Source organism: Papaver somniferum, unplaced genomic scaffold, assembly GCF_003573695.1.
Source record: "Papaver somniferum cultivar HN1 unplaced genomic scaffold, ASM357369v1 unplaced-scaffold_137, whole genome shotgun sequence".
Classification (NCBI taxonomy): Eukaryota; Viridiplantae; Streptophyta; class Magnoliopsida; order Ranunculales; family Papaveraceae; genus Papaver; species Papaver somniferum.
Genome location: NW_020622934.1, coordinates 9,885,007 through 9,957,095, shown reverse-complemented (window position 1 = coordinate 9,957,095; position 72,089 = coordinate 9,885,007). Strand labels below are relative to the sequence as shown.

The window sequence follows — 72,089 nt, the reverse complement described above, 5'->3', positions numbered from 1 at the left end:
CTCTATATATATGACTAGAATTGTATGTTTGTATATATCCAACCTAGGATATACCTTGTGCTTAGAAATTTGTTGTCTTTATGGGGAGGGTCGACTTCTATCATGAAGGTCAATATTGGTGTGAGAGATAAACTTGTAGAGAAATAATTTTGGTGCTCTAGGGTTTAGGATTTAAGGAAAGTTACTAGCGTTTCCATGTTTTTCCTCTGTTACTAGTAACCGTAAGAAGATATAGAAGAGAAGATATAATGATGGTTTGAAAAAAGGTTTAGAGAGTTTTTTTGGTTTCTATGGTTTCAATGGTGTTCTCGGGTATGTCTTGTTAACTCTTTTGTTTGAGTTTTCTTCTGTAAGTTACGGAAAAAACATGTAATGGTCTTTGATTAATGAAAAAAATTCGGGTGGTATTGGTCGTGGATGTAGCCTGTAAAGGTGAACCACATATATTTTATGTTGTGTGGTTGTTTATCTTTTATCTCTCTTATTATTTCTCCTTTTTCGGTTCAAATCACCAACTTCCCTTTGTGATCTCCACTGCTCTTGGGGCGTAAATTTCCCCAACAATTGGTATCACACCTCTTGGATGGGTGTGGTTGAACCTGGTATTGAATAAAAGTTTATTATTTGGGTGGAGAAATATGTTTACTTTCGATGATAATATTTCAACCAGTGTTTACACATAGATGGATCTATGATGTGATTTTCAAATTGTAGGTTTAACTTGGTAGAAGTGTATGTTCTTTGTTTTGTTCTATGATGTAGTACGGGATGCAGAATAAAAATGAATGAGGTAGGATATATATATATATATATATATTACTTCTTGAATGGATTTAACAACCGTACACTATAAATAATGAGAGGATGGGGTTGTGAAGTCTCACGTAGAAGCAAGTTCAGCAACACTTTGAAGTTAATTATGCACGAGATGTTGTAGATTTTATGTTCTTATGTATATGTTTAATTATTCTTGATGGCGTGCACATAATATTAAGAATATGCCCGATCCCCGAAGCATGTACCACGGTAATATGGGCATTCACACGGTATATATTCTGAGTGAGTTTGTTGGGTGTGATGGAGGTAAAAAGTATGTCAGATTGGTGATGGCTTTGTGAATCTCTCAAATGATTAAGCATGTTAATCATAGTGAAGATATATGATGGTTAATTTCAGTTACATGATAATCATGACATGTGTTGGAGTATATAATATTGACTAATTCTTCTTTTTTGGGTTAGATTTCATGTTAGCTTACTAGTTAGGTGAAGCTATTCGTGATTCTTCTGGATGGTTCTCTTAGTGATCAATAATGGAGTCTGTGCAAGGATTTATTAATGGTGGTTGAATATTTTCATGGTGTTTGTGAAACGTAGACAGTTTCACAAGTGTTCTTCATCAAGAAGATGGTATGAATACTTTTCTCAACGGCATAGTGTTTTGGTCGAAAAGATGGTTCTATAAAGATGGAAGTTTGAAGGAGAGCTTCGTAAGTAATTCTACGGGTATGTAGAGATGGTGAAAAACTCTGGTGGAAGATGGAGATGGTTTTCTTTTGATCGTCTCATGTTTGAAAGTATGATTCAAGGTGGAGATTGTTAGGGAAAACATTAGATTTCCTATACTAGTACCGTTTCAACATTGAAGTGGATTTCCTAACCTAGGTTTGATAGAGTTTAGTTTCCTAATTGAAGACTAATACTTGGTGGCCAAGTTTGTGTTTTCTATATATAACTAAAATTGTATGTATATAGACATCCAACCTAGAAGAGTGGGAAAATTGTGCTTAGAATTTTGGTCTCTTTGTGGGGAACGTTGGATTCTCCCCTCAAGGCCAATATCGGTGTGAGAGGATTTTTGTGTTTTAGTGTTTAGGGTTTAAGGCAAGTTTTTAGTGTTTCCATGTTTCTCCTCTGTTACTAGCAACTGTGAAGAAGATATAGTATACAAGACATAAGACTGGTTTAGAGAGTTCTTTTAGTTTCCATGATTTCTTTAATGGGGGTCTTGGGTATGTCTTGTTAACTTTTCTGTTTGAGTTTGCTTCTGTGGGTTCGGAAAGAGCATGTAATGGTCTCTGATTAATGAAAGTTTTTATGCTGGTGTTGGTCGTGGATGTAGACTGTAAAGGTGAACCATGTATATATTATGTTGTGTGGTTGTTTATCTTCTCGCTCTCTTATTATTTCTCATTGTTTGGTTCAAATCGCCAATTTTCCTTTGTGATCATATGTCAGCTGCGCTCGGGGTGAAAATTTCCCCAAAACTGCTTCTCATAGAAAAGGTATCTTATCTATCTTGTGGTTTTTGATGGAGTAACATCCATAAGTCCCGTTCTTGGTGGTGTTTTGAGGACGATAATAACATAAACTTTTACAGGATCTCCGCCTGCATGAATTGCATCTGGAGGATCAATAGCTAACACCTACCCCTTCTTGTACTGTTTTCACATTAATGAACTCGTGAAGCATCAGTTTAAGTTGAATCCAAAAACATTGTCTTGACCAATCCAACACTTGATAGATTATAGTAGGATATTGTAGTCATGAACAACAACTAGGTTTGCATTAACGCTTCAAGGACTTTATTATAAAACTTTGTTCAGTTGAATGCAATCATTAAACTTGAAAACCATAACATTTGTATCAGTTTCAAAAACTTGAATTTATTTTGCCAAAATGAAGGCCCGTATGAACTTGATATATTTCTCGTCCATCTTAGATGTCATTTTTCCTTCAATTATAATCTTACCAATAAGAATGATAGCCCATTGATTCACACTTTCTTGAATAATTGACTCTGAATGATGAATAATCCCGTCTCTAGTTTTTCATATTTCAATTATTGCATTCATGAATTTGTTTGCAAGTTCTGTTACAACAATATTAGTTGCAACATTAGCTTTTGAAGACTCGGCTGCCATAATTGGTTTGATATCAAAGTGAAAATATTGATTGGAGAGATTTAGACAATTATTAGTAGTGATAATAGTCAAATGATTCTTATTATGGTTTAAGGAAATGTTGAGAAATATATCAGATTTCCCCTCAATAATACCATCCTCCTCATATTCTCTTTGTCTCTCTGCTAGAAGACTAGCTAGGCAGAATCATTGTCTTCAGTAACTCCAGAAGATTCAGTTACATCATCACCAACACTTGATACACTTAACATGGCTTCGTAAATTGAATAAAGACACTTGTACTCTTCAAAAAGATCTTCAAAAACAGATTTCACATAAGACGATAAATGTTGACGCAATGACGGACCCGTGATGCTCAACTCATCAAGAATAAAATTCAAACCGAACATTTTTTCACGTAGATCAAGCAAAACACCAATGAACATCATTTTCTCATATTCTGGTTGAACTTTTTATCCATGTGTTCAGTGTTCTATGAATGACATTTACACCAAATAAGAACTCATGTGAAGTAACACGTGTAGAGTAAGAAAACTTGACAGTGTAATCATAGAATACCTTAAGAAATTTCCCAAATGATCGTGCATTGGCCCAATCTTCCGTATATGGAGCATGTACAAGAGGTGAAGGAGGGGCCTTCTTCTTGCCTTGCTTTTGATTTCCATTTGCAGAGGTACAAGCTTCTTCCATATCGACATCAGCAGAAGAAGCAAAAAATACATAGGGAATGGAACTATCGTTGAAACAAAACTTCTTTTTGAAAACCTTATCATCCCGTGCTAGCCTTTCAAAAGCTTTCTGATATTTACAAGCTGCTTCCAACATCGTCTAAATTGAATTCCATCCGGTATCAACGTCTAAAACTAAACCTTTTTTGCAATCAATCTTTTACTTTTTAGCACAATCCATAAACTTATTCAACCTGGCATGAGAACTCAAAGCATACTTGACCATTCTCTTATTCTCTTAATGGCCATATGATACTCTCCCAAGCCAGCTTTCACAATAAGTGCAAGCACATGATCATCACATCTAACTTGCAAAAAAATTTAGAATTCAATATAGCATTTTTACTGAACACTTTCTCCTTTAGATAATCAACAGCTATATTAGTTGCACTAACATAAACATCCTCCATTAGATAATCAATAGATGAATCATTAACACTAGCATTGTCGAAGGTAACAGTAAAAACACCATGAAGGTCCCAATCTAGCAAACATTCCTCTAACATCTTCCCAATCACCTCACCTGAATGACCTAAAATTTGAAAGAAGTTAATTACCAATTTTTGCAGCTTCCAATCTTTATCAATGAAATGAGCAGTGACGACCATGCATCTTTTATTCTGGGCATTTGAGGTCCATGTGTCAGTGGTGAGGCCAACTCTCACTTTGTTTGCTTTGAAGTACGTCTTCATCCTTCCTTTTCAGCATCATACAACTCCAAAACATCAGTCGAGATAGTCATACGAGATGGGATCTTAAATCTGGATTCAGGTACCCTACACAGTTCTTTGAACCCTTCTCCTTCAACCACTCTAAACAGATGCTCATCTAGAATAATAAACAGATTCAATGTATTCCTGCATGCATCCTGACTAAAAGTTACGCAGCTAATTTTCCTTCCTCTCCTAACCTAGCCGGTTTAAAATCAAGAGTTTGCAGTCCTTTTTTTGCCTCGGTCTTCCTTTTATATATCTTCAAATGGTTATTCAAACTACCCGTCCTATTCTTGGCAGTATCAGCTGCAATTCTTCTCTTACAGTGGCGACATACTGCATGTATAGAAGGACTGGGTTCATGATCGAAATGGTTCCACACAATAGAAGTACGTTTCTTGCCTTGTGGTTATTTCACTTGAGTGCCGGCTTTAGTTGCATCTCCGAGGGTTTTACGTTTCTTGCTTTGTGATTCTGTCACTTTCCTGTCAGTTGCATCTCCAGCTACACTAGCATCTCTAGCTTCACGTGCATCTCCAGCTACATTTGAATCTCTAGTTGCACTTGCATATCCAACTGAACTTGCATTAGCAGGAGGTCGAGGTGGCCTTTTATTTGAAGAAACAGAAGCAGTGCCAGTAGGTGTTGATTTAGATCCCCGCATTATCAAACTGGAAATCTACATACATGAAAGGAGAAAGGTGGGTGTCATTCCAACAAAACTCCGGAAATAATTTGCATATAAAATTGATGTTAAGAGAAGCCATGAATACAGAAAGTCCAAATGGCACTATGTTGTTCAAAAGAATGGAGAATTCAAAATTAAGAAATGTAGATAATTCTTTCACTCTGTTCCTGAAATTTATGTGTGCAAAGGCAAAAGAAATAATGATGGAGTACTATGATATAGGTACTATCTCTCCATAAATATAAAATGTGAAAATGACAGTTAACACACAGAATCACAAAATACAAAATTACCTTTTCTAAATTGTAACACTCAAATCTAACATGCAATTAAAAACATAATTATTGAAATTAACCCCCAAACATGCAAATCAGTATATCAATGTAGGAAATACCAATAGGTCCTGGAAATAATATATTAGAGAGAGTTTGGTCCAGTTGACTGAGTCAACTGTCTGTTTGGTCGATTTTCAAAATATATTTTACAGTTTGGTCCTACGATGACGTCATTGATGATGTAATTGTCATTGTGTGGTGACAGAAATATCCTTTTGGGACCACATATATAGAAAAAAAAAACTAGAAAATATCTTATTTTCAAATTTACTTTCTCTCTCTTCCTGTTTTCAGATCTAGTTTCTTTTCTCTCCATTTATTTTTCCTTTTTCTTTCTGCTACTGTTTTTTTTTTTTTCGCAGACGATGAATCTTCGAGATCTGCTACTTTTGTTGTTGAAGACGATAAAAAAATCCATGAAATCGATGAAGACGACGGTGTTGCTGGTGAAGAAGATGATGCTTTATGAAGAAGAAAACGATGACGACGATGTTCTGCTGCTATTGTTTTTGATGTTGTTGTTGATGATGAAGACGATGTTGTTGTTGATGATACGAGGTTGAATACAGTATCTGAAAACGATGACGACGAAGAAGAAAAAGAAGAACAAGATGACGATGTTCTGCTGTTGTTGATGATGAAGACGATGTTGTTGTTGTTGATGAACGAGGTTGAATACAGTCTCTGAAATCGATGATGAAGAAGAAGAAAACGATGACGATGATGTTCTGCTTCTACTGATGTTGAAGATGAACTCGTGTTGAAGATAAATTCGTGTTGACGATGATGTTTTTCTGCTGCTATTTTTATGGATCTTGCTGAAGATGAACTCGTGTTGAAGATGAACTCGTAATTTGATGAAGATGAACTCGTGTTGATGAGATGAACTCGTGTTTTTATGGATTTTTTGTGTGTGTTCATGTTAAAGAATGAACCATATTTTTAGATCTTGAATTATTAGGTGTTCATCTTAAAAATGAACTCACCTCTAGGTTTGAATTAGTTAGTTTTTGACAGGTGTCCATTTTGTCGACTGAACTCTGTTTTCTTATAGGTTCTGTCAGGTGTTCATTTGGATAATGAACTTCCATATAGGTTTTATCAGGTGTTCATTTGAAAGAATGAACTCTTTTTTTGTCATAATAATGAAGTTTTGTGTTGTGTTCATTTTAAAGAATGAATTGTTCTTAGTTTGGTTATATTAGGTGTCCATTTGAAAGAATGAACTCCGGAGTTCATCAGACAGAATCGAACTGCTACAAAAAATAAGTAAACATAACTTTTTAGGTTTTATTAGGTGTTCATTTAAGGAATGAACTCGATCCGGAGTTCATCAGACAGAATGAACTGCTATAAAAAAAATAAGTAGGAATTAACGCGGAAGGGTACTTTGGTCCATTTAATATTTTTAAATAGTTATGGACCAAATGGAAAAGGTGATTTATGAAAGGACCAAACTGATTTGGGACCACCTAAAAAGGGACCAATTGATTTCCCCTATATCAATTGACTCAATTTTAATTCAACATGATTACCCCTAACTTCCAAAAAAAAAATGATTTCATAAAACCCTTGCTTCAATTTTGTATCATTCTAACACATAAAATCATAATCAAAGAAAAACTAAGAGAGAATATCATGCAACATACCTATATTCAGTGATTTCTTTTACTAGTGTGGTGGTGATAGTTCAAGGATTCAACTGTTCTGTTTGATAGTGAACTAGTGATGGAGAAGAAGAAGAAGAAGAAAAGGAAGAAAAAGAAGAAGAAGAAGGTGATGATTGAGTGATGGCGTTGATAGAGATGAAGTACCAGTGACTAGGGATCGAATCGATCAATAAAAATGATCTCTTCACTGTGAAATGGAGAAAGCAGTAGCAACCGACTGAAATATGAGACGAGAGAAAGAAAGATATTTTGTTGGAAAGAAGAAAATTCAGGAAACTAATAACCTAGATATGATGGCTGATTCCTTCAAAAAAAATAAAAAAACCTAGATCTGATGGCCGACTATGATTAGTTGTATAAAATTGAAAAAAGATGAAAACTCAACCAAAAATACATATGTTTTTTTGGAAGATACTTCATAATGGTCTGCCAGTTTATAGTAATCTGTCAAGATTCAATACTCAAATTCAGAACTTATGCCCATTCTGCAATTGTGAAGAGGAATCAATTCACCACTTATTATTTGCCTGTCCTTTCTCAAAAGAAGTTCTTCAGCGAAGTCCTTTAACAATCGACATTCCAGATAATACTTCTCCAATGGGTGTGATCCAGTTTTGGCTAGAAAAGGAGGATCAAGGTATAACTCTTAACTTGGTAGTTTGTATCCTGTGGAATGTGTGGAAAATGAGGAACGATAGAATTTTTAATAATACTCAGCCCTTGATATCACTTTGTATTGAGAAGGCACTGAAAGATTTCAAGATTTTCGATCTTCATCATGCATTGAATTTTAGCTCAGGGATTAATATCAACCATCAAGAATCTGCTCAATGGGTAACTCCTCCTCATTTTACGGTCAAGGTTAACGTTGATGCAGCGTACAATAATGGTCGAGGTGCAGTTGCAGCCATAGCTAGAGATTCAAATGGTACCTATCTTGGCTGTGGTACTTTCTGTTTTAGTTCTTTCTCTTCAATGGTGGCGGAGACTAAAGCTTATGGCCTTGGTCTACAATTGGCGAAAAGAATCCAGGTTTCAAAGATAATAGTGGAAGGAGATGCTGAGGAGATTCCTAAAGCCATAACAGGGAGCATAAATGATATTTCGTGGAGTATCCTCTCAACTGTGATTTCTATCCACGACCGCGTCAAGGAATTTAGTGATATAAACTTTACATATGTTTCTAAAGACGCAAACTCAATTGCTCATGACTTAGTTCAATTTGCAATTTCTAACAATGTAAACAGGTGGTGGTGTTCGGAAGAACCACCCTATTGAATTATGCAGCGCCTCAATTTATTTGAGGATTAATATAATAAAATGCCTGATTCCTTCAAAAAAAAAAAATATAAAAAAAATAGTCAAATAAATCTTATTAGGGTTTAAGGAAATGTTGAGAAATATATCATGGTAAGGCTTCGCCGTTATCCATTGATTATCCGCCTATAAAATCCATGAATAAAAAGGTAAGAATTATGTGGAAAAAGTCCACCAACAATATCCAGTGAACTTGAATTTGCAACAAATTTTTGAAAGAGGAAACGTGATAGGATCACTGTTGGACGATTTTTGTTTTGAACAGGTATGTACTGGATTGGTTCCGACTCAACCATGTAATCACATACTTTACAACAAACTCAATTGCTTCAATAAGCATCACATCAAAAATATCTAGTACAAGGAAAACACCTTCAGGACTTACACAATTTGTATGGTACAAAGGAGGAAAACAAGATAAGTTATGCATTAAGGGAGGGAAAAGGGATTTAAAAAACTACAAGCATTAAGATTCGAGGACCAAGGATCAGAAAAAGATATTCAATAAGACCGATGGAGAGTTTCAGTGGATGCAAAAACATATAGAGTCCCCATACTAATTATTAGTAATTCAAGTTTGCAATCTCCAAATCGAAGACCTTTTAAAGAATATAATACAAGAAACATATTCGAAAATAAGAAGAATAAGAGTAGAAATTAAACTGATCTGAATTAGTAATCGTTAAAGATTCAAGAATCTAAAATATGAGGCTGAGTTGACTTAGGAATTTCACCCGGATCACAGATTCTCTCTTCTCACCTAATTCAATTTAGAATCAAGAGCAACAGCAGCTGGAAGACGCATACCGATCTTAATGGATATTGTGCAGTGATAACATCAAGTTAGCTTTGGTTTTATGTCATGGGTGTTTAGTGTTTATATGGATACAAGATGGAAGTTATTATCTTTCACATACGTCTGCAAACACGAGCCAAAAGAAATGGCAATATTGATCACCCGATTATCAGTTAAGAGGATGCCGGTTATCTAAAGTTAATTAGAATGTTCGTTAGGAATACTTTATCCCTTGCTATCTGACGTCTAACTAAGAGCATCTCCAATAGTTAGAATGTTCGTCCGGATTAAGATCATCCTAGGTGGAGGTTTTATTAATATTTTTTCCATACACACCATATGTTGGCAGGATGGTCAAGGACTAGATTAGGAAATCTAGTTGGTTAAGGAAACCAAGTACTTGTGTCCTAAGTATAGAAGTTTAAGAGGTTTGTCTCTTAGAGCTAAGTTAGGAAACCCTATACTTGTAGGAAAGTAATCCTTGTTAAGGAATGTGTCCAGTCCTATTGATGTGTATAAATAGCCATAGAGAGAACTTGAGAAAAATACACCAGAACTAGTAAGAGTTCTCTTCTTCTCTGCTTGAGGTTTGTATATTCCAACCTATACGGTGATATATAAAATTGCTATTCCTTCCCGAGGATTCAACCTCGTTAAATACTACTTGTTCTTCTTGTGTGTGTGATTGTGTTCTTGACGATATTGAGCTACCTCGTAGTAGTGCAAACCTAAACGCTTCCGCGGGCTTTGGAGCAACAGTTGGTATCAGAGTAAGGAGACGCTCTTGGATACGGTTACTCGAATTGCAGTTGAAGTAAAGGTATTTTTATGAAGATTGCTTGAGGTAATACAAATCTCAAAGGTTCTATTTTTATCTATATTTAGTTGTTTGTGAACAATGGTTGACGGGGACGAAGATCCGAAAAATCCTTTAGGAGAATATTCGGAGTCCACAAATAAAGATAAAGAAACAAAAGAAGAAATACTTCATTCACGCGGATCACAACTCAAGGTAGAAAAGTTTACAGGAACCAATAACTTTGGTTTATGGAGAACGGACGTAATTGATGCTCTTGTTCATCTTGACCTAGAAGAAGCTCTAGAAGGTCAGCCAGTGGAGATGTCTGAAAAGAAGTGGAACAAGATGAATAAATTATGTCTTGCTTCGATACGAAGGTGTTTGGAAACTACAGTAAGAGTTAATTATCAGCACGAGACTTCAGCTAAGGATCTCTGGGAAAAGCTAGAGAAGGAATACCTTGTGAAGAACGTGGCCAATATGATACATCTTAAAAGGAATTTGTATCGCTATAACATGAAGAGAGGTGCAACCCTAACCGAGCACCTAGATTCATATAATAAACTTATTTCTGAGTTGGTTAACTACGATGAGATAATCGACGACGAGGAACAAGCTTTGTTTCTGATAAACTCTCATCCTGAAAAGTATTAACCCGTGATTAAAGCATTAATGCACGGCAAGGATAAGATAACATATGCCGATGTCACTACAGCATTGCGTAGTGATTAGTTCAGGAAGATGAACCGTGAAGACCGTGCAAGTGAAGCTAATAATGATGTGCTTCTTGCAAGAGGTCGTTCAACAGACAGGAGAAGGAAGACTAGTGTTTATGGTAAAGGTAGAGGACGTTCTAAGAGTAGAACGCGACTGCGGAAAGATGAGTGTGCTTGGTGCCATGACTTTGGTCATTTGGCTAAGGATTGTACCAAGAGTAAGGCGAGAGAAGAAGATAACGGTAATACCGAGGTGAACATTGCTAAAGGTAATGAAGAATCAGATGATGCTTCTGATTTCTCGCTAACTGTGAAACCATCAGCTTTTGCTATTACAGATGGTACATGGGTATTAGATACTGGAGCAACATATCATATATGTCCATATCGGGACTGGTTCTCAAGTTTTGAAGAGCTTGATGGAGAAGTACGTATGGGAAACAATCATACCTGCAGGGTGATTGGGATTGGTAGTGTTCGTATTAAGATGCATGATGGTATGGTTAGAGAGCTGAATGAGGTAAGATTTGTACCTGCCATAAAGAAGAATCTGATTTCACTCGGAACTTTAGAAGCTAAGGGCTATAAGATAGTCGCTGAAAATGGTGTTCTAAAGGTAATATCTGGATCTAGGGTAATCATGAAGGGCACACGTCATCATAACTTGTATTACTTGATTGGGAGTACAACAATAGGGCATGTGTCTATTGCTGAACACATCGAGAGAGCAACTACCGAGTAGACAAAGCTATGGCACATGAGACTTGCACATCCAAGTGAGAAGTCGTTGTATAGGTTGATTCAACAAGTCTTGTTGAAAGGTGTTATTTCCTGCAAGTTAGCATTTTGTGAACATTGTGTTAAGGGCAAGAAAACAAGAACAAGCTTTGGCACAGCTATCCACAATACTAGTGAATTTCTTGACTATGTTCACTCAGATGTTTGGGGTCCTTCCAAGAATGAATTATTGGGAGGGAAACATTGGTTTGTGTCGTTCACTGATGATTATTATAGGCGCGTATGGGTATACACCATGAGGCATAAGGATGAAGTCCTAGAAGTCTTTGTGAGGTGGAAAAAGGCAACTGAGACTCAAACTGGCAGAAAGATCAAAGTACTACGTTCGGACAATGGTGGAGAGTACAAGAGTGATCCGTTCTTGCAAGTATATCAGGATGAGGGGATAAAGAGGCACTTTACAGTTAAGAAGACACCACAACAGAATGGGGTAGCTGAACGCATGAATCATACTTTGCTGGAGAAAGTACGATGTATGTTATCTAATGCTGGATTGGGTAAGGCGTTTTGGGATGAGGCAGTTATGTATGCGTGCTTCCTCATTAATAGGTTTCCATCAGCTGCATTAGAAGGTAAAACTCATATGGAGAAGTGGTTTGGTAAACCAGCTTATGATTATGACTCAATTCATATCTTTGGTTGTCCTGCATGGTATCATGTTAGTGAAAACAAGCTTGATAGTCGTGCCGTAAAAGGAATCTTTGTGGGTATGAAGAGTGGAGTAAAAGGGTTCAATATTTGGATTCCAGTTGAGAAGAAGATAGTCATGAGTAGAGATGTCACATTTGATGAGATGTCTATGGTAAATTCTTGGGGTTCTCAGCAGGTGGAGAACAGAAGCACCAGTACTAATGATCCTTTGCAGCAGGTGGAGATTGATGTAACTCCACCAATTCCTGTTAAGTATGTATCTGTTCAGAATACTTCTGAAGACATTAGATCTGCAAGAGAGGTAATTACTGAAGTTCCAAATGATAGTGACACTGTTGAGGAAGAGGAACAAGAGTCAGTAGAAGATACAGAAGCTACCGTCACGGAGACCATAGAAACCAGCAAACCGAGAAGATCAACCAAGAAGCCTGGTTGGATGAATGATTACATTGATTATGCATTACCAGTTGTTGAAGATGGTACTCCTACTTCCTATTTAGAAGCTGTACGCAGTTGTTTGAGGGTGAAAATGGTTTCTGCTGATTTCGGATGTGTGGGTGAGAAACGAGTCTAAACCCTAGACAATGTACTGTAGGGGAGTACTTTAGATTCAAGAGATCAATCTGTACAAATCCGGCCTAAACCAAGAAATGGTCATTCCAGACTTGCTTCGGTCACAAAGAGGAGAAGAATGGTTGGTTTTGGGGAAGGAAGCGAAGAGAGTGTTGAGACCAGAATAGTTGATCCTGGAAGAGTAGTTATTTTGTGACTTGCATCAGAAAGTGGGAAGCTAACATATGGGAAAGCTAGCAAACGTTTTCTGAGTGTTGTATGCTCCTGACCAGAACTTGTTGTTCGGTGGAAATAGGTAAGACCTATTTATACAAGTCAAAGTGAAACGTACTCTGGTCTCGTAAGAAATGGAAAACGGATGAGTAAATGGGAGGAGGTGGTAACCGGTAACGCTTGGAATTGATGTTCCATAAAAGAAATCGTTTTATCATTACTCATTGTATTTACTAACCGCCTAATCCTTATGACACTGTCTTGTAACGGGCGTAGTGTACGTCGCACGCTGTAAACCACCAAACCAATACCCAATGAGCATCCCCCATTTTGTGACATGTGTTGATGTCTCGAGTGTTTTCGTGGAAAACATGTAGCATGTTGATGTTGTTTGGCAAGTTGAGCTTGGGAGACTTGTCGGCTCGGTGGTGACCTTCGACGGTCGAGATTTTGCATCTTGAGAGGAAGGGTAGTCGTTGATTATTGCAACCCTTCGTTTGGTAGCCAGTGGCATGAAGGCATGGCCGGCATGGCTTTAATATGGCCTAGTTTAGGCGTGGCCAAAAGCTAGGGTTTTGGCATTGTTTGGGTGCGACCAAAATTAGGGCTTGGGGTCGAGCCAAAAGGTTGCCCTGCGTTAGCTGGTAACCTTGGACGGATAATATTTGCGTCTTATATGGAAATGTGGTCGTCGATTGTTGCAAGCATTCATTTTGGAAGTCGTGAAGGGAAGGCCGACATGGTATGGTTTAGGCGCAGCAAGGTGGCTGGCACGGCATGCCATTGGCACATGTGGCATGGTCGGCATGCCTTGGCGCGGTTTAGGCATGGCAAAAACTAGGGTTTTGGCGCTGGGCCAAAGGTTACCATCCGTTCGTTGGTGACCTTGGACGGCTAAGATTTGCATCTAAGATGGAAGGGTGGTCGTTGATTGACGCACGCCTTCGTTTTGTCAGTCGTGAGGGGAATGACGGCATGGTATGGTTTAGGCGCGGCAAGGTGGATGCAACGGCATGTCATTGACACGTGTGTTATGGTCGGCATGGCTTGGCTCAGTTTAGGCGTGGCCAAAACTAGGGTTTTGGCGTTAGACCAAAGGTTACCATGTGCTGGTTGGTGACCTTGGACGGTTAAGATTTGCATCTAACATGGAAGGGTGGCCATTGATTGTCGCACGCCTTCGTTTTGGCAGCCGTGAGGCGAAGGCCCGCATGGTATGATTTAGGCGCGAGAAGGTGGCTGGCACGGCATGCCATTGGCACATGTGGCATGGTCGTCATGCCTTGGCGCGGTTTTGGCGTTGGGCCAAAGGTTACCATGCGTTGGTTGGTGACCTTAGACGGCTAGATTTGCATCTAATAAGATGGAAGGGTGGTCGTTGATTGTCGCACGCCTTCGTTATGGCAGCCGTAAAGGGAAGGCCGGCATGGTATGGTTTAGGCGCGGAAAGGTGGCTGGCACGGCTTGCCATTGGCACATGTGGCATGGTTGACATGCCTTGGCGCGGTTTAGGCGTGGCCAAAACTAGGGTTTTGGCATTGGGCCAAAGGTTACCATGCGTTGGCTGGCGACCTTGGACGGATAAGATTTGCATCTAAGATGGAAGGATGGTCGTTGATTGTCGCGCGCCTTCGTTTTGGCATCCGTAAAGGGAAGGCCGCCATTGTGTGGTTTAGGCGCGGCAAGGTGGCTGGCACGGAATGCCATTGGCACATGTGGCATGGTCGGCATGCCTTGGCACGGTTTAGGCGTGGCCAAAATTAGGGTTTTGGCGTTTGGCCAAAGGTTACCATGCGTTGGCTGGCGACCTTGGACGACTAAGATTTTCATCTAAGATGGAAGGGTGGTCGTTGATTGTCGCACGCCTTCGTTTTGGCAGCCGTAAATGGAAGGCCGGCATGGTATGGTTTAGGCGCGGCAAGGTGGCTGGCACGACATGCCATTGACACATGTGGCATGGTCGGCATGCCTTGGCGCGGTTTAGGCATGGCCAAAACTAGGGTTTTGGCGTTGGGCCAAAGGTTACCATGCGTTGGCTAGCGACCTTGGACGACTAAGATCTGCATCTCAGATGGAAGGGTGGCCGTTGATTGTTGCAACCCTTCGTTTTGGCAGCCAGCGGCATGTAGCGGGGTCGGTATGGCTTTGGCATGTAATCGTGGCTCGCATGCCTTGGCGCGGAGGTGTGGCTGGCATGGCATGCCATTGGCACATGTGGTGCGACTGACATGGTTGGCATGCCTTGGCGCGGAGACGTGGCTGACATGGTTGGCATGCTTTGGCGCGGAGACGTGGCTGGCATGGTTTGCCATTGGCACGGTGGTGCGGCTGGCATGGTTGGCATGCCTTGGCGTGGAGACGTGGCTGGCATGGTTTGACATTGGCACGGTGGTGCGGCTGGCATGGTTGACATGCCTTGGCGGGGAGATGTGGCTGGCACGGCTTTCCATTGGCACGGTGGCGCGGCTGGCACAGTTGGCATGCTTTGGCGCGAAGACGTGGCTGGCATGGTGGTGCGGCTGGCATGGTTGGCATGCCTTGGCGCGGAGATGTGGCTGGCACGACATGCCATTGGCACATGAGGCTGGCATGGTTGGCTTGCCTTGGCGCGGAGACGTGGTTGGCATGGTTTTCCATTGGCACGGTGGTGCGGCTGGTATGGTTGGCATTCCTTGGCGCGGAGACGTGGCTGGCATGGTTTTCCATTGGCACGGTGGTGTAAGAATTTAGGGTTTGGTGTACGAAGGTGATGTCGGTCAATACTAAGGGTTCTATCGTGGAACATGACACATATATATATGTAAAAAAAAGTACCCTGGTAATTCTTACGTAGGCGTGTTGAATGATTCAATAAATGCGCTAGTGGTCCTAGTGACGTCATATCAGATGTAAGGTTTTACGATTTTAACCCTAAGCTAAAAACCACCATCAACAGCAGTATATAGTGTAAAGAATGGGAAGGTGCAATAAAGGACGAGATGGAGTCTCTTTACAAGAATGGCACATGGATTCTTATGAAGCTTCCGAACGGTAAGAAAGCCATAGGGTGCAAGTGGGTATATGCTAAGAAAGAAGGATCTTCGGTGAATCAAGTACGCTACAAGGCAAGGTTAATTGCAAAAGGTTATGCCCAAAGAGAAGGGATTGACTACAATGAGGTGTTCTCTCCGGTATTAAAACACTCATCAATCCGTATTTTGTTGGCCTTGGTAGCACAATATGATTTAGACCTAGTTCAGCTAGATGTTAAGACGACGTTCTTACATGGTGATCTAGAAGAGGATATCTATATGACTCAGCCGAGTGGGTTCAAGGTTGCTGGAAAAGAAGATTGTGTATGCAAGCTGAAAAAATCGTTGTATGGGCTGAAGCAGTCTCCAAGACAGTGGTACAAGCGATTTGATCAGTTTATGATTGGCCAGACATACACAAGAAGTCACTATGACCATTGTGCGTACTTCAAGAAGCTACGTGATGGATCTTTCATATATTTGCTCTTGTATGTCGATGATATGCTGATTGCATCGAATAACAAGAAAGAGATCGATAATTTGAAGTGCAAGTTGTCATCTGAGTTTGTGATGAAAGATCTGGGAGAGGCTAAGAAGATTCTTGGTATGGAGATTCAACGTGACAGAGATAAGGGTAAAGTTTGTTTGTTTCAAAATTCATATTTAAAGAAAGTGTTACAGAAGTTTGGTGTCTACGATGGAACTAAATCTGTAAATACTCCCCTTGCTCCTCATTTTAAACGGAATGCACGTATGTCGCCCACTACTGAAGAAGAGAAAAAGTATATGGCACAAGTCCCATATGATGAGGCTGTTGGTAGCTTGATGTATACGCTGGTATGTACAAGGCCAGACATTTCACATGATGTTAGTATGGTCATCCTTTATATGCATTGTCCTGGTAACGAACATTGGCAAGCTGTGAAATGGATTTTGAAGTATCTTTATGGTACGGTTGATGTTGTCTTGGAGTTTGTGAATGATAGAAGTAACAATCAGTTGTGTGTTGGGTATGTGGATTCTGACTATGCTGGTGATTTGGACAAGAGACGTTCAACTACAAGGTATGTATTTACTGTAGCAGGGGCACCAGTAAGTTGGAGATCAATCTTGCAGTCTACTGTGGCGCTTTCAACTACGGAGGCAGAGTATATGGAAGTGACTGAGGCATTTAAGGAGGCTATATGGTTACAAGGTTTACTAGATGACTTAGGAGTTGTACAAGACCAACTCCCTGTACATTGTGATAGTCTAAGTGCAATTTATTTGGCTAAGAATCAAGTGCATCGTGATAGAACCAAACATATAGACGTACGGTTTCACTTTGTGAGAGAAATTCTTGAAGAATAAGACATTCCACTTGTGAGGATCGATACCAAAGACAATCCAGCTGATATGTTGACTAAAGTAGTATCTGGGATCAAATTTCGACATTGTTCGAAATTGATCCACATCCTTACGGTTTGGTGAAATACTCTTTTTGGGTAGAGGTTCTCAGGATCCTGGTGGAGGTCTTCTAGCAAGGACATTTAAGAGAACTACGGTCGGTTTTGATTCCTATTGAGAATACGTAGGCAGCCAGTGATGGTTCAATCGACGTTGGAAGATGGATGTTATTTTGTCTATTGATCGTCTCATGCATGAATGCATGATCCGAGGTGGAGAATTTTTGGTAGGATGGTCAAGGACTAGATTAGGAAATCTAGTTGGTTAAGGAAACCAAGTACTTGTGTCCTAAGTATAGAAGCTTAAGAGATTTGTCTCTTAGAGATAAGTTAGGAAACCCTATACTTGTAGGAAAGTAATCCTTGTTAAGGAATATGTCCAGTCCTATTGATGTGTATAAATATCCATAGAGAGAACTAGAGAAAAATACACCAGAACTAGTAAGAGTTCTCTTCTTCTCTGCTTGAGATTTGTATATTCCAACCTATACGGTGATATATAAAATTGCTATTTCTTCCCGAGGATTCAACCTCATTAAATACTTGTTCTTCTTGTGTGTGTGATTGTGTTCTTGGCGATATTGAGCTACCTCGTAGTAGTGCAAACCTAAGCGCTTCCGCAGGCTTTGGCGCAACACCATAGCTATTATATCAAAAAAAAAAAGTAAAGATAAGACGTTTTACACATAAAGTTTATACTGCTTCACGTCTCATTTAATAGATTTTATTTAAATTTAGAAATAAAATGATGATGTAGACTTAAGACCTAAGTTTACGAAAATGACTAATTTAGATTTTTTCTTTTACACCTACTTAGCCATGTAGTCTTCACCAATGATCTCGATTCGAGAAAAAATTTTGATAGAAAAATCTTATATGGTGAATTGTATGTCTTTTTTAGGACTTTTGTTTTGGTTGCACATTGGAGATGTTCTGACTTCTGAGCTTTGTTGCAACAATATACACTGTCTATTAAATTATTGTTAACCAACTGGCATTAACCCAATCAGTGAGGAATTGGACTTCAAACCTATAGGTTGTAGATTTAATTCCCACGCTGATTAAAATAAAATAGAATTATTGTCCGATAACTCAGAAAGGCAGGAATACGTACCCGGTTCACTGGTGGTGGACAAGTTTGGACTTAGCTTCCGATGTGTTTCTGATTTTGACAAATGGAATATTTAATGGAACGTGTAAGGTAATGCCGTCGACATTTGACACGCTTCTTCTCATTGCGACACCATTGTAGTTGTCAATATACTACTGATAAAGACAATGACAACGAAAATCCTGAAAGATTTAGAATTTAGATTCCTACACTGGCGAAGAAATGGAAAGAAAGCAAGAAGGTGGTGGTGGTATCGGGATAACAGAGACATGGTTAAAGAAACATACTTTGTTGTATAAGGGAGCTACTAGACATCCTTTTATTCTCAGCATCAGAGATGGAACTGTAGATCTTTCTTCTTTCAAGCGATGGCTTGTAATACCCTCTTTTCTCCATTTCTACTTTTCTATTTTAATGGTGATTTGATTGATTCCAATTCAACTAATCTCGTGAATACTTGATATAATCATTTTGATTGCATCCTTGATTATTTGATTTTCTTTTTAAGATTTGGAACAACTTCTGCAAAGGGGTTTCTATTGGAAACTTATTCTGTCTTTTGAGTGAACCACTTTACCGTCAGCTAATGCCAGATATGTGTAGCTTAAGCTAAGTACTAGATTTATTTGAACTGGTGACTGCGCTCGCTTTCTACACTTAAGAGATTTACCTTTTTAATCTTGTTCTTGGGTTAATAGATCTGTTACTACAATGACAGATATAAAAGCTAAATATACTAGGACTGGCTGGAAATTTTTGTTGAGGAGAATCCCTGCTTTAGGGGGCTCTTCATTGAGATTTACTGTCTGTATGAGGATGAGATAGTTTGTGGAGAGAGATTGGAAAGACGGTTATTATTTGAGGGTTTTTGATTTGTAGAAAGGTCTCTCTTGCTTCTGACCTAGCCAGTAATTACGACTAACTAGTAACAATTGCAGGGGCAAGATTACTTATTTGTCAGAAACTTCGTGCTGTTCGTAGCGAATGTGTTGCAGAAGTCAAGTAAGGCTTTGGATGAGAAGGATGGGGATATGGAAGTTGTATTAGGTGGTATTACTTCGTTGAGTGACGAACTCACATGGTTCAAGACTGAAGCTTCAAAATGGGATGTCATGCTCCATGGTATTGCTCCTCAAAAGACAAACCAGAACTACTGCAGGTACTTAATTATCAAATGTCTTTGTAGTTGGGCAACATTGCAATTGCAATAGTTAGGGAATTTTAATTTTGTTATGATCATTTATTCAATCCGCCAGGTTTCTTGAGAGTTTGATGAGCACGGAAATGGACTACACAGTTGCTGTCACAGCCTTTTGGGCAATTGAAACAGTTTATCAAAAGAGTTTCGCCTTTTGCCTTGAAGATGGTTCAAAGACCCCAGCAGAGTTGATAGATACTTGTCAGCGATGGGGCAATGAAGGTTTTGGACAGTATTGCCAGACTCTTCAAGGAATTGCTAATAGGTGCCTGGAGAAGGCGACGTACGATATCCGAAGCAAAGCTGAAGCAACATTCATACGCGTTCTCGAATATGAGATTGAGTTCTGGAACATGAGCCAAGGTAGAGATTAACTCTTAAAAATTCATATTGTGGGTTTCTCCTCGACTTTGGCTTGTTGTCTTTAAGATGGTACTTTGGCTGGTTGTCTTTAAGATGGTACGAACAATGTGCTTTGTAAATTAAAATCCGTTTGTAAGATGCTGTTGTAACTGTACTTCGAAAGTTAAAATTCTGCTGGTAGGTATGAATGTAATGGTTGTTTTATAGAGTATCCGCAGTGGTGACTGCAAGAGTAGTTTAACAAGGTCTCCAAGGCCGATTTCCAAGTGATTAATCTATATCTCTACTCGCCAAATGACCTTAGTGATTTCCGGTTCCAGTTTGAATCCAAGTTGGGCGATTAAATCTGCAAGGTCGATTTTTTAGGTGAAAAATTCGCCGGCTGATTTTTCTTGTAAGGCTTGATTACAACCTGGAGTCTAGATTCTTGTTTTAAGGCTTGGTTCCAAGCTTAATTTTTGAATTTGGTGGGCTTTTAGCAAACGTTGTGCTTAAAGTGGAAGAAAAGAATGAGTTATATTTCTCGAACCCTGAATTTGGGCATAATGAAATCTTTCTTGGCATATTGAATAAAGACACAAATGGCATATTGAATAAAGACAAAAATGTTGTGAAATAGCAAATACAGATAACCTCTTAACCCAAATTCGATATTCTCAATATGAGCCGAATTTAACCAATTGATGAACGGTTCGGTTTACTGAATCTGTTTGCAGCATGCCCGAACCTATAATTTTCAATTCCAACCCTTTTACTAGACACTAGTTCGGCTTATATGAAAGTTTCATAGTAAGCCGAACAACATCCTGAATATGCCGGAAAAAAAATAATTACTGATTCGGTTTATATTTCGAAAATAGTATGAGCCGAACATCAATTTGTTATTTTTTGGATTAAAATATTGTTATTGATTCGACACATATTGAGAATATCGTATAAGCCGAAACCTCTAAATGTTCATGGTTCGGCATATAATATGATTATCGTATGAGCCGAACATAAATTTTTAATTTTTGGGTTGAAATATTTTTATTGGTTCGGTACATATTGAGAACATCGTATAAGCCGAAACCTTTAAATGTTCAGGGTTCGGCACATAATATGATTATCGTATGAGCCGAATATTTCTATTATTTTTCCTTTCAAGTATTTGAACCTTGTGATATTCTTTGTAAATCGTACTCATGGAAGATCAACCTGATCCAGTAGACATAATTCACGAGGATACTAAGAATCACTTCCAAAATGATTTGGTATGTAAGAACCTTTTGTTTACCTTAATGTTTTCGGAATATTCCAAAGTTTTGGAATGAACCTTTCTAATTACTTGTTTTGGAATGAACGCAGAGATGGAAAACTAAACCGAAGTTCTGGATTGGCTTGAGGAACACGCGATGAAGATAAATTGTGTACTAGTTAAAGGACAACAAAGCCGATGGGATCAGTTTGAAATGATTTGTGAGCGTAGTGGAACCGGCGCTAGCAAGGTTAAAAAGGGTATTGTATACGTTGGGAAGACCGGGAGAAAGAATAGGACGAAGACGAAGAAAAGAAATTTCCCTTTAAAGATCATTTTCAACCTCAAGAATAAGTCCTTGAACAAATAAGATCAATATTGGATAATGAATAAAGATATGGATTGTCGTCATAACCACCCACGTCCCAAAGACCTGCATGGACATGCGAAAGTAGCGCGACTCAAACCCGATGAGATGCTAGAAGTGGATAAAATGACACGAGCACGTTTTCCACCGTCTAGGATTATTAGCAAAATGAAGGCGGACAACAAGAATAACAAGTCGACTATGCAAACTATTTACAATGCAAGACAAAAGATTAGGAGACTCAATTTGCAAGGTAGGATGGTGATGCAACAAATAATGTGGTTAGGGGTGAAGAATAACTACGCTTTCCAAAAGAAGTTGGATGAGTTCGGTCAAGTTACACACCTTTTCCTTGCCCACCCGGAATGCGTCCAATTGGCTCTATGCTTCCCACAAGTTATTATATTGGATTGCACGTACAAGACTAATAAATATGAGATGCCGTTGATGAACATTGTGGGGAATACTTCGACAAAGGCGTCGTTCACCGTGGCATTTTTTTTCTTGAAAAACGAGAAGAAAGTGAGTTACGTTTGGGCGTTAGAACAATTGAAGTTAATCTTCCGGGAGGGTGCTCTTCCTAAAGTGTTCGTTTCCGATCAAGATTCATCGTTGATGTATGGTATTAAGAAGGTATTTCCGGATGCATTCAATTTTCTTTGTACGTTTCACATATGGTGCAATGTGAGGAAAAAATGCCAATCGAAAATTGAACCACTTAAGTTGAAGGAATTAGAGAATATTGCTAAAATACAACCGGAGGAGACACGAGTAAAGAAAAAGAAGGGATTCTTGAAAGAATATGAACACAATGAGATGTTTTGGGCTTCTTTACAAGGAGAATGGGAAGCTTTAGTATGGTCCATCACCGAGGATGTCTACGAAGAAAATTTTAAAATTCTTATTAAGCATTGGAAGACCGGCTACCCCGATGTCATTACTTACTTGGTCAAAGATGTGTTGGAACCTAATAAAGAAAGGTTCGTGTTTTGTTTCACAAATCGACACAAATACTTCGACAACCAATCCACAAGTATGGTAGAGTCGGCTCATTATCGGTTAAAGAAGAACCTTTTAGGATGTGTTGACACTTTTGTCACGGTTTTTGATGCAATTGATGAATATTTCAAAAGTGATGTTGTAAGAATTAAAGCCGCCTTCGAGCATAACCTTATGTTCAGACACAAAAATTATGGTAGTAAATGGCTACGGGAATTAACTTATAGAGTCTCACATCTATGCATCGACTTGTTGATGGAAGAAGTGGATTTGATTAAGACATTAGGCGCCAACTTGGAGGAAGAGTGTGTTTGTAAAATGAAGACATCTATGGGACTTCCATGCCCCCACGACCTACTTCGGTACAAGGATGGTATCATACCATTTGAGGATATTGATCATTTTTGGAAACAATTAAGCTTCGATCCTCTCCCAACCGAAGACGACGAAGATGATCTAGAGATATGGGACACGACAAATGGCAAAAAGTTGGCGGAGATGTATAGGAATATGGGCCGAGGTCAAAAGAAATTCCTATGGGACAACATGATGCCGGTCATGTATCCTTTCACCCAAGAAAATATTTTGGAGCCGGAGAAGAGTGAACCGAAAGGTAGGAAGAGTAAGAAAATGAACAAACTAGACAAGCCAACAAGGAACTATTGGGTAATAAGATGGATCCATCCGGCGTTGACTATCATGATGCAAGGATTGAAAAGGCAAAAAAGGAAATTAAGAAGTTGATGAAGGAGGAAGAAGTCAAAGTTCCAAAAAAACGAGGTCGTCCAAGTATTCAAAAAGCCGAAACAAGTAACAAAGAGGTGAATAATAATGATTGTTCGGCACAAGCAAAGGATAGTAAAGAGGAGGTCAAGGGGAAGGCTAAGATGTATCCTTCACAAACTAAGATAAAGGAGAAAAGGACCGTACATGAAATTGGTAGGATGAGAGAACCTAGAAGAGATAAGTCCGGTAGGTATTTGAGGCCTATCAATTTTATATACGATAACTACTTGGAAGATCTATCGCCAATAATTCATGAGCATATTGTAGCAATGGACGACGTGCAAGGTGATGGAAATTGTGGATATCACGTCACGGCGGAACAACTTGGTCCTTTTAAGGAAGAGAACAATCTTGTGCCCCCTGAAGATGAAGTTAAATATATTCGGCAATGAATGTTATAAACCCTACATAAAAATAAAGATTTATATAAGACAATGATGAGAGCAGGCGCAAGAGGAGATACAGGGGTGGCATCGGAGTACATTGCATTCGAACGTCGTTTGCATGGGGATTTTATCATTACCGAAGAACATTGGATGTCAATGCCCATTTGTGGGTTTTTAATAGCGGATACATTCGATTGCGTCTTACATTGTTTCTCATGGACGAGTAGTAGCTTTACTTACGCGCCTCCAACAAAACCTTGCAATGAAGGTGTAAAGGATAAAAGACTTGTTCTTGGATTTGTTCAAAATTGTCATTTTATCGGCCTCAAACTTAGACCTGCTTGCCCATTACCACCCTTGATGAGTGCAGCCTTTTGGTCTAGATTTGAAAATAATTTTGTGATGGATTGGTGTGCAAATTATGCGAAGAAAATGGATCTTTGGATATCTTTGAATGTGCAGCCTCCAAGTGGACAAGTAATTACGTTTTCAAGTGATGAGGATGAAGATGATAAGCAAGAGGTCAGTGAAGAGGATGAGAAAGAGGTCAGTGAAGAGGATGAGATTCGTTTAGGATCTCCATAAAAATGTTTCATGGATTTATCCGCGTATTTTATGTCTTTTGATTTTCGTGTATGATGAGGGTGATATTTTGACTAGAATTGCAATTACATGTACCCATCAAAAAGAAATACTTGAATGATTTACTTTTTGGTTATGGAACGTGTTGTTTTCTAGAAAATGGAACCATGAACACATGAGATGGTTCGGCTTGTAACTTTAGTTCAAGGAAAGCCGAACCCGACAGAGTGATGAAAATCCAGAGTTTTTATGTCAGGTTCGGCTTAGAGTATTATTTTGATGAAAGCCGAATCTGACAAAAAAAACCATGAGTTACTCGGCTAGGTTCGGTTTGTATTATATTTTTTAAGAAAGCCGAACAATGGATTTCAATATTCGGCGCATAACTAAAATTACAGGATAAACCGAACCTTTCATGATTCATGAACACAAAAAATATTATATCATTCCAAATAGACTTTTCAAATTCATAGAAAATGTGGATTACACACCCGTTACATAATAGCCTTACAATAAATTTCTAATCGAATTCTTCTAATATCCTAAACGGGTAATGAGAAACCTTCTAAGAATGTAGTAGTGATCTTTGTATTCGAAATTCTTTCCTTTCCATCTTCACCATTCCTCTAGAGATCGATCTTCAATCTCAGAGTTTTTTTCACCCTTGAGACGATATAGACTCACAATACGAACTAAAGCTATAAAGTCTTTCACCGTTTCTTTAATAGTTCCAATTCGGCAAAACAAGGCCGCACTATCCCGGTTGTGAGGATTACCCGTTCGGTGCTGAAGGCTTCATGAATTCTAACCAAGTAGTACATACTCATCAAACCCTTCACTCGTCGTTCTTCACCCTTCTTTGGATAGTATGCTACGTAATTAGTGCAAAGAGACAAATCTTCTTCCAAAGTAAACTCATGAGTTGGGGGTGCCATATTTTTTAGTATATTCTCTGAAGATAATGAAAAACCATTTATGCCTATATATAATACAGGTTACAACGGCTATATATTTCAAAAAAGAGTCGTTGATAGATTTTTGTGCAAAAATAAACAATATTCGGCTCATAAGAAGGTTTGAACATAAGCCGAATCCGTTTATGTAACGGCTAGAATTTCAAATTTTGAAACTTCTTACAGATTCGGCTTATACGAGTTTTAAAATCGAAGCCGAACCTCCACTGATTTACATAATAGTTCAATCTTAAATTATCTCTAACGAATCTCGGCCATTAGTTCTCTAATGGCGTATTTCACAAAGGCTTTGAAATCTAGCTTCCTTAAAAAAGAAGAATACCTAAGTTAGCATGCAAACTAAAGCATACTATCGAAATTAAAGGTTCGACGCAAAACTAATTCCATCGAATAAGCCGAACCTGAAGGACAAAGGATTCGGTGCGTAACTAACATTACAGGATACGCCGAACCAGAGTTAAAACATGAAATTCAAGGTGTCCATAACACAATCCCATCACCATTAAAAACAAAGTTCAGCACCTAAAACCAAAGGTGTTTGCAACACCATAAAAGTATACTTAAAACTTAAGAAAACATTAAAAGGAACTTGGAAACATAAAAGGGCATTTAACCACTACCCCTCTTCTTAGTTGCACGACCACCTCTTCTTCCACCTTGGTCTTCATCTTCCGACGCATCATTACCGGGTTGGCCACCATCTTGGCTTGTACCTTCACCAACTTGTCGAGACCTCTTAGTGATAGGCTTTTGTGCGGGTTCCTCGGGTCCTTCTTCTTTGTTGATGATTGCATCCCACTTTTTGTAGAGGTATTTTTGTTCTTCCACGGTCATTGGTGTTTTGCAACCAAGTTTGGCCTTCATTTTTTTCAACATCTCCCTACCCGTGGCAACCTATTTTTTCATTTGTCAACAACTTATAAACGTGAGTTTGAAGACATTTTTACCATAACTAATATATGAAAATAGTATAAAGTGAAGTCATTCTTACCATTATCTTGAAAGCGTTGATTACATCTTCGGAAGTAGACTTATTGGTGATCTTGATTGCCTTCGCCTTCCCCTTATCAGCTACCTTTTGACTTTTCTTATTGATAATGAAGGGATGAGAAATTTGGTTATATAAATCCATATAGCCAGGATCCTCTTCACATGGATCATCAAGTAAAGGTGCTAACTTGGACGCATCTAATGTGTGATCATCTAAGTTATTCCACAACTCAAGGGTGGGATCAGGATCGTACTTTGGTTCCCAATATGAAGTGGTGCTTTTAGTTCCAGTACCACTCTTTGGTAATAACCTAAATTTCTCATCAAACAAAGGAACCTTTTGCACGCATCCTAATTGACGGAGTACTCGCTGAGGATCGTATATAACATAACCACCGGGATACCACAATGGCCCATGATACATACCTACCGGCATATCTTCATCTTCAACAACTTCATCTTCCTTCTCATATGGTTGAAAAGTGACATCATCAACACCCAGTAGGTCTAACGTCTCCCTCAAACTTTCCACCAAGTATTTTTTGTTCCTTTTCTTCGAGTCCTCGTACTCGTATCGTGCTGCAGTTGGCTCTGTATCAACATAATCGACATCCTTCTCAAATACTTTGGCCAAGTTCAAAATTGGGAAATGGTCATATATCCACACCTACATTCAAAGAACCACATTCAAAAATCAAAGGAATTGAAGTGATAGAAACAATTTTTACTTGGAAACATCAAAGTAAGAATAAAGTTTTCAAACTCAGAGAACTGTTCGGCTTATATGGATCAAGTATTACAAGCCGAACCAAATAAATAACAAATTCGCCTTATACGATTTTATGGTTATAAGCCGAACCATACTCTGAACTCCCAAAAGTTACCTGGAGCAAAGTGAAGTTCCCTCCGATGTTTGTACTTGTCAACCTAGACGTGGTGGCAAGTTGTTCCATCAGGTAAGCGAGCGTAGCCGTTCCCCAAGCATACTTGTTACAAGTTTCAAGATTCTTTACCAATTGGAGATAATTAGCATTTACCTTGTTTCCGGTTGTGTCGGTAAAGATGTCTCTACCAAGAGTATAAATCAAATAGGAAGTTCCGGCTTGCTTCACTTTGACGGTATCCATTACTCTTTGCTTTGTGTTCTCAAACTCCTTTTTCAAGTTAGTCAGCTTGATTTTCTTATTCTTCTTATTTCTGCCATTGGGAGTGCATACGGAATTGACATCTTTAAAGGATCGACAAAACTCCAACTCAGTTTTGTTTGAATCCCAACCAAGAATTTCCTCGAACAAATTGTAGAGCTCATCCCAATTCATGTCATAAAAATCAGCATCCACACTTCTACCTCTTGCTTTAAGGCCTGTAATCTTTCTAGCCTCATCAGGAGTGATTGCCATCTCTCCAAAAGGTAATTTAAATGTGTAAGTTTCTGGACAAAAGCGCTCGGTAAATGTAGAGGTCGACACACTATCATATTCCTTATGTTCATAATTGATAGCAGGCCATAAAGCACTGGCTTGTACGTAAGCAATCACCTCAGGAACCTCTTCAGAAAGTTTCCATTCCGCTTCCCTCTGGTGTCTCAATACTCGGACTGCACGGTTGTGATCAGGAGTCTCATAAATTCTCTTCGCCCAAGATTCGGCATAACCAATCAACACATTTCCTCCATCTTCCGGAAGACCATGAGGCAAACCATCTGATCGAGGTGTAATTACGTCATCTTCATCAGGAATGTGTAAACCAGTGATCCGTCGATCAGCATCGTTCTTCTCTTTCTCGGGTTCTGCCACCTTCTTACCTTTCTTGTCTTTCTTGGGTTTTCCTTAGGGTTGTGTTTCTTGATGAACTTCTTGATTATCATCTCCAGCTATTCCTTCTAGTTCTTCATCTTCAGCTATTCCTTCTTCTTGTCTTTCAACTCTTACTTGTTCAGCTTCTTCTTCTAAAAAGCCTCATCTACCTCCCGCTCCAAATTTTTTCTTACATCCTCCTCGAGGATCGGGAGTTTTAGAAGTAGAAGGTGTTACCTCCATCTTCTTCCTCTTTTTAGCTGCATCGGTCCTGACACAAGTATGAAAGTTATAAGACTACTTCGAACAAGAAAGGGATACAAACTATACGAAATATGGATTTCAAATGCCAAAAACTTTTCAACAAATAAGAAGGCTCGGGTTACCCGAAATAACACATATGAGCCGAACCATGTCTTAGAATTTTCAATAGCTTACACAGAGAGCGGTTCGGCTCATACCACAAACTATTTATAAGCCGATCTCATTTTTTCGGATCACAACCAATACTATCGAATAAGCCGAACCTAAAATTATGAATTCAAACATTTATTCGGCGCAAAACTAGTACTATCATATGAGCCGATCCTATACACATGCAAAACTTATGAAATTGAAACAACATTTATTCGGCGCAAAACTAGTACTACCATACAAACCGATCCTATACACATGCAAAATTTATGAAATTTCCACAACACAAATTCGGCGCAAATCTAATGTCATCGAATAAGCCGATCCTAAATACAAGGCTCTATGTCACTAGGCTCGGTACAAAACTGATATGAATTTCAAGCTGAATCGTTCATATGCAGTTTCAGGGTTGAGTTTGAAGATTCAGCGCAATTCTAAACTTCATTTTACGCCGAACCCAACCCTGTAACCGCTGCACAAACAATGTTTTGACGAATTAAACCAATCATACCAACCAAAAACATCAAATACGAGATGGGTTTGTAGATCTAACCTTCTTATTCTCATTTCAGGAGTTGGTTCTTCTTTAATCTCTTCCTCCGGTTGGATTTGTGGTTGATTTTCAGTTTCTTCTTCACTCTCTAAATCTTCTTCTTCTTCAACAGGTTGTTCAATTGATCGATTAGAACGAGATACTTGCTTACGACGACCCATTATATAGATGAGTTTAATCGTCGATTAACTTTTCACGAATCGACGATCAAATTTCGGCGATGATGCGATGAAAATTTTCTTGGAGAAGATGAACGGGTTCGGCTGCTGTGGAGAGGAAGAAGAAGGTGAATGAAACTGATTTTAGGTTTATTGATTATAGATTTTTGTATTAGGGTTGGGGATAGATTAGTAATTTAAAAGATTTAAGGGCATATAGGTGATTGAACTACCCATAGGGTACCCCTTATAAGGTCACCCAAGTTAGGTCACCCAAGTTAGGACTATTGCTTTGTATGCCTAGAAAGATTTAGGTATGCCCAAAATCAGGGTTCTATTTCTCAATCATCGTCACTTGCTTGCTCGGGAGTGTGTGTCCTGAAGTTTTCGCGAAAGGTAGTCTCCAGCTTTAAGTCTGCGCCTTATTCAGAACAAACATGAATATGCGAACAAAATGGTATGCCTACGGGAGAAAGCAGGTTAAAAGAAAGAGGTGACGCCCTTGGGGGAGAAGGCTGCAAGTGGGATAGCCTTATTATCCCCGGGCCATACAGTTCCAAAGATAGGAGAATTGGGCGTACATAAAATTGGATAGTGCTTTTAAGCTTGTTACAGAGCAGTCAGAGTGTTGGATCAAAAAAAAAAAAAAAAAAGGCCGTGGTGGATGCTAACATCAATTTTTATGCTTTTAAGAGGAATCCAAATCACCATGCACTTGATATGCTATGCGCAACATTGAATGAGGCAATAAATAACATCAGAAAGTTAAGCTGATACAAACATCATAAACAACAAACACCACAACAACATATTCAATTCTTCAGATTTTCTGTGTTGAGTCTGATACACGGATAAATCAAATTACAAGACAAACCAAATCCAAATGACTTCCATTCAAAACAACAAACACAAACTACGGCATTACCCAAAACAGAACAGTCTGATCAACAACTAAAATATAACAAAACCTTAACAGAAAACAAAGACATTCCTATCTAAAAACAAAAGAAGACCCATGTATTCGCGGCAAAAGCACAGACATGGAGAAGCAATGGGGACAGGTAGCAGAGAGACCAGCATTTGAGCACATTCGGCCGCTGTTCACCTAGTTTCAATTCTTTCATATGCAGCAAATTCTTCAGCATTGAAACATATCTGCAGAAGCCATAATTGGCATATAAGGGCAAGGTACTTGCCCTGGTTTGAGCAAAGGATCAGGTATTTCAGGAATGTCAATATCAAACCCACTAACTTCTTCAACAATGCGAAGAACAGAATTCAAAGACTGCAATCTATCAGTTAATTCAGCCATTTGAGCTCTTAAGATTTTGTCCTCTGAATCAACATTGTTGTAAATTTGAGTAGTTGAATTAACGCGTTGAGTAATCTCATCGTTTTGTTTCTGCAATTCAACTACTTGGTTTAAAAGACCATCCAAATGCTTTTGTTTCTTCATTCTTGATCGTCTGGCTGACTCGCGATTTGATATCATTCTTCTCTTTTTCTTGTCATCAACCATTATATACTGTGGATCACCTTCTGACCCAGAACTTACTTGTTGCACAAAAGCCATTTTCTTCCTTTAGTGGAGATCTAAACCTTGGACCTGTTAGTACTACTAAATGCCTGATCAACTCAACTTTTGAGTTAGGTTTTTGGATGAATGGAAGAATGATACGAATTAATTTCCAAATTCAATGAGTGAAGTCAGAAAAGGATAAAATTGGGCCTAATTCAGATAATTTAGTTCATGAAAACACATAAAACCAGTAGAGAAAAACAACAGAGAATGATTGAAGAAGACGAATTCTTCGCAGGAGAATTGCGTAGCTCATAAAGGCTATAAATTGATTATCCTCTGATATAATCCTAAATTCATTGAAAATTTAGTAACCAAAACCTTATAGAAAGAGCTGCTTTTGGTTAGTTTTGACCGTCTATGAAGCAAATTTCAAATCAGAAAATCAATGAAACAAAAAAAAACCAGATTTCTAATTCGTGAAAAGGGTTTTTACAAATAATCAGATAGAAATTAACGGCTAATCAATTGAAATATAAACGAATCAAGAAAACCATAAAAATGAAATTAAACTTATCTGAATGAGAACTCTTGAGAAATAATAAGAAACCACGATGTTGAAATAGCTAGAACGGAAGGAAGCTTGATTAAGTAAACGAATGAAAGAAGGTTTTGATGGAAATGGGTAAAGGGGGTTTTATAGAATGAAGAGGTGGATTTTTTTTTGTATTTTGAGTATATCTTGAACAAGTTGGATAGGGATAAAACCTTAAATAAAGAGACGTTGAACGAATCTTCCGGGAATCTGCTTGTAAAGAGGGTGTGGGTGAGATCATTACAAAATAGTGGTGCTTTAATTACTCTTAAATCAGATAATCAGACAACCATCATGTAGCTGTAATAATACTAGTATAACCGTTGTCACGGTGGGAGGGCCGACCAAAGAAGAATATGAAAATGGTGTTTTTCTGAGACTACATTCGTCCCGTTTCAGAAAAAATGATATTTTCGTCTTATTTTATAAAAAGTGATACTTTGGCCTTGTTTTATAAAAAGTGATATTTTCACTACGTTTCATAAAAAGTTTCACTTTTTCTGAAACAAAGCGAAAGTATCACTTTTCCTAAAGCTGAGTGATAGTATCACTTTTGCTGAAACGGAATGTGAAAGTGTCACTTTTTCAGAAACGAAAAATTAGTTAATCCATAAACCAAAATATGGTTGTTTGATGTGTTATGCATCATTTGTGGTGGTTTGCATAATGGTTATGCATTCAATTTTCGAAAATCGTGCCTAAAGTGATAGTATCAACTTTCTTGAAACGGAGGGAACACATCGTTTTATCAGTTGCAACGGAAAATTAGTTGATGCATAAACCAAAATATAGTTACATAAAGTATTATGTATCCTTTGTGGTGGTTTACATGATAGATATACATAATTTTCTTTTCGAGCGAGGATCCGTGGACACTCTTAGATGGACACTATCATACATGTTTTGCGCTGTTTTTTCCGCATAATCCAAACGATAATGAATTTGAGTCTAATATTTATATGATACATTCTTCTTATAGGGCTCTACATTCCTACCAAAAACGAGCACAATTCGAGATGTATAACACCACCATCTACCCCTTTGAATATCGGTCGTTAAAAGTTAACGGTTGAAATTAAGATCGGTAGATGATAAGGTTTGGTTTTTTGAATTACGCTCATTTTTTGTAGGAATATAGAGTCTTATAAGAGGTACATGTCATCAAAATATTAGATTTAAATTCGTTACTGTTTGGCTTTTGCAGAGAAAATGAGGCAAATCATGTGTGATAGTGTCCATCTAAGAATGTCCATGGATCCTCCCTCTTTTCTAAAATTGTGCCTAAAATGATAAATACCTCCGAATTTTTCGTAAAAACTCTAAATTTTATATTGTTGTTTGTACTCGTTGCATAGATTTTTTTTTATAACCTTTCCAACGAGATAAAATTTGTAAATTCCAAGGCACGGATTTTTAGATATGTTATATTAAAGTTTGTTTTCCAGTTATACCCCCGAAAAGATAGGATACATAGGGAATTATGTGAAAAGGCTTCACCAAAAAAAAAAACTCATCAAATCCAATCTTTTTATCCAATTGGACGTTTGTGTTAGGTTTCATTTTACAAAAAAGTGGTCATAAAAGGGACTCCCTTCATTCGGGCCTTCTGGTCGGTCGGCCCAATTAAAATCAGGTAAAGTCCACATAACAACCCCATGTTAGAGCAACTCTAGTGGGGTGGGAAAACGAGGTAATTTGCACATTCCCGCCTCATAGTGAGGCAAATGGTCAGACTAGATGGGCAAAGGCCCAAATTTCAACGTTTGCCCATCCCATCTCAAATTGTGTCAATTAAATCATCCTTAGTCAATTGGCCAAGGGCAGGTCGAGGTTCGGTTTTGCTGGAGACGACCATCGTTTCAGATTGAGCTGATAACGATAAGTTAATCTGAAGGTTATAATTTTATCTTGTATAAATTCAACTATTTTCACTTTCAAAATCACATCGTATCCACCTTCTACACCCATTATTTCCGAGCAATGACTCAGTGTATATTAACTCAACGGAGTTTACCTTAGATGAAGATTTATCTCTATATAGAAAAGTTGTAGTATGTTATCCGGTTAGGAGTGCGAAACGACGACAAAATGGTTTAGTGAGTGTGATTTTTGGAGGAGTTAGTTGGAACTATAAGAAAACAAGTTAGAAAAATTTATATCTTTACTTTGAGTTGTCAATCAGTATCGATTTAGGAGTGAAACCGGTGTTGAAGTTGTATTGCGACCTCGAGAGAAGTGTCGAAGATGAAGATGAACGAATTTTGCTAGCGAAGCTCATTACGCAATCCTTAAGAAGTTTTTTGATAAGTCGTATGGGATGTTAAAAAGTACACACTACTCGAGCAAGATGTTGAAATGTAAAATCAAATTTAATATTAGTTTCTTTTTTAAATAAATTAGTTCTAATTAAATATAACGGTTACATAAGTAAACCTAATTATAAAAATTAAACCAAACTTCATTAAGTAGTTTATGTAAGTAATTTATGATTACTCAGCCCCGATCTAGTTCCTGTCATATGTGGCCCCTATATCATACTCTCAAATCTTTGATATGATCCTATAGTTTCAGATCCTTCACCTTGATTTCCAAGTTATTGATATAATCCTTGAGCTTGAGATCCTTAAAAATCTTATAATCTTCTATAATCTTGATAACCTTGAGGATTTTGTTTAATGGATTGACGATATGGAGATAATTTTTGCCATGGACGATAGCCTTCTCTTTGCATAATGTTGGTTTGTAAGTCTAGCACTGTATCCTGGGATTGTGGAGTTTTACTATGGATTGAAAAATTAGGACTGAAGCTCATGGTCTCTCCGATTCTACGTATCTTCTGTTGGTAGATACGCCTAGTTTCTAATTCTCTTTACTCCATTTGATTCAAACGTTCTACCAATTCATGATCGGTCGATGTTCCAGTATAAGAATTAGAATGGTCCAGACCTTGTGAGACAATTGGAAGTACTCCCACCTCAATTCTGAAAAATCAGACCTATGAGATGAAAACGAAGGTCTAGAAATTTTTATTAAAGAAACTCATGTTGAAGGATTAGTGGTGAAAGATGGAATAACCAGTGGTGGATGTGTTGGGGAAAGAATCTTCGGTAATGGTATACCAATTGCGGCAAATTCCAGCCCATTAATGTCTAAAACTTTGTTGACCAATTATCGACTCTATAACCGATCTGAACCATTTGTCGTATTGGTCTTCGTCGCGATGGGTGAATAATGTCTCGTACCTTTTCTAGCTTTTTTTTCCCTCCAGTCTTGTGTATTCCGATCCAAGGACGGCGGCTATAGATCGAGGCTTGTTTGGTTTACCAACTGCACCAATTAATTGTCTAATACATCTTTTCCCAAAATAACAAACATCAGGATCCTGACAAGGCTGTAGAGCACAATGTGCTAGAGTGAAAAATCTTTGATCCTTCGGGAAACCTCACATGTTATATCCTAAAAATTCTCATACAACATTTAAGTAACATTACATTTGTTCTAAACAATGTGTTGGCATCTCCACACATACAAATTATATATATATATATATGCATTTTTTTTGCTTTTAATGCTAACTACCACGTTCATACCGTATTATAATTGGGATTTATTTATTTTTTTGGTGTAGTCTAAAAGTGTTGATACACCCATATCAAAATATGTATACCACCAAAGTTAAAAGTAAACGACATACAGTTAGTTACTTGCTAAATTCCTTTTTAACTAATATAAAGCTAAAGAATGTCATGTTTACCTCAACAATGCCCCATAGACCCTTGATGTTTGACGAACCCAATGATGCGATACCAAGACAAACGTACAAATCAGTTAAGATAGAAGGATTTCAATCATAAGTGTCAGCAACCTTCATATCTCGCAGAGTCTCTAACCATCCTACTCGAGCACCAATGCTCGAGTTGGGGAAAAAAACATGAACCAGAGTCTCTAGCCATCCTGGTGCTCGAGTCGGGGGAAAAACATGAACCGAGTATAAACCATAAAATAAATACCTTGGCAATTTCTATTTCAACATATGTACTGCACCATGGTCATATGTAACTGAATTAGGGTCTTTATTGCTAATATGTGGTATACAGATGCCTTTAAAGTGGAATTAGGAATACCACCACCTCGTAAGTTCATGTACTTCCGCTCCGTTGTTACGGGAAAGACAATGGAATTTTAAATTTATCTCATTCCAACCCATTTTCTTGGTCAAATGAAACATCATCTTCCGAACTGCAAGGCATCCATTGTAGTGTTAGAGCATCGTTCGGTCGAACTCACAAGTTTTTCTATCTCAAGCTTGTTACTGATGTTAGATTTATAAAACTATATCTTGATTTCCAATCTACTAAAGTCAAATCTCTGACTATAATTAGAGCATGGTAGTTGAGTATCATGTTTCACCGAATACCCTCGAAGATTGAAAACTGAAGAACAAACAGAGACAATTGCGAGAACCTCATCAACAAGAGTTATGTGAAGACTGATTTATCATATTTACTCATCGTATCTACCATTTTATCTTATGAGACTATATATGTTGTATAATTTTAGTAGATTTAATATTATAAATAAGAAATTTCGAGTTCAAGCTTGTCTTCTTGTATAAACTCTCGAAATACGTTCGAGCAATCTTATTGTATACAATTTATTGTGCATGTTTTTATTTAAACTAATCTTTAGAAAATTTCCCAAGCAAACAGTACAAGAAATGTTTAGGGTACGTATACATATGGCTATTGGAAATGTTTCTAAATTTGAATATAAGATCCAAAGTATACGCGAACTGCTTGGGAAATGTATACTTAGTATACATACCTTTTCGTATTGGACATAGTTTTGTAGGCTTTAGTTTTTAAAGGCAACGAACACGAACCGCCAAGGGTATGTATACCCATTATATATACCATGTCAACATGGTACTGCCTGAGGTATGTATACCTTGTCTTTGAAAAAGGAAAAAATTCACGAACTGTCCAAGGGTATGTAAACCATGTATACATGCTATGTTACTTAACATTTTTTGTATTGAGAAATCAAAAGGATAATTTTTGCTAAGGAGCCCTTGTACTTTTGTATACTAATTACTGAGAGATCCTTGTATTTTTGTTATCTCTCATAAGCACTTCTAAGATAATTTATTTGCACTTGTTGGGATTGTGGATTATTGTTTAGTCTTGAGTGTTCTTAAACACCATTGATGCTGGACATTCACGGACTTGCTTAATCCTGGTGAACTATCATTTTGCACAATTTCATTACTGTCCGGACTATAGTGCATATTTTTCTCTATAATTTCAAGGAAACATTTCCACATGCTTACAAGAATTCCTAATTTGGAATTTCATATAAACTGATAAAGTGTTATTTTGAAATCAAACTTACCTCTAGCTTTGAAAATCTATAAGTATAGAGACTATTGCAGCTGGATTTCTCATTCCATGGCACTATGGTGTCCTAGTTGCAAAGCTAGAGTCGTCCACTTTAACCTAGGTTTCTTTATAAAACTGTATTAGGTTACCACTTTGAATACTTCAATTGGGGATTCAGAAGCCCGGTCAGACTATCTTTTATATGATAATTCTTGTATCTGAATCTTGTTCTACTGGTTATTCAAGTTCACAAACTTTAGATCAGGAACAATATAGGTATAATTCACAAAGTTTTCTTCGTCCGGACTTTGTTATTCTACAAGATTGATAGCTAAATTTTTCATCGATTTAATTGGATTGTTCTTATGATGTGGTAGTGATCTAGGCTTTTCTTTGAGAGAGTAAGTATTCTGGATCACTAAGGTTTGCTAGACTTGTCTACTACAAGTAGATTTCCAAACCTTGATTGAGACATATCGAAAAGGAAACCAATAGAATTTATGTACAGGAAGATAAGTATCAAAAGTCTACATTGAGGCTGAAGAAACTCCTAGGATATAAATGATGCCAGTTATGGGGATCAAGTGGGTATGATCTTACGAGATTCAAGAGACGTATGAGCGCGACTAAATCTGAGTTCCATGGAGGGTGAACTCGGTCTCAACTACATTCCGATCTGAAGTCTGACAATAGGCTACTGTGTTCAGTGCGGTGTTCAAGCTGAACTACGTCCTTGGATTTTTCAGCATCTGCGGTTTTTCACGTTAACAAAATTCCGCGTCTTGTATTATTTTTTTCTTCGTATTGTATTGTTTTTCTTTATATTAGGAATATCACAAGTAGTTCGTAATCAATCTAGATAGTCTTCAATCCCTAATTGATTAAGATCCTACAAGACTTGATTTTTGAATTTGTTCCTTGAAATACAGAATATAAGTCTCGTGCTTGTTGGAATTCGTATCTTGTACAACTCGGTACATACTAGATTGATCTTGGATATTGATTTTTGAGATCGTCCAGGAAATATTTTACACAATCAGGTACATATACTCTTTATCTATACATATTGATCATGGAAGAGAAATATAAAAACTCTATAAAAATCTTACACAAGAGTCTTTATTGTTAACCTACTTGTGATTGTATTAGAGGTCACAAACAGGTTGCCGAACAAAAAAGTTGGTGGTGTACTTGGTACCCTCTCCTTTCAGGTAGGAAATATAAATCTAATAGGGTTACTCCGGTAAAAACATGAAAATCTAATGGTATTATTCCTGTAGTACTTATTGCACACAGTAGCAATGTCATGCATTTGAACTACATATAATTCAATATTTAATATTGGACATGAAAATAAAATGCAAGTAATACAAAAACGGAACTCTAACTTTAAAGACTAAGTAAAAAAATATTTATAAATAAATAAAATGGAAAAAATATATATTATAAAATATTCTTAAAAAATTATGAAAAAGGAGACAACTGACAAAATATTAAATAAGAAAACTAAAATAATAGTAAAAAAACCAAAAACAGATATTTGTTGTGTGTGATGAGTCTCTTGACACACTAGGGGGTTTATCATCTTCTTCTACAGGTGAGGGTGTTTCAGTGTCCCCTCAGACAAACTCAATTTCAAACTCTCAAGAACAGATACCTTGTATTAATGATAACTTAGTAGATGATGTTTCTTCGTTTCACTGCCCATACAAACATTTCGAAGAATGTCATGATGGTGTAGATGGTACAGGGTATGCAAAGAGTTCCATCGTCAGGCACACAAAATATATGCACTTTCATGTTGCGGGTGGTTTATCCATTTGTAAAGAACGGATAAGTACATAATACACTGTTCTTATAGCTTGGGAAAAAATGCTCAGGAAGATGAAGATGTGGTTATGTTTTCCCTGTATGAAGTGGTATGCATGGAGTAGACCATGCCGTGATCACCTTGGAGGTATATTACTGGGTCCTTTCAATGGTAGTGGTGTAAATTTTTTGATAAATGGGGTCGAAAAACCTTCGATGCATAATCCTGCTCCTTCTGCTACTTCTACCAGTAATGAAGAGGTCTCTGGGGGTCTCAATATCGTTATGCTTAATCTGATTTTTCAGAAACAAATCACTATAATCTCGAGCATCCCACCTCAATGTCGCCTGCACTTTTCTAGAATTTTAAAAACATCTTTGGATAAGGTGCTCGTCAACCCCTGTAATCTCAAGTCATGGTTACAACTGTTGCTCTTACCTATTTGCACTCTCAATTTATATATACCAAAAACCTCAAGGAAAGAGAGATCATGCAACAGAAAAAAAGGCTACAAACAGCAGCCATTAATAAAGCTTTGAACACATGGAGGGAACCAAATGGATGTAGTATTCTAATTCAGCAGTTACTGGAGTCTCAACAAGAAGCTCAAAGTAGTAGGGAACAACGCACTAGAAAGAAACCAAAGACCAATGTGGAGGCTTGTAGAAAGAAACTAAGATATGGGCAATACACAGCTGCCATCAGAATTTTATCCTCTAATGGTGTAGCGCTACATAATGAAGATACTCTTCATGAATTACAACAAAAGCATCCATTCGCTCCCCCTCCTATCATACCTCCAGACAACATAGACTGCTCACCAGTTGTTGTTGATAGCAAAGTTGTCTTTGCTGCTATTAGAGGTTTTCCAAAAGGCACCGCATGTGGCAGGAATGGACTTAGAACCCAACACCTGCTTGACGCTTTAAGTGGATCTGCAGCTGTTGTTTCTGAAGAGCTTCTTACTTCCGTCGCAGGTGTTGTGAACTTGTGGCTTTCTGGTAGGTGTCCAGCTGCTCTTGGAGAATACATTGTCAGTGCACCACTCACACCATTGCTCAAACTTGATGGTGGTCTAAGATCTATAGCAGTCGGTACATTCTGGAGACGCTTATGCTCTAAATTATATGCAAATTCTGTATGCAAGGAGATGGAAAGTTATCTGGGTGACCACCAATTTGGATTTGGCATCCCATGTGGTGGGGAAAGTATATTGCACGCTGCCAACAGAATGCTTGAGTTAAAAGGTACACATAATAACATAACTATGATGCTTGTTGACTTTACAAATGCTTTCAATTTAGTTGATAGAACGACCCTAATTAAAGAGGTTAGAGCTATATGTCCTAGTATATCACATTGGGTTGAATTTTGTTATGCTAAACCTGCAACATTGTATTACAATGATTCCATTCTTTCTTCTTCTCAAGGTGTACAGCAGGGTGATCCACTTGGGACATTGTTGTTTTCTTTAAATATACACTCCCTTGTTTGCAAAATAGCTTCGCAATGCTCATTGGACCTTCATGCTTGGTATCTAGATGATGGTACCATCATTGGAGACACACTTGAAGTATCTAAAGCATTACACAGTATACAGAATAAAGGTGCCACAAAAGGGTTACATTTAAACATCAGGAAGACCGAGATATTCTGGCCTTCTACAGACCCTAGAAGCTTGGATGTCAATGTATTTACTGCGAATATAGGTAGGCCATCTAATGGAGTGAAAATACTTGGGGGACCAATCAGTTTGGAAACTCAGTTCCGTAGTGATATGGTTATATATAGGGTTGACAAAACTATACAGCTTATGGAGGCTGTTAAGAAGTTGAAACACCCTCAGAGTGATCTCTTACTTCTACGCAACTGCACTGGCGTTTCTAGGTTATATTTCACCTTGTGTAATACAAAACCTCAGGTCCTTGCAGAAGCAACAAGCCACTTCGATCAGCACTTATTTCAGTATCTTCGTCTTTTGATCACAGGGGATGGTGCTGGATTTGGTCCACTTCAGCAACGAATAACAACTTTGCCTATTAAGGATGGTGGTTTAGGTGTATATACAATGGAGTATACATGTCAATATGGATACTTGGCTTCCTGCATCCAGACACAAAGCTTATAGGATATCATTTTGAGGTTTGTTGACACGACTACACCCAACCCCAACTTCCAGCTTTCTCTCGATAAGTACATGTAGGTATGTGGTCTTACTCCTTCTACTTTTACCATCAATAACACTCCCCCTCACCCCATGAAAGCCTTGGCAGTTCGTTATTTCTATGTTATTAAGAGAGAGTTACCTACCAAATTTATAATGTCAGAGAGGGATGCAGTCTTATGGCAAAGTAACAAGTTGAAACATGCTATGGATTATATGAAAGCAGTTCTTATTGATGGTATGAATCAATCTATTGGGACAAGACACTTTCGTGCCATCACTCAATACAGATTGGGTATACCTCTATTCCATGTATACAGCATTTGCACACTTTGTAAGCGAGATATGGGCGTTTATGGTGACCACGCTATCCACTGCGCAAGTGAAGTTGGGCCTAAATTCCATCATGATTTGGTTCGTGACGTAGTGATGGACATTTTCTTTAAGGCCGGAGTCGCTGCAAGAAAGGAAGTACCAATGGCCTTCTTGTGGGACACAAACGCACCTTTGAGGCCCGCTGATCTACTTGTCTACAATTGGGAGAATGGTCGGGATGTGTGTTTCGATGTCACGGGTGTCTCACCTTTTACAGGAGGAGGGATTCGTAGCTCTATATCAGGTCATGCTCTTTCCGCAGCTGCCACCCGTAAATGCAACAAATACTTACAGAAATGAATAACTCATGGTTATGGGTTCGGTGTTTTAGCTTTTACAACGTTAGGAGAACTTGGAGACGATATGATTTCCTTATTGTTGAGATTGAAGAAATGCTTTGCTAGTTATGATGCAAATAGCAAAGTGGGTGGTTTTCTTTTTCATAGGATATGGTTGGCTATCCAGAAAGGCGTCGGGGCACAACATGTTGCCCGGCTTCCAACCATTTCTGTGTAAATTTCCTTTTTTTATAATAATAATTAAAAAATATAATAAAATAATCAAAATTTCACATCTATTAGGCGAAAATTAATATTTTAAAAAGAATAAAAAGATAATAAATTGCGTAAATAATCTGTTAATATTTTGTTTGGGCATAGTACAGATCTGTTGTCAATGCATCTCAAGTAGTAAGTGTTTAACGAAAAACAACTTGAGAGAAGACGTAGCGTAGTGATGTGATTTGCAATTGAGTTGTAGTAATAGGTTCGTTGAGACTTGTGAAAGAAATAAATTTTAGACTTGTAAAACTTAATGTAAAAAGTGATTTCAAGAATTAAAAATGGACTAAGGCTCCGGATTCCACTATTCCTTCTAGTTGATTGGTTTACAACGATATTCCTGAAATTATTATCAAGCTCTTTTTCTCGTTAATTCACTATTAGTCTATAAGGTGTCCAAATATTAAGTTGTAATCCCTAAGTATGAATTATCGAAGAATTGATTCTAAGCATAACACATCGAATTGATTCACAACTAATTAAGAAAACCAATTTTATCTTTATATTGATCCTAGTGAATTAAATAAAATAAATAATTAAAGAAATTATAAAAGAAATTACCAATCAAGCATGAATGAATAGTTTCCTCCTTTGCCTCAGTCACCGGGTAATTTAGGCGCTTATCATGGTGAAAACCCTCTCAAATAATTTATTAATGCTAAAAAATGGTTCACAAATGATGAAATGGGAGGAAAAATAATTAAATCCGGGTTTGTAACAATTATATTTGTTACAAACCAACAATTGCAAAGAACGATAATAGTAAACTATCACTGACACTATAGGTTATACGACTATCAAATATGTGTCGTAATCATTGTAGCATGAACGACTGTCACAGAGGGTCTTATGTTCTTCGTGTTCTTCCCATGCAGCAGCAAAAAAATTTTCTATGCAACTCGGTTCTCGCCTCTGTCTTCTCCCAATTCTCCCCAAAATCTCCGTCGCCCTTCTAGAACATCACAGCAGCCTATTTATACATCTCAACAACAATATATCTCATCTTGATTGCAAAATATTCTTCATTATTCTCCATGGAGGGTACGGATTTTCCTTCCTCTGATTTTGATTTTCACACGCTCTGCAGCTGTAAAATCTCCATACTTATCTTCTACACGCTCCAAATGGTTGCGTAACTCTGTCGTACATGTTTAAAACTCACTACAGCTCATAAAATCCCGTGATTGTCTCACTTTGTACACGTACTCCCTGTTTTCTTCTCTCCGATGATGTATCCCAAATTCACCGGTTTTGATGGACTTACCAGTCCTGTTAAGCTGAAACATGCCCAATCCAACCGATTGTCGTGTTGTAATCTCCCTAGAAGTCGTCCAAAACCAAAATAGCCATTAACGGGTTTATAAAATAGGTAACTCCCTGAATTACGTAATCTGAGTTTCCAGCCAATTCTAACCCAAAAGATTGATCGTACCATGACTGTTAAGATCAATCAAGTCGAACCATGAAGTTTCAGCCATTGAGTCTACTTCTAGCACGCCCAAAAATCAAGCCCTAATATGTTCTTCAACTGCAACAGTTTCCCGCCAAAACTGGAATTTTGAACGATGAAGATGGGTATCCCACTATCCAGAGTAGGGGTGCGAATAGTGACTGGCGCCCTGTGTGCAAATAGTCAATAAGGTGCCCCGTAGTAATTGAGGTGCCCCTTATCCAAACTGAGAGTCTGAATAGCAAATCTCCCCCGGAGTTCCAAATAGCACTTTTTGAGCAACTTTTTCCACACAAGTGTATTTCTCCAAAAACACCTACACAAACATAAAAACACCATATAAGTACAAAATCAAGCACTAACAATAGAGACACTAAGGAAAATTCGACACAAAAATGTGTCTATCAAATACCCTCAAACTTATTATTTGCTAGTCCTCGAGCAAAACTAATCTAGAAAATAAAATGACTACACTTAGCACGTGCAGCAAGACGTTAAACTTCTAGGTGTCCCTAGCGGCGGAGTGTTGTCTCCGGAGGGTTTACCAGAGGTGTACCCACAAAACCTTTACTCCAGACCCTAGCTATCTACGCAGAACCTTGGAAGGCACTAAAGAATCTCCCTGGTTGGCATACTCTCATTGACTACAGGAGGAAGTACCCTGATGCGAAATTCCAATTGTTGTACACGAGTTTGCACTCAGCATACTAAAATTCATATATAAGTGACAGAGTTTTACTCAGATAGTTTCTGGACATCATAACCGGAGTCAACCAATCACATGGAAAGATTAAGAAGATGGATAAAGAGAAAAAATCGATGCTTTAAAGTGAACGGTGTTTCCCATATCTGTCTGAAGTCCTCTGCCAAGATGAACCTATCCTAATGGACTGAGATACCGGTCTGACTAATATCAACACAACTGGCATATACAAGGGGACCAGTGGTCGATAAACCTAACTCTAGGTCAACACAACTGGCATATACAAGGGCACCAGTGGTCGACTTTATAGAATTTATTCCGGTTGGTCTGATGGTCTGGTCTCAACTCTTTTTTTTTTTTGGTATCTCAATCACTCTATTTCACCTAGCAATGGTAAGAACTTGAATCGTGTGCCCCACCAAATTACCTAAGAAACAAAAACAGAAGGGATTAGGATTTGACGAGATATGGCGAAACTACCATGTTTTTTTATAATTCTAACACCTGAGATCTTTTCTTTTATGAATAGACTCTTTAGATGTTTCCATTTAATCAGATTGGTTCCTCAACTCCTACAACCAAGATGTTCCCATCCACTTAGATTGGTTAGTGACAACCCTAATAAGCATAAATTTCTAAGCTCTGGAGTTTATTTATTGCAACTAAAAGCTAACAAAAAGTTTCTTCCCCACCCCCAAACTTAAATCTAATATTGTCCTCAATGTTTCTAATGAAAGCGCAATACCAAAAAGTAAAGTAACATGGGGAATCATTAAAGAGAGAAGTAGGAAAGATAGTACCTTGGTGAATAGAGGAACCAAAAACTAACATACAACATACAATCGCCTCGATGGTCAATCAAGGGTAAGCAGGGTCCTCTAGAGGGACCTCCTCAACATCACCTGTAGGAAAGAGCTCTAAAAAGGGTTTCAATATCTAACTTTTAACCTTCTAAGAACTACTACCATCCGGTGTGTCGATCTCAACAGCTCCGTGAGGAAAGACAGTGCAAATAATAAAAGGACCCGTCCACCGAGAACGTAACTTCCTAGGGAAAAGATGCAAGCGGGTATCATACAAAAGAACTTTTTGACCTGGAGAAAATGCCTTTCTTAAAATATTCTTATCATGCACAAGTTTCATTTTTTTCTTATACTCCTTAGCACTATCGTATGCATCTCTACGAATTTCTTCCAACTCATTGAGCTGGAGTTTCCTATGGGCTCCTTCCTTGTCGAGTGAAAAATTTAGCTGCTTAACAGCCCAATATGCTCTATGTTCTAACTCAACAGGTAAGTGACATGCCTTGCCATACATAAGTCGATAAGGTGACATTCCAATGGGGGTCTTAAACGTAGTACGGTAAGCCCATAAGGCATCAGTAAGCCTAGACGACCAGTCTTTCCGATTAAGATTAACTGTTTTCTCTAATATACGTTTTATCTCCCTATTGGAAACCTCTACTTGACTACTGGTATGTGGATGATACGGGGTAGCTACCTTATGTGTAATACCATATTTCTTCATCAAAATCCTAAAAGGTCCATTACAAAAGTGTCACCCTCCATCGCTAATTATAGCACGCGGTGTACCAAAACTTGTAAGTATATTATCTTTCAAGAACTCAACCACAACCATATGGTCATTGGTTTTACATGCAACCGCCTCAATCCACTTAGATACATAGTCTACAACGACAATGATGTATAAGTTACCAAAAGAATTAGGAAACGGACCCATAAATTCAATACCCCACACATCAAAGATCTCAACAACTAAAATAGGGTTCAAGGGCATCATGTTCCTATGGGAAATGGTTCCTAATTTCTGGCAACGCTCACAAGTAACACAGTGACTATGGGAGTCTTTAAACAACGAAGGCCAATAGAATCCACACTGCAATATCTTAGCAGTAGTCTTCTTAGCACTAAAGTGACCCCCACAAGCATGATCACGACAAAAGGAAATAATACTACTGGTCACTCTCAGGTATACATCTCCTAATAATCTGGTCTGGACAATACTTAAACAAATAAGGATCATCCCAAAAGAAGTGCTTCACCTCGGCTAAAAACCTAGAACGATCTTGTTTACCCCAATGTTGGGGCATTCGACCAGTAACAAGATAATTCACTATATTCGCATACCAAGGTGCTTGGGTAACAAAGAACAGTTGTTCATCAGGAAAACTATCCCTAACAGGAGGAGAATCATTAAGGGTATCCACAACAAGCCTAGACAAGTGGTCTGCTACTACATTTTCTGCACCTTTTTTATCTAATGTCTAAGGAAAATTCCTGCAACAATAGGATCCATCTAATCAATCTAGGTTTAGTATCCTTCTTGGAAAGAATACTTCAAAGCAGCATGATCAGTAAAGATTATGACCTTAGAACCTAAGAGGTAGGATCTAAACTTGTCTAAGGCAAACACAATAGCTAATAGTTCCTTCTCCGTAGTGGTATAGTTCAACTGGGCATCATTCAGAGTTTTGCTAGCATAGTAAATCACATGAAGTAACTTATTTTCTCGCTGACCTAGCACAACACCAATAGCATAATCTGAAGCATCACACATGATCTCAAAGGGTAGGTTCCAGTTGGGTGCCTGGACTATGGGGGCGGTAGTGAGTAAATTCTTAAGCTTCTCAAAAGCCTCTAAACAAGCATCATCAAAGACAAACTTAACGTCTTTTGCAAGCAAATTGCAAAGAGGTCTAGAAATCAAGCTAAAATCCTTAATGAATCGACGATAAAAACCTGCATGCCCTAAGAATGACCTAATATCTCTTACGGTTTTTGGGACCTGTAAAGTTTTAATAAGGTCAACTTTGGCTCTATCTACCTCTATACCCTTCGAAGATACGATATGCCCTAGAACAATTCCTGAACGAACCATGAAGTGACATTTCTCCCAATTAAGCACTAAATTCTTTTCCTTACACCTAGTCAAAACTAATGACAAATGATGCAAGCACTCATCGAAAGACGAACCAAACACTGAAAAATCATCCATAAAGACCTCTAAGAACCGTTCTACCATGTCAGAAAATATGCTCAACATACAACGCTGAAAGGTCGCAGGGGCATTACATAGCCCGAAAGGCATGCGTCTATACGCAAAGGTACCAAAGGGACAGGTAAAAGTGGTTTTCTCTTGGTCTTCTGGGGCTATGACAACTGATTATAACCAGTATCCATCTAAAAAGCAATAATGGCTACGTCCAGCTAATCTCTCTAGCATTTGGTCGATGAAGGGAAGGGGAAAGTGGTCCTTCCTAGTGACCTTGTTCAATTTCCTATAGTCAATACAGACACGCCAACCCGTGGTCACCCGGGTTGGGATTAACTCATTGTTATCATTCTGGACTACAGTAATACCGGATTTCTTGGGAACAACCTGAACGGGGCTGACCCACTTACTGTCTGAAATGGGGTAGATAATGCCTGCATCTAACAGCTTAAGAACCTCGGTTCGAACTACTTCTTTCATATTAGGGTTCAGTCGACGTTGCATCTCCCTAGAAGGTTTGGTGTCACTCTCTAAATAGATATGATGCATACAATCAGTAGGACTTATACCCTTAATGTCTATGGTCCACCCTAAAGCTTCCTTGTTATTCTGAAGGACGGTCACTAGCCTACTTTCCTGATCACTATCCAAGTCGGATGCTATAATCACAGGTAAAGTTTCAGATGGGCCTAAAAACACATACTTCAGGGAATCTGGTAATGGTTTAAGGTCCAACTTAGGAGGCTTTTCTAACGAAGGAACTAGGGTAGACTTAGAAACGGGTAGAGGTTCGAACTTAGGTTTCCAGCCATTACTAGTGTCTATCAAAGGGGTTGAATCTAACAAAGCATTCACCTCATTAATCACATCGTCATCAAAAATCAATCCCAAAGTGGGCTAGGCATTTCTCTAATGGATCTTCTAACAAAGTGTTTGGTAATGACTCCTCGACTAATGTTCCTATCATGTTCACCTCTTCTATGCTCGAGTCATCTAGTTCAGAGGGTAGCTTACTAATATTAAAAATGTTCAGCTCAATAGTCATATTACCAAAAGACAAATTCATAATACCATTTCGACAGTTAATGATCGCATTGGATGTAGCTAAAAACGGGCGACCTAAAATCACTGGTATTTGGTTCTCTGGGTCAGGGACAGGTTGGGTATCTAGGATAACAAAATCCACTGGATATATAAACTTGTCGACCTCAATAAGAACATCCTCGATCACACCACGAGGAATTTTAACGGACCTATCATCTAACTGAAGTGTCATCTGGGTAGGTTTCATCCCACCAAGTCCTAGCTTAAGGTACACATGGTATGGGAGTAAGTTCACACTGGCTCCTAAGTCAAGCAAAGATTTCTCGACATGGTATTTACCTATTGTGAAAGAAATAGTAGGGGACCCTGGGTCTTTATACTTAGGAGTATTGGTATTCTGAATAATATAACTCACATGACTAGCTAGGAAGGCTTTCTTATGGACACTAAGTTTTCGCTTTAGCGTACATATATTCTTAAGAAACTTGGCATAAGCGGGAATCTGCTTAATCGCATCTAACAATGGGAGGTTGATAGTAACCTGCTTAAAAACCTCCAATATATCATTAAAGTTGGACTCCCTCTGGGAACAAAGTCGGGCTCAGCAGGACCCTCATTGGTCTCTTTGGATACTCTATCAGTCTCCTCATTTTCTGGCTCAGAAGGGTGAACTACAACATGTTCACTATCAGGCATGGCAACCTTATTGTCAACTTTCTTTCCACTCCTAAGGGTTGTAATAGAATTCAAATGATTATACGATTTCTCTCCTTTAGGGTTACGATCAGTTTGACTAGGGAACCTTCCATCTTCTCTTTCACTAAGAAACTTAGATATTTGGCCGACTTAAAGTTCTAATTTAGCAAGAGACTGGGAATTATTCTTAAAATTCTGCCTGGTTTCTTCTTGAAAACCATAGTGGTTCTTTGATAACATCTCATGGTTCTTTGCCATAGTAAGAGTTTCTTCTAAGGTGGAGATATTTTTCTCATTCTGAAACTGGGGTTGACCTGAAGAGTTCTTAGCATAACCAAAACCTGGGGGAGGCTAAGAATTACTAGACTGTCCTTGATTCTGACCCTTAGACCAAGAAAAATTAGGATGGTTTCTCCAACCAGGGTTGTAAGTCTCTGAGTATGGGTCAAACTTTGACGGTTCTCAAACCTAGCATTGTTATAGACAGCATGGGCTTGCTCTTCACTAACCTGACCTTCCCAAAACGAGTTATTGGGTTCTACTCCACAACTAGACACTTGAGAGGCTCTAAACCTATCATCAGGTTCAACAAGAGACCTATGTTTAGGATGATTCAATTCCAAAGCTTCTAACCTTCTAGACAAAGCAGCAAACTTAGCATCAGACCCGAAGCTTGTATCTACCACATTGGTGCTACTTCTATTGACCAAGAGTCTTTTGGGGGGTTCAACACAAGACTCCCACTGTTGGGATTTTTCAGCGACAGCTCCTAAGAAGGTAAAAGCATCATCAACACTTTTACTAGTGAACTCACCAGCGCACATAGACTCAACCATGGCTTTGGTTGAATAGTCTAAACCATCATAAATAATCTCTACGAGTTTCATCTTATCAAATCCATGGTGAGGACACTGGGATAGGAGATCATTGAATCTCTCTAAAAACCTATAAAGAGACTCTCCCTCTTGTTGCACACTAGCACTAATTTTCTGCCTAACAGACGCAGTTTTATGCTTAGGGTAGAATTTCATATAGAAAGCAGCAATAAGTTCCTGCCATGTTTCAATGGATTCAGATGGTAGGTTGTTCAGCCAGGTCTTGGCTTTATCTCTCAAGGAAAAGGGAAACATCTTAAGTTTCAAGACTTCATCAGTAAGGTCTTTTATTCTAATTGTCCCACAAATTTCCTCAAAGTCCCTAATATGAAAATAAGGGTTCTCATCATCTTTCCCTAAGAATATAGGGATCATCTGAAGAATACTAGGTTTTATCTCGAAATTAGCCGTAGTGGCTGGCAATTTAATGCACGAAGCTCGGGTGGACCTAGTTGGGAACATGTAATCTTTCAAAGTTGCCATCGTGGCCACGCTGAAGTACTAGGGGTATTTTCCTCACGAAGAGACAGATTCTCAAAACTGAAGTTTCCAAAAACAGGGCTCTCAAAAGAAGAGTCTTCGAGCTCCCCCCTTCACAAGAAGAACTACTAGGTTTTTCACTAATCAATCGACCTAGATTATCTCTTTTCCAAGCCCGTCTAATGACCTCGGGCATACACTAGAAAAACAAAAAAAGAAAAAAAGAATCCTAAAGGAAGGGAGGTTCTAAGCAAACACAAAGCAGGCTGACTCCACCAAAGCAAACCTAAAGATTTCTAGCAAACAAAAAGCATGATGGCTCCACTTAGATTGTTTCTAGACCAGCTTCTATCTTTCGAAAGGAATCGTTACAATTTAGCAAACCTCTGGAATCAATCCGAGTTAAATAAGTTGAATAGACGAGGGAAGCTGGTGGAGCTTTGATACCCAAGGCCTCACCGGCGTTACAAGGCGGCGTATTCAACTCACAGAAACCATCATGAACTTCAAAGTATGCTCAAAAGAGTAACCAATATTTTTCGAAGACTTTCCTATTAAGCTCGTTACCCTATAGGTCTCGTTCTAGTCAAATTTTAGGCTTAGGTTCGCGTTTGGTTTCGTTTTCCTAAGGCGGGCAAGAAGAACGGTGATGAAATCCGAACCCTTATCTTGTATGGCCAGTCCTTCCCTTTACTAGGAAATTAAAGCAGCGTTTTCAATTCCTCAGCATATTGCAAAACGAAGAATACAGTAAACTCGCTGACAGGGGATTCGCGAGTGTTTCGACAAACTTACCTCCCTCCAGACGGGGATGAACCGCTGAAGTCGACTCGGGCCACGACTCCTATGTCATCGAACCCGAGGGGCCGAGGCGATATCGTAATCGCCGTCCTTCTCTGCAAACAGTTTATATTTAAACTACCCTTCCGTAGGGTTTTAAAAAAAAAAAGTCCCAAAGTCCACAGTCCAGTCCAAAAATAGTGCAAAAGAAAAAATAAAAAAAAAAAAAAATTCTAAAAAAAAAAAAAATCTCTCTCTCTCTTTTTTAATTAATTTTTTCTTCTTTTTTTCGCTCCTTTCGCTTTGCTTTTACTCCAAATCTTTAAGTATTCACCAAAAGCTTTGGAAAAATTTTCTTTCGCTCCAAATTCCAAAATCTGTAAGGAAAAGACAAAAACCCAAAAACGTAAAGAAGAACAAATAAAAACCTAAAAAAAAAAAATCTAAAAACTCTAGCCTAAAGACAAGTCCGCGTCGGCGGCGCCAAAAAATTATGTGATTTTCAATTGAGTTGTAGTAATAGGTTCATTGAGACTTGTGAAAGCAATAGATTTTAGACTTATAAAACTTAAAAATAAAGAAAACTTAATGTAAAAAGTGATTTCAAGAATTAAAAATGGACTAAGGCTCCGGATTCCACTATTCCTTCTATTTGACTGGTTTACAACGATATTTCTGAAATTATTATCAAGCTCTTTTTCTCGTTAATTCACTATTAGTCTATAAGGTGTCCAAATATTGAATTGTAATCCCTAAGCATGAATTATCAAAGAATTGATTATAAGCATAACACATCGAATTGATTCACAACTAATTAAGAAAACCAATTTTATCTTTATGTTGATCCTAGTGAAATAAATAAAATAAATAATTAAAGAAATTACCAATCAAGCATGAATGAATAGTTTCCTCATTTGCCTCAGTCACCGGGTAATGTAGCCGCTTATCATGGTGAAAACTCTCTCAAATAATTAATTAATGCTCAAAAAATGGTTCACAAATGATGAAATGGGGAAAAAATAATTAAATCCGGGTTTATAACAATTATATTTATTACAAACCAACAATTGCAAAGAACGATAATAGTAAACTATCACTGAAACTGAAGCTTATACGACTGTCAAATATGCGTCGCAATCACTGTAGCATGAAGGACTATAACAGAGGGTCTTATGTTCTTCCCATGAAGCAGCAGAAAATTTTTCTCTGCAACTCGGTTCTCACCTCTGTCTTCTCCCAGTTCTCCCCAAACTCTCTGTCGCCCTTCTACAACATCACAGCAGCCTATTTATACATCTCAATAACAATATATCTCGTCTTGATTGCAAAATATTCTTCATTATTCTCCTTGCAGGGTATGGATTTTTCTTCCTCTGATTTTGATTTTCACTCGCTCTGCAGCTGTAAAATCTCCATACTTATCTTCTACACGCTCCAAATGGTTGCTTAACTCTGCCGTACATGTTTAAAACTCACTACAGCTCATAAAATCCCGTGATTGTCTCACTTTGTACAGGTACTCCCTGTTTTCTTCTCTCCGATGATGTATCCCAAATTCACCGGTTCTGATGGACTTACCAGTCCTGTTAAGCTGAAACAGGCCCAATCCAACCAATTGTAGTGTTGTAATCTCCCTAGAAGTCGTCCAAAACCAAAATAGCCATTAACGGGTTTATAAAATAGGTAACTCCCTGAATTACGTAATCTGAGTTTCCAGCCAATTCTAACCCAAAACATTGATCGTACCATGCCTGTTAAGATCAATCAAGTCGAACCATGAAGTTTCAGCCATTGAGTCTACTTCTAGCACGCCCAAAAATCAAGCCCTAATATGTTCTTCAACTGCAACAGTTTCCCGCCAGAACTGGAATTTTGAACGATGAAGATGGGTAGCCCCCTATCCAGAGTAGGGGTGTGAATAGTGACTGGCGCACTGTGTGCAAATAGTCAATAAGGTGCCCCTTAGTAATTGAGTTGACCCTTATCCAAACTGAGAGTCCGAATAGCAAATCTCCTCCGGGGTTCCAAATAGCACTTTTTGAGCAACTTTTTCCACACAAGTGTATTTCTCCAAAAACACCTACACAAACATAAAAACACCATAATAAGTACAAAATCAAGCACTAACAACAGAGACACTGAGGACAATTCGACACAAAATTGTGTCTATCACGTAGGAACCCTTTTCAATGAGAGTCGCTTTCCCTTTACAAACCGGTTTACCTTTTAGTTTTTTCAAAACCCTAAAACAATTTTCATTGATCTGCTGGTTTTTTCCGGCTAGATCATTGATTCCATCGGCCCTACGGATACAGTTTAGATTTGTTTGCTAACTAGGATATGACCCGTGCCCTAACGGCCCGGGTTTTTTTTTGTTGTCAATAACACCGATCTATGAATTTTCTTCTTTTACGTAGATAACATCTACATTTTGTTTCTTGTTTTTGATATATGGTGCCTTTTGGTAGTTTATCTCTTAGCAATTTAATAAAAATTGTAATAAATTTGTAAGTTATAACGATGTATGTAAAAGTTGCATACTGTTTTTAAATGCAGAAGTCGTTACTTCAAAACGTTAACAATATATATAAAAGCTGCAAACTGAAGAAAAGTCTAGAGAAAACACAAAAGTCTAGAGGTTACGACACAGATCCTAGCCTGTTAACGTTGTTGTTTAATTTAATCTTATTAACATTTGTTTGGAATATATTTAATGTTTCTCTTAAAATATGTCATACTCCCTTAGTTTCAGAAAGAATGGTAATTTCACCTTTTCAATATAGCTTATTTTTAGGCAAAAGCTAAAATGTGAAAATACCATTTTCCTTAAAACGGAGTATATCATTTGGAAAATGATAGATTCACCGAATTTATGCACCGAGATCGCCCACCGAGTGAAATAGAAAATGGACCTCACTTTTGCACGCAAAAATCTCGATGTTAAGAACGCTGCAAGGGGACCATTGGATTTTTCTTTGGGAGCATTCACGGTTGAAATGCTCGGTGTGTCTAGCAATGCCCATATCATTTTGAGTTATGTCGTGTTTGGGTCGTAAATTTTGATATATTTGTATTATCTTCAAAAATAACTTTTGATCTGTTTCTGGTTTCTTCCACCAAACAATACAAAATGAGGAAGGACTAATGGAATTGTCAAAAAAACAAACAAATATAGGGCTTGTAAAAATCCTCATCCTTCTTTGTACTCGTTATTTGATCTTTCTTTTTTTCTTCAAAAAGGATTAAAAATGCTTAAGGTTTAAAATATAGTATATCGCCTGTTGCACTCGAAAATAGCACAAAACTTCTTTTGGTCTACTCTGCACAATTTAGGTGGAAACCTCGCCTACCCAAGTTCTTTAGTAGGCATGTCATTAAATAAATTGCAAATATCTTCATTTCCGAATAAAAAAGAGAATCTAATGTTTTTTATTTGTCCTAACTTATTGCACATGTAGATTAACGCGTGCAGAGAATAATAAAATCCTCCTAAGATCATCTACAAACTACTTCTCTTAGCATAGTTTCATGGTCATGCAAAAGCTTTCGCCATGACTCCGGGATTTCTCCCCGTAGATCAAACTTCATTAACTTCCGTCAAACTCCATTAACTCACTTGTACTGTAGGGACGGGGCAGGTCCAAGGCTATAACCTGTCCCTGATTTTGGATCACTAAAATTTAATTATAGGCAATTTGTGAATTTTGTGTTTTTAGCCCATCAATAAGTGTGATTAACTAATGTAATGTCTAATTTATATAAGTTTAGCCCATGTAATAGGAGAATTAAAACCTAAATATAAATTTCAACTTTTTGTTCCATAAACTACTATTTCTTTCTCTTATCACATTTTGCTACTAATTTTTTTCAAATATGTTTGACAGAAGTTGGAGAAAACCGAAAGAAAAACACCCAGAAAATTTTACTCTCAACATGAAAGGACCCAAAGCCTAGCCTCACTTAATCCACGTGGTGCGCGGTCCATCCAATGTGAGAGAAAGTTGGGATAAATTTTTGATGTGGCCGTTTTTTGATGGGGCATGAGGGACAAATAAGGAGTTGACATGTGTTTTTCATATTAATTGATTCAACTAATTTTGCTTCCAAAAATATCAAAAATAAAATATAAGCAATTAAGATAACCAATATTTTCTCAAAAAATAAACTTGTCTTGTTTTTTTTGAAACAAAATTTGTTGAAATCAATTAATATGCAAAACACATGTCAACTCCTGATTTGTCCCTCATGCCCCCATCAAAAAACGCCCACATCAAAAATTTATCCGAGAAAGTTGATCATTTTTTTGTCTACTATAGTCGCTATTTATCTAGTTATTCTATAGATAAGTCACAGCTACCCTCTAACTATGTGACTCTTTCCCAACAAAAAAAACGCCCATCATTGTTTATGGTATATCCGGGAAAAAATCGTATGGGTTTCCCTTCACTTCACTTACCTGCAAAGATGCTAATGGCATCACAGCGCGGGATGTCCTTAATTCACCGATGCATGCATTTTCTATCAGCCATCATTTTGAATTCATCATGCCATATCTTTAATCACTTACTTAAAAGGCCATTATACAATCACGTAACCATTATAATTTCTCGCCAACCATCCCACCAGATGGTATTTGATTGGCCCACTTTAATTGAGATTATTCCGAACAATTATGCGCTCTAATTTCATTTGCTTTGCTGCCAATAACGTACGTTAGTATCCATGGGTGCAGTAAAATTTCTTAGCAGTCTAGATTTTAGAACAGCGATGGAGTCTTATGTAAGTGCGTCAACTGACAAAAGTTAAGGTTTCCTGCAGTATCTTTTAGCACAACGATGGCTTCCCATGGTTGTAACAACTCCAACGTAAGAAAAGGTAAATGGCTGCAGCAGAGTAAACCATTTGTCTTGCAGTAGCATAGCGATGAAGCATACACATGACTGAAATAAAAACCACCATCACATGAAAATGAGAGATATGGCATACTAAGCATGTTGAGGATGAGCATACAAAAGAATGTAACATCCTTGTTATCAAACCATAGAACCAATAACTGAAGCATATGACCCCATAATGGAATAGATGAAAATTTAGGGGTCTAACCCAACAACAGCCACGTAGTACTATCCAAACAAAAGTTAAAGTAAAAATGAAGCAAGAAGTCTCTTCATCTTCTTCTCTAAGTAACCAACTCCATTGTATCTATCCCTTCTTTTATTCGTCTTCAGGAATAAACATGAATCTGAAAATGTAACTGTAACTATAATTGTAACTGGTAAGGGTGTGGCTGATTGACTCTCAAATGGATCTATCTCTGCGAACGACGACTAACAACAATTCTAAATACATTTAAAAATAAGATTACAAATTTACACACCATTATATCACCAATGATATATAGACCTCAAAATGTTCAAGTGATGATCCGTTTTAACATGCCTATATCTTTCTAAGCTTAACTTTATAACTTCACAAAAGCATTGAATCCTACAATGAAATCAAATACTACTACATACTTACGCAGAAAAGGGTATTATACAATTTCTAAAAATTTAAGCACAATTTGATCAATATCGCTAGCAAGCATAAACTAACAAAAGTATTTTGCGTCACCCTTTTATTTTGTCGAGCAGTCAGTCCTAAAAGAAATGGGAGATAGCCAGAGACTGAGAGAGCAAAGAAAAAAATTGCAACAGATACATAGCAGCTGCAAAATCACCAGCGACACTATCGAAATAGACAGCAAGATTAGACAAAGAGATTTACCATATTCTTTATTGTATTTTGAGTTGGTTTTTTTTCCGTAACATGATAGACACCCATTAAGAAACATGTACCTGTAACTGGTACACATAGGTTAATTGTTAACTGCATATAGGGTTACATGTCATTGAGTTGTAATCTTAGTTGAGAATTCTTAATTTCTATCGTGCATCATGACTTCTAGTGTGATAGAACCGTGCCTGGTTGCAATTCAGTGAAAATCAGACTGCCTTAAATGTTGTTGTTGGATCCGAAAAAGTAGATAGGTGTTTTAAAATGAGGCTGGTGTGTGTGACAAAGAGAGCAGTCATCCCATATGTAGCCTAACACTATAGTAGGAACACCAAGAATCTGAATGAAACACTTGTTTATATGAATTGTTCAGTCGCTGCAAAGACCCCTTGGTTCATCTGAAGGAAACATTTATTTATAAGAATTGTTCACTGCAAAGACCCCTTGGAGTTGGTTCTGCAAACTAATCAGAAAAAGATAAAGATCAGTCAGAATTTCATGTATATGAAAAGAATTCTTGTCAAAATTTACCAATCCGTTTAACTATATTATTATGTCATAGGATAAAAAAGTTATGCTAATGGTATTTGGTCCTCTTTAAATAGCAGGCTTTTGAAGGGTTTAGTTAGGAAGAAGTGAGGAAGTTTACATGTTGTTCATGTTCTTGGTTATCGAAGTTTACATGGTGTTACTTAGAACATGATATTTGGTAGAATAACTTCCACACTTAAGCAGTGGAGATTGATGATTTATTTATACTCGAAGATATTCAAAGATTGTTACAGATTTGTTTCATAGTTTAGCAAACTTAAAAGACTTATCATGCCGTAAAAACATAGGCTAGAAACTTTGGCTAATAACTAGGTCAGACGACTGACTCTGTTGAGAGTCTTTGGGACCGATATTTTTGGTATTCTTAACATTCCCCCTCAAGTTGTACTGGAGCTGGCGAATGTGCAACTTGCTTCTAATGTACTGGAATCGTGGTGAAGATAGCCCTTTTGTATGAGAAAATTGGTGTTCCTCTTCAAATTCATAGTGTGAGATAGTCAAAATACCTCTTCAAATGGTAGTGTGAGATAGTCGAAATACCTCTTCAATTGGTAGTATTGATCTGTGTTGGTTAACAGATATAATTGGTAATAGTAATGTTTTGTTTAGAACTGGAAGTTGAAAGATATTGAAATTTGTTTAGAACTGGTTCTTAAGAATGTTTTTAGTACCAGATCTAAAGTGTTGATACATCAAACAAAAGACTCTGTCCAGTTGCCTTGCTACTAGCAGAGACATTCAAACAAGCTTTCTTAGCAGCAAATGATGTTAATGGTGGTGGTGAATAGTTATGATCTGGTGATAGAAATTTGTGTTGTAGGTAAAATGGATGGATGATGTGAGTAAAGTAGGTGATGGAACTGGAGATATGGGTGAAAACAAACACCTATATTTGTTAACACAGCGGAAGAGCGAGGGATCGAACCCTCCTGATACCAACTTAGAACATGATATTTGGTAGAATAACTTCCACACTTAAGCAGTGGAGATTGATGATTTATTTATACTCGAAGATATTCAAAGATTGTTACAGATTTGTTTCAGAGTTTAACAAACTTAAAAGACTTATCATGCCGTAAACATAGGCTAGAAACTTTGGCTAATAACTAGGTCAGACGACTGACTCTGTTGAGAGTCTTTGAGACCGATATCTTTGGTATTCTTAACAGTGTTTTCTCCATAAGATTTTTGGTATCTATATATAAGGTGATTGTGATATCTATATATAAGGTGATTGCGATTTCTCACGAATGATGTTTAAGTCTGAGTTCGCATGACATGAATCAACACTACAGGTGGAGTTTCACCCTGGTCCTCATCCATTTTGTGGTACGTTTTGCATTCCATAACTTTTCCGTAAATAAGAGAAAGGGAAATGGATTTTTTCAAAATCAGGGCTCTGCTGAACATGTAATGCAATGCTTTTTTTAATGTAGTTTGCAACCATTCTATCCTCTCATGGATGCTGCTACAGTGTGCTTTACTAGTAAAATGGCTCAAACCTACTAACGTCGGAAGAGGCTGCATTTCTAAGATAATAGATAATTAATGATAATGAAAACAAAAATCTCAGGACGTGTGATCAAGAAAGATGTGAAGTTCACAAATAGTCCATCCTAGGATTAGGACAAAATAAAATACGCAGATTATTTTTTCTTTGGGGGGGGGGGTATGAAGGTAATTTGTTTTCCATATTTGTTAGACTTACCATGCCATGGATGGTCAAGTGAATGAAGAGCGACTTACAACGAAGAAAAAGCTTTCAATTCTTCCATTGTGGCTGAGAGAATTAACTATAGAAAGGAAGGTAAAGAATCAGAAATCACAATTATCTATGATGATGATTTGTAGGTAGTAGAGTAGCACAACACATGATGAAATTGATGGTATGCAAGAGACGGACACTGCAATGGAGCAGTCCCAAATAATATTCATAGCACGAAGAAGGATGATTCCAGTATTGTCATGCCTAGGTTGAATCTCATCCGAATATTAAATAAAAGAAGTAAAAATACTTAGTCCCCAATTAGAAAGAGCAATAGTAGCAGCTTCCATAAGCCCAGATAATGGACTACAAAGAAACTCTAACAATTTCAAAAACTGACTCTCCTCAAATTTGAAGACAAAAATTATCCATTAATGCATAATTTTTTTTCAAATTAAATCCATATTCAGAATTGTAGCAATCAAATCAAAGTGACATAAGAAACCTAATTTCAGATGCCCAAATGAGAAAGAGAGAAAGTCATACCTGGTTTTAGGATTGAGATAGTCTGTGTGTGGTTTTATAATTTAGATTCATCTTTGAAGGAACAACACTGAGTTACTTCGATGCGTTTTATTTTTGATCTATAAATGACAATGAGGGAGACATTGATTCCCATTGATGCGTTTTTCATTGATTCCCGCTCAAAACCGTTTTGAATTACTCGCATACGTCGGATGGGAGCGTTGGAGGTGGGTTAATTCTCAGCCGAGATTTATCTCTTGCACCGAGAGGCAGTTTGGAAGGAATATGAACCGTCGATAAGTTAAAAATAACCATCCAGAACCGTTAGGTGGTGTCAAAACCATTTGTTTTTGTAAGATAGACTGGGATATGACCCGTGCCGTGACGACACGGGATTTGGGTTGTGCTACTCCTTAGTGCGACCTCACAACCTGATACGATGTTTCTCATATTCGCGATTTGATGCTCAAAATAAGCTTCATTGGTATATTTTTTTTCCCATGCCTCTCCTTTCGGTTGCAGTTTGACTCCGCCATTAACATGTTTTTAGTAGGGAGCATCCAATTATGCGTAGTACTTTTAGCTGTGGATTGGCAAAGGAAACGAATCAGTGTTTAGTTGTCCGAAACCCTTTCCAAAAGGTTGTATTATTTGTTCATCAAATGGAACTTAAAAGTATATTTACCATCAATCTAAATGACAGGTAGCCTTGTTTACTGTGCGTCGTAGTGGTTCTCAAATACAATATGTGAGGCCTGGTGATGATAATGAGGATCACAATAGTTACAGTTCATTTACTATGTTCCATGTATATACGGCCATGCAATTTGAGATTATTTCCTTACACATTACATAGGTTTAAGCAGGCAAACATACGATGAGGGGATCATTAATATGCCTCAAGTTTATAGTACTTGCCAACATAGCTGAATTCTCTTTAGGGACCTCCCTATTTGGTGGCACTGGATGTTATGATGCACTATCTTAATTTTATTTAATTCTTCATTATCGTATGAACATTATTCTATAAAGTAGAAACTATAATTCATTCGCCAACAATGTGAATCCCAGTTTTACAGCTCAATTACCCAATGACGTACTGAAAATAAATGATGGAAAATATAGACCGTTAGATGCAAGGCACAGGTTTTTCTTTTTCTGCTCGCCATCCCTAAAGTCGTGCACAATTATCATTTTTTTTTTGGGCTGGCATATTCTCTCTGTTCCAGTTTCCGCCATGAGGTTAGTCGACTTCATTCAAGGATGGGTAACACTTTCATTTGTAGACCTGCAAAGAAGTTAAGTGCGCGAAGGTAAGTGAGTATTTCGCCATCCAAACACATTCTCGAATTTTATCTCTCTGCCCATAATATAGAACTCCTCGGGATGATGTAGAAGACCCCTATGTGCGTGCTTATAGCTAGAGTTCATCCAGTGTGTGAAATGTATTTATTATATTTCAAAATTGCCGATGTACCTTTTGACAGTACTTCAGCATACATCACATTAGCTGTTGCATGAGTCTGATCAGTTGTTGTGCTATGGATAATATTGTTTGCTGAGTCCATTCCACGCAACATTTTTTAAGCCTGCCTGTATTTTTGGCCAACGGCATTACTAATTGAAATTGTTCTTTGTATGATCATGAGAACTGCAGCACTCAGCTTTAGGTAATCAATCTTCAGGAGATGATTGACAATTTGTGATGATAGAAAACAAATTTAGCTTTTAGTTAATGAGATAATACCTTAGGCAAAGACAGCCAATGTATGCCCTTCAGGCCAAAAATAGTTCCAATTCCACCTACGAAATTAAAATATCATGAATTAAATGAGGTGCATTAAACTAATTTTTCCAGATGGATTTACCTTTTGTTTGCGTCACCAGCAAGATAACCAACTTGCATTGTGTTCTTCCACCAACAACAGGGCGATTCCCATTACCGTTAAAAACCACAATCTATCTTCCAGAGTTTAATTTGTCGCACTTATCTTCTACCAAATGTCCCTCGTGCATTGTGGACTTCAGTTAGAATAAACTCAGTATATTGTGGACCTCTGACCTACATTAGCATGCACCTCTGACCTATTTACATTAGCATACATCGATATCAACTTCTTCCTCAACACATAGAGAAAAAGAGAAAAATACCATAAAGATCAGGTCCTCTCTTTCATTGTAGAGAGAATTGTAATTATCAATTTCAATACCTACGGAGAGTTGGAAAGATACTCTACGAACATAAAATAATTACACCCAGAGATAAGTAGATTACAATGGTTTTGACAACTTCAGTTAGAATAAACTCAGCACATTGTGGACCTCTGACCTACATTAGCACGCACCTCTGACCTATCTACATTAGCATACATCGATATCAACTTCTTCTTCAACACAGAGAAAAAAAAAAAGAAAAATACCATAAAGATCATGTCCTCTCTTTCACTGTAGGGAGAAGTGTAATTACCAATTCCAATATCTACGGAGAGTTGAAAGATACTCTATAAACATAAAATAATTACACCCAGAGATAAGTAGATTACAATGGTTTTGACAACTTCAGTTAGAATAAACTCAGTACATTGTGGACCTCTGATCTACATTAGCACGCACCTCTGATCTACATTAGCATACATCGATATCAACTTCTTCTTCAACACATAAGGAAAAAAAATACCATAAAGATCAGGTCCTCTCTTTCACTGTAGGGAGAAGTGTAATTACCAATTCAAATACCTACCGAGAGTTGAAAGATACTCTACAAACATAAAATAATTACACCCAGAGATAAGTAGATTACAATGGTTTTGAAAACTTCAGTTAGAATAAACTCAGTACATTTGGACCTCTGACCTACATCAGCACGCACCTCTAACCTATCTACATTAGTATACATCGATATCAACTTCTTCTTCAACACATAAGGAAAAAAAAAGAACAATACCATAAAGATCATGTCCTCTCTTTCACTGTAGGGAGAAGTGTAATTACCAATTCCAATACCTACCGAGAGTTGAAAGATACTCTACAAACATAAAATAATTACACCCAGAGATAAGTAAATTACAATGGTTTTGACAACTTCAGTTAGAATAAACTCAGTACATTGTGGACCTCTGACCTACATTAGCACGCACCTCTGACCTATCTACATTAGCATACATCGATATCAACTTCTTCTTCAACACATAGAGAAAAAAAGAAAAATACCATAAAGATCAGGTCCTCTCTTTCACTGTAGGGAGAAGTGTAATTACCAATTCCAATACCTACGGAGAGTTGAAAGATACTCTACAAACATAAAATAATTACACCCAGAGATAAGTAGATTACAATGGTTTTGACAACTTCAGTTAGAATAAACTCAGTACATTGTGGACCTCTGACCTACATTAGCACGCACCTCTGACCTATCTACATTAGCATACATCGATATCAACTTCTTCTTCAACACATAAGGGAAAAAAAAAAAGAAAAATACCATAAGATCAGGTCCTCTCTTTCACTGTAGGGAGAAGTGTAATTACTAATTCCAATACCTACGGAGAGTTGAAAGATACTCTACAAACATAAAATAATTGCACCCAGAGATAAGTAGATTACAATGGTTTTGACAACTTCAGTTAGAATAAACTCAGTACATTTTGGACCTCTGAAATACATTAGCACGCACCTCTGACCTATCTACATTAGCATACATCGATATCAACTTCTTGTTCAACACATAGAGAAAAAAAGAAAAATACCATAAAGATCAGGTCCTCTCTGTCACTGTAGGGAGAAGTGTAATTACCAATTCCAATACCTACGGAGAGTTGAAAGATACTCTACAAACATAAAATAATTGCACCCAGAGATAAGTAGATTACAATGGTTTAGACAACTTCAGTTAGAACAAACTCAGTACATTGTGGACCTCTGACCTACATTAGCACGCACCTCTGACCTATCTACATTAGCATACATCGATATCAACTTCTTCTTCAACACATAAGGAAAAAAAGAAAAATACCATAAAGATCAGGTCCCCTCTTTCACTGTAGGGAGAAGTGTAATTACCAATTCAAATACCGACCGAGAATTGAAAGATACTCTACAAACATAAAATAATTACACCCAGAGATAAGTAGATTACAATGGTTTTGACAACTTCAGTTAGAATAAACTCAGTACATTGTGGACCTCTGACCTAAATTAGCACGCACCTCTGACCTATCTACATTAGCATACATCGATATCAACTTCTTCTTCAACACATAGAGAAAAAAAGAAAAATACCATAAAGATCGGGTCCTCTCTTTCACTGTAGGGAGAAGTGTAATTACCAATTCCAATACCTACGGAGAGTTGAAAGATACTCTACAAACATAAAATAATTGCACCCAGAGATAAGTATATTACAATGGTTTAGACAACTTCAGTTAGAATAAACTCAGTACATTGTGGACCTCTGACCTACATTAGCACACACCTCTGACCTATCTACATTAGCATACATCGATATCAACTTCTTCTTCAACACATAAGGAAAAAAAGAAAAATACCATAAAGATCAGGTCCTCTCTTTCACTGTAGGGAGAAGTGTAATTACCAATTCCAATACCTACCGAGAGTTGAAAGATACTCTACAAACATAAAATAATTACACCCAGAGATAAGTAGATTACAATGGTTTTGACAACTTCAGTTAGAATAAACTCAGTACATTGTGGACCTCTGACCTACATTAGCACATACCTCTTACCTATCTACATTAGCATACATCGATATCAACTTCTTCTTCAACACATAAGGAAAAAAAGAAAAATACCATATAGATCAGGTCCCCTCTTTCACTGTAGGGAGAAGTGTAATTACCAATTCCAATACCTACTGAGAGTTGAAAGATACTCTATAAACATAAAATAATTACACCCAGAGATAAGTAGATTACAATGGTTTTGACAGCTTCAGTTAGAATAAACTCAGTACATTGTGGACCTCTGACCTACATTAACATGCACCTCTGACCTATCTACATTAGCATACATCGATATCAACTTCTTCCTCAACACATAAGGGAAAAAAATACCATAAAGATCAGGTCATCTCTTTCCGTCATCTAAAAAGAAATTTGTGAGTACATAAAATTAGGTACTTTCCCCATTACTGTAGACTGAAACACAACAATTTTCCACTTTTGAAAAACTGCGACGTGAGTTCTATAACATCTTATAAAGAAAATAAAAAACATTTTCTCAAAACATTTTACAAACAGTTGAAAGGGAAAAGCTATTCTTACTTCACGTATTATTAACATCCCAAAAATCAAGAATACAAATATAGTAATGATAAATTCAATTACAACTTACATAGAAAGAAGTCCCTTTCATTGAGTTTGAACCAACCAAAAATGTTCCCTCCATTGATTGTTTTGAGTCAACTGGAACAAATCACAAATCCACGAAAATTAAAGAATTTAATGATACGCAAATATTTAGCAGTTGCAAAGAAGAATTAAGAAATGCAAATCACAAATCCACGAAAATTAAAGAATTTAATGATACGCAAATATTTAGCAATTGTAAAGAAGAATTGAGAAATGCAAAGAAGTATTGCGAAATATATAAAAAACCGTTAGTTGTGCGGGATCTTTACTCTCACTCCTACAACATACTAACACGCAAAATATATCCATTCGGGGACAAAAAAAATTAAGCTGCTAGACGATGAACCAAAAGTACGTGAAGGTAAGAATGAGATACATAAATAATTTAGAGAATCGTATTTTTAGAGACTGAGGGAAGTTGCATTATATACCTGGCTGACGATGGCGTTTCAGTATAAACTGAATTAATGTTTTGTATCAACAGCTGAGAAACCCAAGGAAAATCAAATTAAAATTTTGGGGGAAAACATCGAAATAGACCAAACAGAAAATTTAGTGTAAGTAAGAACAACAATTTAGATCATCCCTAATTAGAAGAGTGAGTCATACCTGATACCTGAGATACTTCTCAACCTCCAATTTGTGAGAGATTTATTTTGTTAAGAATAAAAACGCCTAAAAACACTCATGAATGAAAAATTGATTTACATTGAATGAGAATGGAAAAGCTTGTGACTTTGAATGCAAAACATAAGATGTGCTCCTGCTTTAGGGGTATGAGAAGAGTAATGGTAAGGAAAACCGAAATGGCTCGAGTAGAGATGAAGATTAATGGGAAGATTAGGGCGAAGAGTGGGGCAATGTTAGACCCAATCACCACCGTTCTTTGTGTATCTAAAATGTAGATCTCCGACCAACCTAGAAAAACTAAGAAAAAGAAAAACACATATAAGTGACTTAATCTAGATTGTTCTTTATATATCTAAATTGTAGATGACCGTCCCGATAGCAAAATACCATTATCCCTTATAATATATAGAGATTTGGTGTGATACCCTCAAGGGATCTATTCTATTATTAAGAAATTGTGCTGCTTTGCTATCTGCAATGGAGGTAATTTCGGCGTTTATTTATCACCTCATCTTTGAAGTTCAATCGTTGATTTGGATTGAACTCTATTTAGATCGTATTCTTCTATTCCTCATCAATTGGCCTTACAGTATGTTTGAACCTTAATCAAATCTGATTTTACACCGGTTATCTGCGGAATTGAATCTTTATTTCCCTAATCGTTTTATGTACTTGTGCAAACCCTCTTGAATCTCATGGTCGTACCTCGAATCATCTCTGAATACCAATTATAAATTCCTTTATCCCACGGCTTTGCTGCCTATTTTACATCCAGATCCTATAATTTTAAAATCCAATCTATGTTGTATTTGTATATGATATGTTTTCCTTCCTACTTGTTTTCCAAATCTAGTTTGTGTTTTCCTTCTGTTAACTCTCTCTTTCAAGTCTCTTTGAACCTGTGGATCGCGATAAAAGAAAAAAAAAAGCCTCACCAGTTTTTGTTGTTACAGTTCGTCGGTGCTTTTGTTGTGTTGGTGGGTTTATTTGCTATTCAGTTTTCTCCTTAAATGTGCTTTGGTTTTCTTTTGGAAGGTTCGAGATGGGTTTTTATCAACAATCTTAATTTATATACCTCTGTTTTAGATTGGAATTCTATCATATGTTTAGATTATATGTTTTCAAGAAGTTCGAATTACCTGGAGATTTGGATTTGAGGAAGATTTGGGATCTTTATAAGTTTTTTGATCTACATTTTAGATGATCTTACCACCAAAGTAGATTTTGAGGTAAAATCCTTGAGATTTGCCCATATAAATAGCTAATTCAATTTGAAGATAACGAGACATACTATCTTCCAAGCTGGGATCTTGATCAGTTAGATGACTACTACCTTGGGGCTAAACATTTAAGTTCGGAAGAATCAGCAATTTCAGCAGAACACCTTCAGAAGCAACAATTTCAATGCCTTCAAGCCTATTGGATCTAATATAGGCAAATCTCATGACCAAGAAGAATCTTCACAGCAGGCAACAAATTATTGTCTTCATCAGAATATCACCAGCACTTGGGAAATTCAAGGAGGTCATTAGAATTTTCTTAAATTTTCATGATTACAGCATGATGCGACAAATTCAAAGTGTTTTCCTAATGGGCCAGTGGAATCTCCACCCTTTTCCTAACTAGTAGTTAATTAGTCTTCACTTGTTTCCTTCCTTTGTAGTTTTGATAGGAGTGTAGTTCGTAATAGTTTTTTTCAATTGTGTAATAGTTTCTTTCACTAGTGTGTATTAGTTTTCTTCGAGTTTGTTCTCAGTATCACAAGTAGTAGTATTTATGAGACTTACGCAACCTCTTCTTCAGCAGCATCCTTTCATCCAGTTAAAGACTCAACTCAAGAATATCACTATGGATTAAGAAGAAATTAGAGGAGCAACTTCACTCGGGCACCTCACAACAGCAGCAAGATACAAAGGCATGACTAGATACTTCATTCAATTGCGTCGAACACCTCTACTGTCAGCTCGGTTTCTATGGACACTACCTTGTCCATCAAAAGTACAGCTTTTCTTGTGGAAAGCATTGACCGACGGTCTTTCGACCTTCGACACCAATATCCGCCCCCGATGCAATTCCGATCCGAAGACTGCTTTTTTGCTCCAATATCATGTTAATGGAGATTCATGGCTTACCAATTTTATCGTAATTTATGAATCTTGGGGTATTATATACCCTCGTGTAATAGTCCGTCAGTAATTTAATAAATTTCATGCTTCAAAAAAAAAAGCAAGTGTTTAATGGAGCTCTTTTGTGGTTGTACGAATTACGTATAGTTGATATGTTGTATAATTTCATCCATATCAAACATCTAGCATTTGAATGCAATCCATAGCTACTGCTTTTAATTATACTATACCCTCGGATTACACGGTGCAAAACCATGTCCACCACATTGTGTTATCTTTATTTTATTTGTTTGACATTCCATATTACTTCCAAACTCTTTAAATTGGAGTGGATATCGGCAATTACGGGGTTATTTATTTTGGGAGATAATGGTCAATGGGCCGCTTACCACTTAAAGCTTGGAAACAATTAGCTAGCATACTAAAAAAAAAAAACTGGCTAATTTGGGGCCTTTCAAATTTCCTTTCCCACTCCACCAAATGGCTTTGGAGTGACAAACTTCTCAAAAAGCCTAATTTACTCACAAATTAACTTCTAAAACTAACTGATGTAAATACTAATTTTTACCATTTTCAGCAAAATCCAAAAAATATAAAAACCTAAACCTAAAAAACTTTCTATTTTCATCTTGTTGATGGTGGACTTTTGATGAAAGTTACATTTGTAAAATCACATCGAAAGTCATACATCTTTGAGCCGCATCAGAAGAATCATAAGAGGATCATGTCTTCACATTCAATGATCGTTTAACAATGATTATTTTCACAAGTGCTTAGTGCACCAACATAATAGTTTATGATCGATCCAGCAATCTCGTAAAACCATCTTTAAGTCATTCGAATATCATTACTGCTTCAACTAGCATAATGATATGACACGGTCATCAGTGACCTAATTCAACATTCATGGTATGAGCATGTTGCTGTTTCAACATTCCATGCTTCATCCAACATATTATTATTGAACTTTGTATGTTCAGTTCATAAGACTCATAGTCTTAGGTCAAAGATTGACCACTCACACATGAGACATCAATTCACATCACATGGGGGGTATCACTAGGGTTTTGGTCTGACGGCCTACAACACGTGCGATGTGAGGTACATCCACGATGAGAGTTGTGGTAAGTCGTGCTGACAGTTAAGTAGTAAACGGAATAGTGGATATTCGATCAACCCAGTCTTCCGCACAAAATGGAAATGGTTTCTACACGATCTCCCACTTCCCCATTCATCCACTACCTTCAATCGTCACCACTTACAGGAGATTGATGTGCTGTTATAAATAGGTTTCTCAACCTATGATCTGATAAAAAAAAAACAACTAAGACTCATCACTGTCAAGTTATCAAACACTTTCAGAAGATTTCTCTCGTCTACATAGAAAACATCTTTACAGCAGTTCAACACATCACATCTCCTATATATCAATCTCCATTGATTTCCACACAATCTCAGCAACCCTCCCTACAGACTGACCCTTCTCCTCCTCTTGTGGCCGAATTGAACCTGAAACGACCATTGTCTTGGTTTAGGCCAGGGTCTTACAGATTAGTCTCTCGAACTCAAAGTACTCCCGTGCAGTCATTTGTTTAAAAATTCAGACGATTCACAACTCCGAGCACCTGCTTCAGCGATCACTTGCCTCATCCACCACTTTTTTACCAAAAAACCTGTGAGCCGTGTTTACCCGCAAACAAATTGGCGACCACGATGGGAGATTAATCTCTCGGTTGTAGGCTCACTCCTTCAAAGATGGTCGATCTTAGGTCATGTTCAACAACTCCTGATTCCAATTACAATCTTTCGAACGAATTGATGACGGAGCCAAGTGGCGTTTCTATGGAGGCTCTAGCAGGACAAATTCCTCGACTGACATCTCTTCTCAGATCAACAGTTTCGCTACGTGTGAGAAATTTGTAGGTAACATGCTCGATCAAAAGCCTATATGAATTTTTTGCACTTCTCCAAAGACGCATGTGAACATGCTTGAAACACTCAAACGAATCTCATTCGTACGATTCACCCATCATCACCGGAGGTGACAAAAGTATAATGATGGATGGTCCATCAATGAATAACATCACTTTCACCAAAGAGAACATGATATGACTGCACACTTCAAGGATTCATAATTCAAGATGGCTCTCATCAACACAGGTGCTACTGCCAATGTTGTTCCTCTCAAGACTCTCAGAACGTTCAGGATCCAGCAAAGCAAGACCGTCCATCATCCAGTGATGACATGCTTTGAAGGAAACTGCGTTAGCACATATGGGTATACCTACTTAGATCTGAAAGTAGGACCCATCAATCAGCAGTCAAATTTCATGTGATTGAGAAAGAACCTAAATATCACATGATACTTGGACGACCGTACCTTCATGATAATGAGGTCATTCATTCCGTCGACCTATTATCAGTATATGAATACTATGCTCAACAACAGGATCATTAGCATTGCAGCATCATCATCTCCTTATGATCCAGTTTAAGATGTTGAGTTCTTCCAATCTTGAAGTAGCATCATTGATTTACAACACCCAGTTCCTGACATACATCGATTAAGAAAGTTGGCGGATTATCATCTTCAATCACAATGGTTCAACTACCAATCTCAATGTAGATGCTAGTGGTGTTTCTGATACCACTCCTCTGCATCTCATGGTACCCAAAGTATCACTCCTCTTTCCAACATGGGTACTACGACGACTAAAGAAACCATTGTAAGTACTCAAGGGATGCTATAGAAAAGTTTCCTCAACTACATGAAGGCCTTGACAGAGCAATTGTCGCCTGATCAGCATCATTGAAAAGCAAAAGGATATTACCTCAGCAACGACACTTGATCCTCCAAGGTCCATGTTCTTGAAGAATATGAAAATTATGACGCGACAGATTATTCAACAACAGAAGACCGGTCAAACCTTATCACTCACGAATATTTGGAGCGCTTTTTTGAAATCCATGGAAAGGAAAGTTCATTCTCTATCTACCAACTCCAACCTCCATATTTCCTGACGTGCAGAAGGTATCTCTTTCCAAAAGATATAATTCCCCAACATTCTCGGTGATGTTTCAGAGGAGCAACAAACATCCAACAAAAGAGATTCATAGTCAAAGGCGGCCTTGTATTACCATGATTCATACATTACAAAAAAATAACTCGTGGACTTATGCATCAACGAGATGATTCCTGTCTACAGAGCATTACTGGAAAATTTGTGTTTCCAGACCTTATCAGAACTTCACGAAGCAGCCAAGCAGTCGATCACCATAGCGCATGTTTTACTAGAGAGACCTAAGCATGTCAAAGACGAGAAACCTCGTGATGCTCGAAGCAACAAGCGAATTGTCAACAAGCAGTACAACCTTCATACCGCTACTACGTACCAATCAGGATCAAACTGCACCAGCATTGACTCCACGTTAACAAACGTGACAGTCAAGAGAGGCTCAGATGCCTCAAAATTTCCCTCTGCACAGTGAAGAAGTACTAAAGCTACAGGAAGTGTCGATTTCGGATAGAGCAATCAAGTTACCTCCTGTCAGACGTTCACCAAATGAAGAAGAGATGGAAGATCCTAAGTACTGACGCTTCCATCAATTTGTCAATCAACCAACAAGTGAGTGTAATGTTCTGAAACGTATCTTTAAGGAAAAAGGTCGAATTCGGAGAACCACACCTGGGGACTGAAGGAGTCCATAGAAATCCTCTACCAGTCAGAGCATTCACTTATCTGAGAAGCCGGTCAATGAAGAAGTTCAATCCTTGATGAATCACTTATGCGTATTGCTTTATCTATCAAAAGCATAGAGGAAAGACATCTTCAACGCTCCCAAATATGTTGCGTCAGAAAAGCGCCTGCTTCTGCCAAAAACGCCTCTTCAGCCACCAGACAGGGAGTTATATAACTGGGGACTAGTAACCACAATCCATATCAAAGGCAATGAGTTTGGAAGAACCTCGACCGATACTCGTGTCAACACTCAAGACACTCAGAGTCGCTGGAATTACTCATACTCGTATACCAAGCAAAGACCATTATCAAAAATCCCGGGATACATATGGTTACATTACTCTTTAAATGAGGATAGTGCTTCCTGAACATGAACAAAAATTTACATGATCTAGGGAGGTCTTGATGTGATCCTTAAAAGAGCATGGCTACACACTGACATGGTAATTACCGACGAAGCACCTCCACCAGCATACCTTTCTGAAGAGGAAATTTTTATTCCTGAAGACTTCGTCGATGAGCCATCATCATGCTACTTGGAAGAATTTCGAACTCTGAAGGAAACGGAGCAGAAGAGTGGAAAGACGTGATATCATATATCAATAAGTTCCACACCCAGGCAAGTCTTATTCCTCCTGCATCTCTTCTATTTGAGTTTATCACATGCTCTTCTAGCATGGAGACCCAATTTTTCTAACAAGAGCAGTAATGCTCTTGCAAGATACTATGAATAGATAACGTCTCCTATTCAATATTTTTTTAAAAGTATGACTTCAAATTCTCCACAAATCAAGAGTCAAGTTGGAGCATCCATCACTGAAACAGTGTTCAAAGGCGGCAAAGAACACCTAGGATTTTTTCTATGACATTGAAAGAATGTCCATATGTGCCACATAATCATCACAAAGAGTTTCCAGTACATGCATACGCCTGGAAT

At 37.7% G+C, this 72,089-nt stretch overlaps 2 protein-coding genes and 1 long non-coding RNA gene across 3 annotated transcripts; 1 reads left to right on the top strand and 2 right to left on the bottom strand.

Annotated features, from left to right (window-relative positions):
- Positions 1-18,655: 18,655 nt before the first annotated feature.
- On the top strand, positions 18,656-20,316 carry LOC113334507 (probable bifunctional TENA-E protein). The gene is made up of 3 exons (XM_026580738.1): positions 18,656-18,862; positions 19,426-19,646; positions 19,744-20,316. The coding sequence occupies exons 1-3, from the start codon at positions 18,710-18,712 to the stop codon at positions 20,057-20,059; spliced, it is 690 nt and encodes a 229-aa protein (XP_026436523.1). The 5' UTR covers positions 18,656-18,709; the 3' UTR covers positions 20,060-20,316.
- A 9,759-nt stretch (positions 20,317-30,075) lies between these two features.
- LOC113334411 (bZIP transcription factor 53-like) lies at positions 30,076-31,554 on the bottom strand. The gene has a single exon (XM_026580671.1). The coding sequence runs from the start codon at positions 30,861-30,863 to the stop codon at positions 30,429-30,431; it is 435 nt and encodes a 144-aa protein (XP_026436456.1). The 5' UTR covers positions 30,864-31,554; the 3' UTR covers positions 30,076-30,428.
- Positions 31,555-55,288: 23,734 nt separating this feature from the next.
- Positions 55,289-58,021, bottom strand: LOC113335036. The gene is made up of 3 exons (XR_003353139.1): positions 57,565-58,021; positions 56,498-56,969; positions 55,289-55,671 (listed from the first exon to the last, which is right to left on the bottom strand). It is a non-coding gene; the product is annotated as an uncharacterized LOC113335036 (long non-coding RNA).
- Between the last annotated feature and the right edge of the window lie 14,068 nt (positions 58,022-72,089).

Bases quoted from the DNA above. Each gene is read 5' to 3' on its own strand.
- LOC113334507 (XM_026580738.1), top strand. From the start codon at position 18,710: ATGGAAAGAAAGCAAGAAGGTGGTGGTGGTATCGGGATAACAGAGACA. The intron at 18,863-19,425 runs GTAATACCCTCT...TAACAATTGCAG, and splicing joins CTTCTTTCAAGCGATGGCTT to GGGCAAGATTACTTATTTGT. The intron at 19,647-19,743 runs GTACTTAATTAT...TCAATCCGCCAG, and splicing joins ACAAACCAGAACTACTGCAG to GTTTCTTGAGAGTTTGATGA.
- LOC113334411 (XM_026580671.1), bottom strand. From the start codon at position 30,863: ATGGCTTTTGTGCAACAAGTAAGTTCTGGGTCAGAAGGTGATCCACAG.